Source organism: Arachis hypogaea, chromosome 12 (genome assembly GCF_003086295.3).
Source record: "Arachis hypogaea cultivar Tifrunner chromosome 12, arahy.Tifrunner.gnm2.J5K5, whole genome shotgun sequence".
Lineage (NCBI taxonomy): Eukaryota > Viridiplantae > Streptophyta > Magnoliopsida > Fabales > Fabaceae > Arachis > Arachis hypogaea.
Window position 1 is genome coordinate 42,758,319 of NC_092047.1, and position 72,089 is coordinate 42,830,407.

Sequence of the window (72,089 nt, forward strand, 5' to 3'; positions counted from 1 at the left end):
TTAGTGACTCTAAACCAAAAAGACAAATTTTCCTAATCTAAGCAACAAAATAAACCATTAGTTGTCCAAACTTGAACAATCCCCGGCAACGGCGCCAAAAACTTGGTGCACAAAATTGTGATTACACTTTTCACAACTCCGCACAACTAACCAGCAAGTGCACTGGGTCGTCCAAGTAATACCTTACGTTAGTAAGGGTCGATCCCACGGAGATTGTCAGCTTGAAGCAAGCTATGGTTATTTTGTAAATTTTAGTCAGGAGATTAATGATAAAAGTGATTATATTTATGAAAAATAATTAACATGAAATAAATAGTACTTGTGATTCGGTAATGGGAAACAGGATGAGGTTCCAGAGATGCTCTGTCATTTGAATCTCTGCTTTCCTACTGTCTCCTTGATGCCAGGGCATCTTGGCCAGTTTCACTGACCTTTTCTTTACTGTTTTTAGGGTAGTTTCATGCATTTCTTTAGGAAATAAGCCAGTTTTGGGTAGATATTCACCTACACCTTGATTCAAGCATACATTGTGCATTTTACATTATTTCATGAGGATTTTGCATGAATTTAGTGACAAATTGTATGCTACATTACCCATGACTTGGACTAGAACTTTGATGAACTCTGTTGCTTGATTTCAAGACCAAAGGAAGCAAGGAAAGGGAGGTAACTTGCAAGGTTAATGAGAAAAGTGATTGTCAATAACACTCTCAAAGCCATCATTGCCCACGTTAAGAGTCACGTTAACTAAGTTAACGTGCACTCTAACGTGAAGAAGGGAAGTTGAGCCAACGTTATTGACACTTAACATTGTCACTAACATTGGCAAACACTCATGAGTGGCCACGTTAGATCCCACGTTAACGTAGTTAACGTGGCCTCTAACGTTAAAGGGGGAAGAGAAGCCAACGTTAGTGACATTCAACATTGTCACTAACGTTGGCCTAAGGATGCAACACACCACGTTAACTCCCACATTAACTTGGTTAACGTGGGAGCTAACGTAAGAAGTGAGAGTTGTCGACAACGTTAGTGACACTCAACATAGTCACTAACATTGGAAGCAACCACACAACCCCCAAGGAGCCACGTTAACTTAGTTAACGTGGAAGCTAACGATGAGGAATGAATGATGAGCCAACGTTAGTGACACTCAACATTGTCACTAACGTTGGGATGGCTAAGAATGGCCACGTTAGAAGCCACGTTAACCTAGTTAACGTGGACTCTAATGTGATATCTAGGGGCACATTGGAACGTTAGTGACAATGTTGAGTGTCACTAACATTCTCGAAGTTTGGCAAGGCAACGTTAGAAGCCACGTTAACCTAGTTAACGTGGGCTTTAACGTGAAGCAAAAAGGGGCACACTGGAACGTTAGTGACAATGTTGAGTGTCACTAACGTTCTCGAAGGTTGGCAAGGCCACGTTAGAAGCCACGTTAACCTAGTTAACGTGGGCTCTAACGTGAGGCAAAGGGGTACATTGGAACGTTAGTGAAAATGTTAAGTGTCACTAACGTTCTCGAACTTATACTTTCACTAAATATTAACACCCCTAACGCCCTGAGCTAAAGTCTCTGCCCACTTAGCACTTTCTCTCTGCAAGTAAAACCAAGCCCAAATGAAGAAAAGAACTGCTTCAAACTCAAGATCCAAAGGTCCAAGACTTGAAGAGCCAACTAGAAGCTGAGAGAAATAGTATATATAGGAGTAGCTTTGAATTGTTAAGGAGTTCTGGAGGCTGGAAAAAGAGAACTACTCTCTGTATTTTACTTTCTCTGCATTTTCTAGTTTTATGATGTATTCTCCATCTTTGTTTTCATTTTCAAGAGCTATGAACAACTAAACCCCTTTCATTGGGTTAGGGAGCTCTGTTGTAATTTGATGGATCAATACTAATTTTCATTATTCTTCTTCTATCTTTTCTCTTGATTTTACTTGAAAGCTTTCGATCTTCATCCAATTGAGTAGTTATCTTGGAAAAGAAGCTATTCAAACTTGGATCTCTTTTGAACCTTGAAAGAGGAATGAAGAGATCAAGCTAGAAATACTTTCTCATGCTGGACCAAATTGGGTTTGGATGGGTATGTGACTATAACCCTCTCAATACTTGATTTGGGAAATGCATGTGGTATAATCAGTGACCATACTTCATCTCTTCTCATGAGCAATTGACCAAGGAATTGGCTATTGATCAAGACTTGAGATATTGAATTGCAAGAAATTGTAATTCAATCAATTAAGATTGCCAAGGAGATCAATGAGTGCATTGATTGAGGAAGAGATGAAAATGAACTTGATCCGGAGAATTGCAACATCTCCTAAGCCCAATAAACTCCCCATCTCTGATCTTACCCATTCTCTTTAATTTCTGCCATTTACTTTTATGAGCAAATCCCCCATTCCCATTTACAATTCTGCAATTTATTTTCAGTCATTTACTTCCAGTCCTTTAATTCTAGCATTTACTTTTCTGTTATTTACATTCCCGCCATTTTATTTTCTGTAACTCTCAACCCAAATTCTAGATTCGCTCAACTAGAACATTCTTCTAATTAAAGTTGCTTGATCAATCAATCCCTGTGGGAGTCGACCTCACTCTATTGTGAGTTTTTACTTGACGACAAATTTGGTACACTTGCCGAAGGGAGATTTGTTGCGAGACAAGTTTTCCGTGCATCAAGTTTATGGCGCCATTGCCGGGGATTGATTGTGCATCAACAATGATTAAATTGGAAAATCACTAGATTGAGCATTTTTATTTTGTGAATTTCATTTTCTGTTTGAGTGATTTACTTTTTGTTTTAGTTAAACTTCTTCCTTTCCCCCTCTACTCTTTTGTTTTTCTTTGTTATTTTCAATTCTGTTTGCTAACCCACTAACTGTTTGATATATTGCATCACCCACAACTAACAGTAATTCTGACACAAATACTTTCTGCACCTAGCTTTTCTTGCTTGCACTTGATGGTTGTATGACAGGGAGAAGAAGCGGGGCTTCAACTTCCTTTGATTCTGAACCAGAGAGGACCTTCTTTAGATTAAGGAGGGAGGCAAGAGGAAAGAAAGTGGTTGGTGCTGAGGAAGAAGAGGAATTCTTTGAACCAGACATGGAAGACAACATGGAAAACCATCATGAAGAAGAAGATCACAACCATGGGGGAGGAGGTTGAGCAAATCATGCTGGGGAGGATAGAAGAGTTTTGGGTTCCTACATCAATCCAAACCCAGGCAATTGTGGAAGTAGCATCCAAAAGCCAACAATCCATGCCAACAACTTTGAACTTAAACCACAGCTCATCACCCTTGTTCAGAACAACTGCTCGTTTGGAGGAGGTGTTCAAGAAGACCCCAATCAACATCTAACCACCTTCCTGAGGATATGTGATACAGTGAAGTCTAATGGTGTTCATCCTGACACCTATAGACTGCTCTTGTTTCCATTCTCACTTAGGGACAAAGCAGCCAAGTGGCTGGAATCTTTCCCAAGGGAAAGCTTGACAACTTGGGAAGACGTGGTGAACAAATTCTTAGCAAGATTTTACCATCCTCAACGAATCAATAGGCTGAGAGCTGAGGTCCAAACTTTCAGGCAACAAGATGGTGAGACTCTATATGAAGCATGGGAGAGGTTCAAGGACTTAACAAGGAGGTGTCCACCTGACATGTTCAACGAATGGGTGCAGCTGCACATTTTCTATGAAGGGCTCTCTTATGAGTCAAAGAAGGCCGTAGACCATTCATCCGAAGGATATTTGAACAAGAAGAAAACTATTGAGGAAGCCATAGATGTTATTGAAACAGTAGCAAAGAATGACTACTTCTATGCTTCCAAAAGAGGGAACACAAGAGGAGTAATGGAGCTAAATAATGTAGATGCTCTGTTGGCCCAAAACAAGCTCATCACCCAGCAGCTGGCTGACCTCACCAAGAAGATGGAGAGGAACCAAGTAGCAGCAATCTCCACCTCATCAACAACCCAAGAAGGAGTGAATGAAGAAGCAGAGGGTAATCAGGAGCAAGCCAACTACATTGGGAATTCACCAAGGAAAAACTATGATCCATACTCCAAGACCTACAATCCTGGATGGAGAAACCACCCAAACTCTGGGTGGGGGAGTGAGCAAGATCAAAACCAAGACCAGAGACGTTACAACTCCAACAACAGCACTTCTCCACACGCCTATCAAAACCAAAACATCACATCTGCTCCGAATCACCCATCAATTGATGACAAGCTCTCTAAGATCGAAACCTTAATTGAAGGAGTATGCAAAGACATTCGAAACAGTAAAGCATTCAGAGAGGAAGTGCAGTCAAACATGCAAAATCAAAATGCTGCCATCAAGAAACTAGAGACACAAATCAGCTATCTGTTTAAGCAGCTTCCTAACCACAACTTTTGCTATGATGCCCATTCAAGCAAAAGGGAGGAGTGTCAAGCTATCACACTTAGGAGTGGGAAGGAACTGAAGGAACATCCCCAAAAACCACAAGAAGAAGGCTCAAATGAAAAGGGAGAAGAGCAAGATGGAGTTCAACCTCCCACGCCAAGTCTGCAGAAAGAAAAAGGGATACCATAACTGAACATCTCAAGAGCCCCATATCCCCAGCTATTGAAGAAAAGGGAAGATGACAACCAGTTCTTGAGATTTTTGGAAATCTTCAAGAAGCTACAAATCAACATACCCTTTGCTGAAGCCATAGAACAAATGCCACTCTATGCCAAGTTTTTGAAGGAGCTAATGACTAAGAAGAGAAGCTGGAAGAACAATGAGACTGTGATACTAACTGAAGAGTGCAGTGCTATCATTCAGCATAAACTACCTCAGAAACTGAAGGATCTTGGGAGTTTTCAGATCCCTTGTATTATAGGAGAAATCACAGTAGAGAAGGCTCTTTGTGACTTAGGGGCCAGCATCAATTTGATGTCAGTAGCTATGATGAGAAAGATAAAAATTGAGGAGGCTAAACCAACAAAAATGGCCCTACAACTAGCAGACCGATCGTTCAAATTCCCTCACGAGATAGTAGAGGATTTGCTAGTAAAAGTGAGAAATTTCATATTTCCAGCAGATTTTATGGTGTTGGACATGCAGGAGGACGCCAAGACCTCCATCATCTTGGGAAGGCCATTCTTGCTGTCATTGATGTTAAGAAGGGTGACCTCACCTTGAGATTACACAATGAAAAGATGACATTCAATGTGTTCAAGGCCATGAGTTACCCACCAGAATAATTGGGGGAATGCATGAGGTAGATGCACTTGAGGATGAAGTGCAGGAGAATTTTGAAGAAGAAGAACCTGAAGAGGACGAGAGATTGGTGGAGGAAGAATCTGAATCAAGTGAAGAGGTGACCACAGCAGAAATACATATACCAGATGTACCAAAGGAAGGGAACCAAACGTTAGAAGCACCCAAACTTGAACTCAAAGCCCTGCCACCCACTCTCAAATATGCATATCTAGGAGAAAATGAAAACTACCCAGTGATCATAAATTCATCCCTCAGTCAAGATCAAGAGGACGAGCTACTCAAGGTGCTGCGGGAGCATAAGGATGCCATTGGATGGACCCTTGCTGACTTGAAGGGAATCAGTTCAGCCATATGCATGCATAAAATACTGTTTTGGAAGATGATGCTAAGCCATCCATTCAATCCCAGAGAAGGCTGAACCCAATCATGAAGGAAGTGGTACAGAAAGAGGTTATGAAGCTTTGGTAAGGAGGGGTCATATACTCAATTTCGGACAGCCCTTGGGTTAGCCCCATACATGTTGTGCCCAAGAAGGGAGGAATCACTGTGGTTACCAATGAGAAGAACGAGCTCATACCTACAAGGACCGTCACAGGATGGCGGATGTGCATAGACTACAGAAAACTCAATGAGGCTACACGAAAAGACCATTTTCCCCTTCCATTCATGGATCAGATGTTGGAAAGACTTGCAGGGCACGCATATTATTGTTTTCTCGACGGTTATTCAGGATATAACCAAATAGTGGTTGATCCCAGAGACCAAGAGAAAACCTCATTTACTTGTCCGTATGGAGTGTTTGCCTATAGGCGCATGCCATTTGGGCTATGTAATGCACCTGCAACTTTCCAACGCTGCATGCTTTCTATCTTTTCAGATATGATAGAAAAATTCATTGAAGTTTTTATGGATGATTTCTCGGTATCCGGAGATTCCTTTCCTAGTTGCCTACATCACCTCGCCTTGGTATTGAAAAGATGCCAAGAGACCAATTTGGTCTTGAACTGGGAAAAATGCCACTTCATGGTGACAGGAGGAATAGTCCTTGGTCACAAGGTCTCTCACCAAGGCATTGAGGTTGATAGAGCTAAAGTAGAACTTATTGAAAAACTACCCCCACCCAGTGATGTCAAGGCAATTAAGAGTTTTTTAGGGCATGCTGGTTTCTATAGAAGGTTCATTAAAGATTTTTCAAAGATAGCCAAGCCCTTAAGCAATCTCCTTATATCTGATACACCATTTATCTTTGATGAAACATGCATGCTAGCATTTGCACATTTGAAAATGAGGTTATCCTCTGCTCCTATCATTTCCCCACCTGATTGGAACCTACCATTTGAATTGATGTGTGATGCATCTGATTTTGCAGTTGGGGCAGTGTTAGGACAAAGGAAAGATAACCTAGTTCGTGTGATATACTATGCTAGCAAAGTCCTTAATGAAACTCAAAGAAATTATACCACCACTGAAAAGGAGTTGCTAGCAATAGTTTTTGCATTTGACAAATTTAGATCATACCTCATTGGTGCTAAAGTGATTGTTTTTACAGATCACACAGCACTTAAATATTTATTTTCCAAGCAAGAATCAAAGCCAAGACTAATAAGGTGGATCTTACTGTTGCAGGAATTTGATATTGAAATCAGAGACAAGAAAGGAGTGGAGAACAAGGTGGCAGATCACCTATCCAGAATCCCTCATGATCAAGGTGGAGAAAATGATACAAATGTGAATGAGCTCTTCCCTGATGAGCAGTTGATGACAGTTCACAAAGCACCATGGTTCGCAGATATTGCAAATTTCAAGGCAACTGGGGCATTACCCCCAGGGATCAATAAACATCAAAAAAGGAAGCTTATGAATGATGCAAAATACTTTGTCTGGGACGAGCCATATCTCTTCAAGAAATGTTCAGATGGAATCCTTAGAAGATGTGTTTCGGAAGAGGAAGGAAGAGAAGTCCTGTGGAATTGCCACGGTTCATGTTATGGCGGGCACTTTGGAGGGGACAGAACTGCAGCAAAGGTGTTACAAAGCGGATTCTTTTGGCCCACCCTTTTCAAGGATGCCAAGGAACTAGTAAAAAGCTGCAATGAATGCCAAAGATCTGGAAACCTGCCCAAAAGAAATGCCATGCCACAAAATTTCATCTTGGAACTGGAACTGTTTGATGTGTGGGGAATAGATTTCATGGGACCATTCCCAACCTCATATGCAAACAAGTACATCCTGGTAGCAGTGGATTATGTTTCCAAGTGGATAGAGGCTATTGCAATCCCAACTAATGATAACAAGGTAGTCATGAACTTCCTCAGGAAGAATATCTTTAGCCGATTTGGAGTCCCAAGAGCCCTCATCAGTGATGGAGGGAGCCACTTTTGTAACAAACCACTAGAAGCTCTCCTCCTACGATATGGGGTAAAACACAAAGTAGCCACACCTTACCGCCCTCAAACAAGTGGGCAAACTGAGATATCCAACAGAGAGCTAAAGAGGATCCTGGAAAAGACTGTGGGTGCATCTAGAAAGGATTGGTCGAAGAAGCTGGATGATGCTCTTTGGGCGTACAGAACAGCATTCAAAACTCCACTTGGAATGTCTCCATATCAACTGGTCTTTGGGAAGGTTTGTCATTTACCACTGGAGCTGGAACACAAAGCTCTCTGGGCTATCAAGATACTAAATTTTGACAGCATTGCTGCTGATGCAAAAAGGATCTTGCAGATGCAAGAGATGGAGGAATTCAGGTCACAAGCCTATGAAAACACTAAGATGTACAAAGAAAAGGCAAAGAGAAAACATGACATGCATCTTGCACCCAGAAGTTTCGAAAAGGGGCAGCGAGTACTCCTTTACAATTCTAAATTAAGGCTGTTCCCAGGAAAACTCAAGTCAAGGTGGTCCAGACCTTTCATGGTTACGAAAGTATCACCATATGGCCACATCGAAATCATGGATGAAAGTTCAGAGAGGACTTTTACAGTGAATGGACAAAGACTCAAGCATTATCTGGGCAACATGGGGGAAAACCCCAGAGTAAAGTACCATCTCAAGTAATTAAGGACTCGTCGAGCTAGCGACGATAAAAGAGCGCTCTGTTGGGAGGCAACCCAACCTCAGGTAGTTTCACTTTCATCTTTATTTCAATAAATCACAAGTCGTTTCCCCTGTATTGTAAGGAGCTAAGTTTGGTGTTCCACACCAGAACAATCCAAGAGTGATGGTGTAATTCTAAGTTTGGTGTTCCACCAAAGAACATTGGTTAGAATTACACTCCACTCCAAAAGAACATTGCTAGCTCCATCCAATCAAGAGAAACCACTTAGATGTAGTTAGACTATAGTGATCATTGCTTTGTTGACAAGAAGATATGGGGCTCTCTGCATATGTGCAATGTTTGCACTGGGCAAGGAACTAAGTTTAGTGTTCACACACCGAATTGAGTTCAAAAAGCACCAGCATACATGCAAGCTAACTATGTCTCAAGTGCTTTAGGAACAAGCAACTTCCAGTAACCTTGCAGGAATATTATGAGGAAATGGTGTACCTCCACCCAAAGAAGCGAGGCAGCAAAGACTAGGATGATGACAAAGAGAGAGGGCAACCAGAAATCATCACCCGAAGGTCGTATTGTTACTTAATTCCATTGTACTCAGAATTGTTGAAAGTTGGAAGTCCGAATGCACTTTTGATTTGTAGTTACGCGTAGTTGAACCCTTTTTAAATTCTGTCTTTTAAGTTCTGAATAGGTCTATGTGCACTAGTCTTTATGTCACTGCATCCTTACTTTACTTTCTTGTAAGCTTGTCCCTTTAAATCAAATGAAGAAGAGAATATTTATGTTTTTAAAAGACCAGAGTAGGGTTCATAATGTGGAAGTGCATTCATGAATCTTTGGGGTAGTCATAAGTTAGCTAAGTTGGTTCAACCACAAGGCTAGGAGGACAACTATCTATCCTGAATACTTGACTTTGGATATACCCATGAGACTAAGTTAATAACAAGATCCTAATAAGAGAAAAGGGAAAGAACAATGGAAGTGAAAAACAAAAGAAAAAGAGTAAGCAATAAGGCTAGGCACCAATGGTTTGGACCTTGAGACAAGTGTCTGTGGTGCTCCTATGTGAGGGATCTACTTGGATGAATAAGCTCTCAGGGGAGCTTTATCACTTGGTAACTTGGGTTAACTAACTCGGGATTATCAGCTGAAAATCCACTATCAAGAGTAACCCTCACTACAGAGCATTTAGTAACCCAAAGAGGTGCTGGACACCAAGGTCTCAAGAAAAGAAAATAAATAAACTATATGCCTGTGGTGTGTATGTATGGGGGAGAGACTTGAGGGAGTAAGTCCTTAGGGGTGCTTCAACACCTAGCACCTTGAACCAACTGGTTCGGGAGTGTTGGCTGAAAGCTTATCTTAAAGAGTTGCCCCCTTACAGAGCACTTAGCCTAAATAACACAAATAACCCTTGAAATAACAATAAAATGATCAATGAATAAAAGTCTCATGGGATATAAACAAAGTAAGTGTTTAGGGACATGATAAAAGTCTGAAAGCCAGTAATGGAATGAACCTAAGTTGCTATGCATGAAACCACCATAAAATCAGTAACATGACTTCCACAAGAATGACTCATTCCTCTGGATATTCCATTCATCATTCTCTTGTTCCAGTACTTGCTTAGGGACAAGCAAGCTTTAAGTTTGGTGTTGTGATGCCAGGGCATCTTGGCCAGTTTCACTGACCTTTTCTTTACTATTTTTAGGGTAGTTTCATGCATTTCTTTAGGAAATAAGCCAGTTTTGGGTAGATATTCACCTACACCTTGATTCAAGCATACATTGTGCATTTTACATTATTTCATGAGGATTTTGCATGAATTTAGTGACAAATTGTATGCTACATTACCCATGACTTGGACTAGAACTTTAATGCACTCTGTTGCTTGATTTCAGGACCAAAGGAAGCAAGGAAAGGGAGGTAACTTGCAAGGTTAATGAGAAAAGTGATTGCCAATAACACTCTCAAAGCCATCATTGCCCACGTTAAGAGTCACGTTAACTAAGTTAACGTGCACTCTAACGTGGAGAAGGGAAGTTGAGCCAACGTTAGTGACACTTAACATTGTTACTAACGTTGGCAAACACTCATGAGTGGCCACGTTAGAGCCCACGTTAACCTAGTTAACGTGGCCTCTAACGTTAAAGGGGGAAGAGAAGCCAACGTTAGTGACATTCAACATTGTCACTAACATTGGCCTAAGGATGCAACACACCATGTTAACTCCCACGTTAACTTGGTTAACGTGGGAGCTAACGTAAGAAGTGAGAGTTGTCGACAACGTTAGTGACACTCAACATAGTCACTAACGTTGGAAGCAACCACACAACCCCCCAAGGAGCCACGTTAACTTCCACGTTAACTTAGTTAACGTGGAAGCTAACGATGAGGAATGAATGATGAGCCAATGTTAGTGACACTCAACATTGTCACTAACGTTGGGATGGCTAAGAATGGCCACGTTAGAAGCCACGTTAACCTAGTTAACATGGACTCTAACGTGAGATCTAGGGGCACATTGGAACGTTAGTGACAATGTTGAGTGTCACTAACGTTCTCAAAGTTTGGCAAGGCCACGTTAGAAGCCACGTTAACCTAGTTAACGTGGGCTTTAACGTGAAGCAAAAAGGGGCACACTGGAACGTTAGTGACAATATTGAGTGTCACTAACGTTCTCGAAGGTTGGCAAGGCCACGTTAGAAGCCACGTTAACCTAGTTAACGTGGGCTCTAACGTGAGGCAAAGGGGTACATTGGAACATTAGTGAAAATGTTAAGTGTCACTAACGTTCTTGAACTTATACTTTCACTAAATATTAACACCCCTAACGCCCTGAGCTAAAGTCTCTGCCCACTTAGCACTTTCTCTCTGCAAGTAAAACCAAGCCCAAATGAAGAAAATAACTGCTTCAAACTCAAGATCCAAAGGCCCAAGACTTGAAGAGCCAACTAGAAGCTGAGAGAAATAGTATATATAGGAGTAGCTTTGAATTGTTAAGGAGTTCTGGAGGCTGGAAAAAGAGAACTACTCTCTGTATTTTACTTTCTCTGCATTTTCTAGTTTTATGATGTATTCTCCATCTTTGTTTTCATTTTCAAGTGCTATGAACAACTAAACCCCTTTCATTGGGTTAGGGAGCTCTGTTGTAATTTGATGGATCAATACTAATTTTCATTATTCTTCTTCTATCTTTTCTCTTGATTTTACTTGAAAGCTTTCGATCTTCATCCAATTGAGTAGTTATCTTGGAAAAGAAGCTATTCAAACTTGGATCTCTTTTGAACCTTGAAAGAGGAATGAAGAGATCAAGCTAGAAATGCTTTCTCATGCTGGACCAAATTGGGTTTGGATGGGTATGTGACTATAACCCTCTCAATACTTGATTTGGGAAATGCATGTGGTATAATCAGTGACCATACTTCATCTCTTCTCATGAGCAACTGACCAAGGAATTGGCTATTGATCAAGACTTGAGAGATTGAATTTCAAGAAATTGTAATTCAATCAATTAAGATTGCCAAGGAGATCAATGAGTGCATTGATTGAGGAAGAGATGAAAATGAACTTGATCCGGAGAATTGCAACATCTCCTAAGCCCAATAAACTCCCCATCTCTGATCTTACCCATTCTCTTTAATTTCTGCCATTTACTTTTATGAGCAAATCCCCCATTCCCATTTACAATTCTGCAATTTATTTTCAGTCATTTACTTCCAGTCCTTTAATTCTAGCATTTACTTTTCTGTTATTTACATTCCCGCCATTTTATTTTCTGCAACTCTCAACCCAAATTCTGGATTCGCTCAACTAGAACATTCTTCTAATTAAAGTTGCTTGATCAATCAATCCCTGTGGGATTCGACCTCACTCTATTGTGAGTTTTTACTTGACGACAAATTCGGTACACTTGCCGAAGGGAGATTTGTTGCAAGACAAGTTTTTCGTGCATCACTTCTTCTCCAAACACGCCTGGCTTCCTTCAATGGCAAGCTGTATGATCCTCTCAGATGAAAACAAATCCATATGCATTGTCACCGCATGGCTAATCATCTGTCGGTTCCCACTAGCGTCAAAATAGGACCCTTGTCCTTTTGCACACTGTCACTATGCCCAACATTCGTAGGTTTGAAGCTCGTCACAGTCATCCCTTCCCGGATCCTACTCAGAATACCACAGACAAGGTTTAGACTTTCCGGATCCCAGGAATGCTGCCAATTGGTTTTAGCCTATACCACGAAGGTTCTAACCTCCGGACTCGGTCCGTAGATCAGAAACCAAAGAGATACGCATTCAAGCTATCGCCCAATGACTATGTTGAGCTCAAATAGAACGGAATGGTTGTCAGGCATACGTTCATAGATTTGAGAATAATGATGAGTGTCACGGATCATCATCTTCTCTGGATTGAAGTACGAATGAGTATCTTAGAATAGAATCAAGCGTGATTGAATGGAAAACAGTAGTAATTGCATTAATTCATTGAAACACAGCAGAGCTCCTCACCCCTAACCATTGGGTTTAGAGACTCATGCCGTCAGAAATACAATATGAAGTGTAAAAATGTCATGAGGTCCTGAATGAATCTCTAAAAGTAGTTTTTATACTAAACTAGTAACTTAGGTTTACAGAAAATGAGTAGCTAAGTACAGATAGTGCAGAAATCCACTTCTGGGGCCCACTTGGTATGTGCTTGGGCTGAGCATTGAAGCTTTTTCGTGCTTAGGCTGTTCCTGGAGTTAAACGGCAGCTTTGGTGCCAGTTTGGGCGTTTAACTCCAATTCTGGTGCCAGTTTGGGCGTTTTACGCCAGAATTTTTAGGCTGACTTTAAATGCCGGTTTGGGCCATCAAATCTCGGCCAAAGTATGAACTATTATATATTGCTGGTAAGCCTAGTATGTCTACTTTCCAACTCATTTAAGAGCGCACCAATTGGGCTTCTGTAGCTCTAGAAAATTCACTTCGAGTGCAGGGAGGTCAGAATCCAACAGCATCTGCAGTCCTTTTTCAGCCTCTGAATCAGATTTTTGTTCAGGTCCCTCAATTTCATCCAGAAAATACCTGAAATCACAGAAAAACACACAAACTCTTAGTAAAGCCTAGAAACGTGATTTTTGAATAAAAACTAATAAAAATAGAATAAAAAGTAACTAAAATATACTAAAAACTACCTAAAAACAATGCCAAAAAAGGGTATAAATTATCCGCTCATCAGGTTGATTCACTCAATTCTCCCCTAATCATGCTTTTCAAGATTTGTCTTTCTTCTAACAATCAACAATTACTTCATGCATGCATACAAATATCATAAGGACTTTCCCATAGGTTGTGATGGGGTTAGGGTCAAGGTAAGGATGCATATGGTCAAGTGGACTAGAATTTGAATCTTTGATTAACTTAAACTTTCCATCTAACCTATGACAATCTATACAATTTTAAACAAACCTAACTACCCATTCTTCACTTTTTTTTCACATGCTCGTGCATTCTCTTTGATCACCACACATATGCATTGACTCTTATTGAACTTTGGACTTTGGGGCATTTTGTCCCCATGTTGTTGCTTTTCTTTTTCTTTCTTTTTCTTTTTCTCTTTTTTTTTTGTTTTTCTCATCATATTTTTTTTTCTTTTTAAACTAAAATATATACAAGAACATCAATGTATTTGTTTTACACATGATTAATACATGAGTATATATCCAATTCCCATGATTTTTCAACAAAACCACAAAATACACTTTTATCTTTACCCAATGTACCCAACTTTTCCAAAATCAAATGAAAAACACTCTCACTAGCCTAAGCTAATCAAAGATCTAACCAAGGGACATTTATTATTTTTCACTTGGGCTTGTAATGTGCTAAAATTAAGAACAAAAAGGTTAAGCATAGGCTCAAAGTTGGTTAACAATGGAAGATAAAAGGTAAGGCTATTTGGGTAAGTGAGCTATTTGAAACAATGACCTCAATCATATAAGTGCATATATATACAAAATAATGGACATAAAGAATCAAACAAATCAAAGATTACAATCATAGAAAGAGAATAATGCACACAAGAATGAAAATAAGTGGTTATATGATGTAACCACACAATTAAGGCTCAAAACTTACACGCTTGTGTTCTTAGCTTAAAACATGATCCACAAAGTGTATAATTCAAGCAAGTTCTAAAAACAAAATTTCAATCAATTGGGGTGCCCTATAGATAAAATCCTTGAAAAATTTCATTATTTTGACAAAGTTTATTATATATATATATGCAAAACAAGAAAATGCAACTAAAAATCCTAAAGGACCTAAGAATGAAATGCAAAAGTGTTGGGATTAGAAATTTGTCACCCAAGAAACGCCGACTGGTCGGACGACCTCTCCACACTTAAAAGTTTGCACCATCCTCGGTGCACTTAAAGATGAGCAAGGGGTACGGCGACTCTCCGAGTTGCTACCTTTAGCTGGTAGGTTAACTGATGCTGCGTGTTCTTTTCCCACTTCCGTTTTTGCTTATGGTGCATCAGTCATGAAAAATAGAAAATAACACCATAAGATAAGAAAGTAAAAACCAAGGAAGCGTAAATTGTTGGGATGAGGCAGATCACTAGAATGGAGTGAGTGAATCAGTGTGACATTGATGAAAGATAGGTGTGTGAGTTCTAAATTAGGCACCCTTTAGAATACACACACATTAGCATAAAAAGTTATGTCATAATTACACAAAAAAAAGTATACGCTTCACCCATTCTAGTGTGCTTGATATACTTTAAAAGACTTGTAGGTTAAGGCAACCAAACAAGTAGTGAAAAGGCATGAAAGCATTCAAGCAATTAATCAAGCAATTGTGAAATTGGATAATGCATGGACATTGATTGATGTCTAAGTAAACTTAGTGAACAAGACGGTATATGAAACTTACACAACAATCAATGACACATATTGGAGTTGTTGCAACACCTAAGTGACATAGAGGTGAAACACATGGATGCTATGGAACTTAGGAAAAAGAAGATAGAAGTGGAAATCAATCACATAGCAAGCATGGTCCACAAAGCTTTATAAAGCTAAAAAATATGTCACTAGGTAAGCTTTCGATCCAACTTCACAATTCAAAAATTTCAATGCATGAAATAGGTGATGTCAATAAAGGTAAATCACAAACAAGCATCACCTAAAAAAATGCAATGATAATATACAATTGCCTAGCGATGGATGATGAATGCATGGTGGCCAAAACATGCAATTCAAAAGAGTTAAGAAGCTTAAAGGCAATGTAACATGTACTTGGCATTCAAAAGCATTAAGCATGAAAAGTTCCAAACCAAGTAACCAAATATAATCTCAACAAAGAAATCCAACAATGACGATTAACAACAATGATGTTAGACTAACATCCTATTAGTAATAAGCAGTAGTAAAACAGTAAACAAGATTTGTAATCCAACACTTATAAAGGAAAACAAAAGTTAAACAAAAATTAAACTACCTAAATAATAAAAAGAAATGGTGTTACATGATGTTTGGCAGCGTTGGATGATGTTTGAAGGGTGGAAAGAAAAGAAGAGAAGAGAGAAGGAAAGAAATGGAAAGAAGATGAGAAAAGAAGTGTGTAAAAGAAGGGCATCCACGCGTATGCGTATGTCACGCGTGCACGTGGATGGGGTGAAATGGATGCGATGTATACGCGTGAGGCATGCGTGTGCGTTGATGGGTTATTTTGAGAGCGACGCGTACGCGTGAAGTGCGCGTACGCGTGACCAGCTTTGCGCGAAAGGCCCAGTGCGTGCGCGCTGTTCGCGCAACTCTCGGGAAAATGGCTTGGAGGTGGAAATATGCAATCCACGCGTGCGCGTGGATGGTTGGAAATGCTTGAACCATGTGTACGCGTGGAGCACGCGTACGCATGGTTTGGTGCTCTGTTTTTCAAAATTTTTCTATGTTTTTCCACCAAACCAAGCATTCCAAACCTCCAAACAGCTACCAAAATATCATAAAACCTTATTTAATCTACTAGACTCCCAAATAAACTCAACTAACTAAACAAAACATAAAATTAAACTAATTTTACCAATATTTACAAAAGAGAAAAAGGAAAAAGTTTACCATGTCGGGTTGTCTCCCACCTAGCACTTTTGTTTACTGTCCTTAAGTTGGACTTATGGGGAGCTCCTCATCAAGGAGGCTTGTACTTGTATTCATCCTTGAACATCCACCAATGCTTGGACTTCCATTGTGCTTCATCATTCAAAGTTAATAACCCTAAGCTTTGATGGAGTTCTTCACCAACCATGGGCTCCCAAAGTTGATCTTCCTTGTGCGATCCGGGATCCCACACTTTGTTTTCATACCCGTCCTTGAGTTGATTATGGTGATTTCCTCCGGGTGGCAAGAGAAATGAATTCTCATGAAGGCACCAAACGATCCTCCTAGACCCATTCAATTGAGCATTACACCAATCCATGCTCTTCAATTTCGAGCTTCTAACCATAATGAGCCTAGACTTACAATGCCAACCACTAAACATCCTCCTCTTACGCTTAATTCCATAAAGCTTCCTAAGTTGGCCATCCGTTTCAAGCAAACCAAATTCAAGCAGGATAATAAAGCTAATAGTTAGAAGTTTTACCCACTCAAATGAAGGATCGGATGACAACCTAGATGGAGGGGTTCCCAACGGTCTTGACAACGCACGCTCCACTCCTGTCCATCCTCTTCTAGAGGCTTCCACCACTTGGCAAGGTCCTTCAAGCTCTACCTCTTGCCAAGCTTCCTCAAGCTTACGTTCATCTTCACCAAATTCTTCTATCTCTTCCCCATCACTCAAATCATAGATAGGAGGTTTAGTGAAGTCTACCTCATCATCAATTCCAAGCATATTGGGGAAGGACTCATCATGCTCAAAAGGATAATATGTTGATGCGGAATCATCATAGATAGGAGGGCTTGTTGCTTGTACCACTTCTTCCACTTCTCCAATCACATTGTGCCTTAGAGGTTGTACACTCTCCTCCTTAACACCAATTTCGCACTTCATGGGAGAAGGTTCCTCCACTTGAGATTCCTCTATGTACTCAAGATATCTTGAATACCCAACCACTACTTTCTCTTATCCAATAATCCCTACCTCCTCCTCTTGTTGCATTTCTTGCTTTAACTCCTCTTCTTCACCTTGGAGCCCCAAAATCACCTCTTCGCTAAGCTCTTTGGTTGCTTCTCCACATTCAACAATGGGAGTGCCTTGATCGTATAGGCTTAGGCGGGATGAGACCATGTTGCTAACGGCTTCCGCTATGATAGCCATCTTGGCTTCTAGCTCCTTGAACTCCTTTTCCATCCCGTCTTGTTGCCTTAGGATATGAGATTTAAGATTCCTTAGTTCTAGCATAGAGGCTTCATCGAAGGGTGGTAGTGGAAGAGAGGGTTCATTGTTTGAGGGGAAGGTGTTATAATTGGAAGGAGGTTCATATTAGTGAAATTTTTGAGGTGGTGTGTATGGACTTTGTGGTTCATGGGAGTATTGGTGTTGGAATGGTGGTGGCTCTAGATATGGTTCATATGGTGGTTGGTATGGTGTGTATGGGTTAGGATCATGTGGAGGTGAATGGTGGTATGAGGCTTGTGAGTATGGTGGAGGGCTATATTGAGGAGGGGGTTCATATGCATATGATGATTGTGGTTGACAATCACAATAAGGGTCATCACATACATTAGATTGGTATGCATTAAGATTTGGATTGTGCCCATAAGAATCCGAAGAGTAATCATGTTGGGGTGGCGCTTGAACGGCTTGGATGGCATAAAATTCCTTTTGGTCCTTGCCCATCTCCATGAAGAGAGTAGTCATGTCCCCAATCACTCTTGCCAAACTCGATTCGGAAGGAGGTTATTCCCAAGAAGGTTGTCCATAAGCTTGGGGCTCCTCCCACCTTTGATTTCCAAATCCTTGATGCACATCCTCATTGTAGCTTCCATCTCCTACAACATAGTTATAACCACACTCATAGCCAAAAGGATGAGAATTCATAGTGTCAAGAGAAAATAAAAACAAATATTAATAAGAAACAAAGAGAGCAAAATCCTACAACTAGCAAAAACTAACAAACAAACCAAAAATCAAACTATTCACAATATATACAATAGCCAACAACATAGCACCATTGCAACTCCCCGGCAATGGCGCCATAAATTTGACACAAAAATTATCGTCGGTCTAGAATTTCTCTTATAGAAATAAGAACTTCATTGTAACCATAGCTCCAAACCAACAATTAATTCTCACATCAAATTTGATTTGGTTTTGTCACAAGTTCAAACTCCAATGAAAATTTATCGAAGTATTTAGACTCCGGGTCGTCTCACAAGGAATTGCAATGAAGTGGTCAATTATTGGCTATGAAGGAACAAGGGGTTTGATTTATAAAAGGGGCAATAAAATAAATGACAAGAAAAGTAAATCAAGCAAGCATTTAAAGATGACAACTAACAAAGAGAAGAAAATAGTAAAAACAGACATTCATGGCAAGGGTTGAGAATATAGGCTTTCCATCCTAGTCACTAATAACAATAATTAACAAGAATTTATCTCATTTCGTCATCTCTAACAACGAAAGAAGGTATAATGTTATCTTCACATGAGAAAAAGTCAAACAAGACTAGCTAACATCAATCCAAAAGTCCTAATCAACTTACTAATTAAATTAGCAAGAGATTAGAGTCAATGGAAGTCGAACTAGATCACAACTCTAGATCAACATGAGTTGGATCTTAGTAACTCAAGATCACCTAATTACTCTTTCCAAGCCAAGAATGCTCAAAGTCTACTCTAATATCCAACGAAGCATTTTGTCAAACACTTGGAAGGCATAAAAGGAAAGCATGGTAAATTGCAAGAAAAGTAAAATTCACAAATCAAATTAACAATAAAAGAACATCAAACATCAAAATTCAATAAAAGAGATCCAAATCTATCAAGAGTTTATCATCATAAAAGAGAGCAAAAAGGGAAATTAACACTACAACTAAGAAAATCAAGATGTAGAAACAAGAAATTGTAAGGGAAACAAGATGAAAACATGAAATTAGACCTAAATCTAAGATGCACAATAACCTAAGAACCCTAATTCTAGAGAGAAGATGGAGCTTCTCTCTCTAGAAACTAAACTACATGATAGAATCCTACAACTAAGTGCTCCCCCCTTTGCTCAATCTTCAATTATGCATGAAATACCCTCAGAAACAAGTTGGATTTGGGCCTAGGCAGCTCAGGGATTTCACTTTAAGTGGGTCACGTGCCGAGCTTCACGCGTACGCGTGGGTGATGTGTGCTTGACGCGTGCGCGTGGCTTCAAAAATCTCCAATGGATGTGTACGCGTGCATGACACGTGCGCGTGGCCCTCAATTCTCCAAAATCTCATTTCTTCATGAGTTCTCCCTTTTGCATGCTTTTCTCTTCAATTCTTCCATCCAATACTTGCCTTATGAACCTGAAATCACTCAACAACACATCAAGGCATCGAATGGAATTAAAGTGAATTAAAATCACCAATTTAAGGGCCTAAAAAGCATGTTTTTACACTTAAGCACAAATTAAGGGAGAATTACAAAACCATGCTATTTCATTGAATAAATGTGGGAAAAGGTAATAAAATCTCCTAAAATAAGCACAAGATAAACCACAAAATTGGGGTTTATCACTTCTCTAGTTTAGTATTTCATTCCTTGTATTTGTTTACTTTGTGGTTGATGCACTCTTGTTTCTTCTATTTTCCTTTAATACAATTTATGTTTCATGTTCTTCTATTGTTGATTTGAATTGTTGTTGTTAATTTCCTTGCAATTAGTAGTTGTAGATTTACATTTCTTGCAATTTTATCTTGCTTTCCTTTTATGCCTTCCAAGTATTTGATTAAATGCTTGGAAGGATGTTAGAGTAGATTTTTGTGTTCTTGGCTTGGAATGGTAACTTAGGTGAAATTGAGTTGCTAATGTCCAAGTCTTGATAATTGGTGTCTGTTGGCTCTAGCTTCCACTAAGTTAATTAGTGAGGTGGCTAGGACTTATGGATTAGGATTAGTGTAGCTCATTTGACTTTTCTTCACTTGTTAGAGGATGACTTAATGAGATTGATCCTTACAATTATCATGTTATGGTTAGTAACAAGGATAAAGATCCTTAACCATCAACCCCCTGCCAAGACCTTTTTACTATTAGAGTTTCATTTACTTTCTTGCAATTTACCTTTCATGTCTCTTACTCAAAACCCCAAAATACTTGTCCCATAACCAATAACAAGAACACTTCCCTGCAATTCCTTTGAGAGACGACCCGAGGTTTAAATACTTCGGTTATTTTTATTGGGGTTTGTACTTGTGACAAACAAATTTTTTATTGAGGAATTATTTGTAGGTTTAGAACTATACTTGCAACGAGATTTCATTTGTGAAATTCTTTACCGACACAACAATTTCAGTTCATCAAGGCTATCATGAGAGTTCTTGGGCTTAGACCAACACCCTTCGAAGAGGCAAGCTGTCATGAAAGAGTAAGTAGCGACTCTAATTGTGAGCAGATTGTCAATGATATTTATGTAATTGGGGCTGACTGGCTGAAGGATTCTCAAGGAATGCCAAGGTTTATTAGGAGAGGAGACCTCATCCCGGAAGCAAAAGGATGGTATGAGATTGTAACGAGATCCATCCTCCCCAGTGTAAATACTTTAGAGGTCAATATCAAGAGAGCCACCATGGTGTATTGCATTATGACAGGAGGGGAGATAAGAGTCTATGAACTCATAGTAAAGAACATCCAAGAGATATCAGAGAAAAGTGATCCTGACTCTTGGCTCTACTATCCAAGCACCATCCTTTGCCTATGTAAAAAAGCTAAGGTGGTGTTTGAGGAGGTAGACCCTGTTTAGTTAAACCGAGGCAAGCCAATCACCCCCCAAAGAATGTCATATGTCACTGATAAACCACTATTTTATGGTTTATCTTGTGCTTAATAGAGTGGTTTTTATCAACTCTTTACCCACTTATTCATACTATTTGCATGAGTTTACATTCTCCTTCCTTATTTTGTGCTATGATTGAAAACATGTTTCCTATGCCTTATATTTGCTAATATTAATCCCCTCTTATTACCATTAGATACTGTGATATGTGTGTTAAGTGATTTCAGAGTTTACAGGGCAGGAATGACTTAGAGGATGGAAAGGAAGCATACAAAAATGGAAGGAATACAAGAAGTTGAAGAAACTGCAAAGCTGTCCAGCCTGACCTCTTCGCACTCAAACGGTCATAACTTGAGCTACAGAAGTCCAAATGAGGCGGTTCTAGTTGCGTTGGAAACCTAACGTCTGGGGCTTCAAAATGATATATAATTTGCCATAGTGGCTATAGACCTAGGCGACGCGAACACGTGCTTCATGCGGACTCGTCGCCGTGACGAAAATCAGCGTGTTTTAATTCAAAACCAGCGAATTCTGGGCTGTTTCTGGCCCAGTTTTCGGCCCAGAAAACACAGATTAGAGGCTATAAAGTGGGGGAATCCATTCATTCATGAAATACAGCTTTAATAATACACAATTTTAGGATTAGATGTAGTTTTAGAGAGAGAGGTTCTCTCCTCTTTCTTAGGATTTCTCTTATTTTAGGATTGCTTCTACAATCACAGGTTCAATGTTCCTTTTATTTATTTTCCTTATTTAATTTATGAATTTTCATGTTAGATTTGATTTCTTTTATTAATGCAATTTAAGGTATTTAAGATTTATGATTTTTATTTAGCTTTTTATATTCTTGGTTTTAATTGATGAATTGATAAATTGGAGACACTTGAGTTATCAAACTCCTTGTTGATTGAAAATTGGAATTCTTTGCTAATTGATTTGAATTCCAATAACTCTAGTCTTATCTTAGGAATTGACTAGGACCTGAGGAATCAAATTGATTCATCCACTTAACTTACCTTCATAGTTAGAGGTTAACAAAGTGGGAGCAGAATCCAATTCTCATCACACCAGATAAGGATAACTAGGATAGGACTTCAATTTCTCATACCTTGCCAAGAGATTTTATTAATTATTAATTTATTTTTCTTGTTATTTAAATTACTTGTTCCCTATTTCAAAAACCCAAAAATATACTATTTTACATAACCAATAATAAATCATACCTTCCTTCAATTTCTTGAGAAGACGACCCGAGGTTTGAATACTTCGGTTATAAATTTTATTGGGTTTACTTAAGTGACAACCAAAACCTTTGTACAAAAGGATTCTCTGTTGGTTTAGAAACTATACTTACAACGCGATTAATTTTATAAAAACTTCTTTACCGGCAGAAATCCGATTGTCAAAATGGCGCCGTTGCCGGGGAATTGCAAACGTGTGCCTTATTATTGGTTATTGTAAATATTTTATTTTACTTGTTTATTTGCTTTTATTTTTGTTTTTAATTTTTAGCTACTATGAGTTCTCACCTCCATCGCTTTGATTTTGGTTCCAATGTTATTGCAAGGAATGGAAATTATAACAGGAACATGCATCAAGGTCAAAACAATCAGAGATGGAAGGAGCCACGAGGATCTGATCAACCCTTTCGGCAACAACACCTTCCACAGTACCACAGGCAAAGACCATCCTACAATGCATGCCAAGACAATAGTTATGGTGGACCCTTTTGTGACAACCAACCTCCACCAAATTACTATAGTCAAGAGTCATTCCAGGGAGCGTGCCAAGATGATGGATATAGTGGACCCCCTTGTAGTTACCAACAAGGCCCACAATATGATTATGAACCGCCTCTACAACACAACTCTGGACCACCATACTCACAAGCCCCTTACTACCAAACACCCTCACATGATTCTAATCCTTATCCACCATATCAACAACCCTATGAGCCATATGAGCCATACATAGATCCACCCCAATTCCAACCCAATTACTCCCAAGGACCACCACCTCCATATACACCACATCTATATCCATCAATCCAAGAGCCTTATGATCCTACTTATGATATCCAAGCAGAACAGGAGTCAGTGGATCGTCTCAAGGAAACAATGGATCAATTTCAAGCAACCCTGCATCAATTGGACCGAGCGATAAACCAAATAGCACCCGAAGCTTTCATGGCTAAAGAATCTCAACTTGAGAACACGGAATTAAAGTGTGCTGTGCAATAATTGGAAAATATGGAGAGTGATGAACCACCACATTCTTATAACGAACCACCCTCTTATCATGAACCTTTCCTCCCAAATAATGAGCCCTCATATCCACCTCAACCTTCAATGCATGACACTATTGGTGTTCTTCTTCAAGGGCAAAGAGAGATAAAATGAGGAGTACTAGAATTCGTGACTGCCTTGACCGAGGTAGTAAATCGATTAGCTTCCCAACATTTGAATACTCAAAGTACTCCCATGGCTACATGTGGAGAATCAAAAGAAGAACGTAGCATGAAGGAGACACTAAAAACTCCGGTGGACAATGAGGAACATGGCTTTGTATTGGAACAAGTGGAGGAAGCCATAACAGTTACAGAGGAAGAAGTGGTTGAAGATTTAGGAGATGTTGAACCTCCATGGGAATCTAGAATTGTAGATTACCCCTCCAATAAGATTGAAATTGATGTCAAGAAGGCCAGTGCACAACCTCCATGGCATATTCCTTATAAAGACTTGGATGGGATAGATCAAGAAGTAAGTTCCCTTGGTGATGAGAATCATGCATCAAGTCCTCCTAGTGATAAATCTACATCCGCAAATGAACTCCTTAGGTATAAAGACTCTTCTCTGATTGAGTCTGCGAATGATGTGGAAGTAAAAGCCCTTCGAAAAGGATGGACGGGAGTTGAGTACGCTTTGTCAAGAACGTTGGAGACTTCTCCACCTAGGTTGTCGTCTACCCCTTCACTTGAGTGGGTAAAACTTATCTCTGTTCGTCTTCCTATCCCACTTGAGTACAGTATTCTTGAAATAGACGGCCAACTTAGGAACCTTTGTGGCATTAAGAGTAAGAGAAGAATGTTTAGCGGTTGGAGTTGCAAATCAAGGCTTATCAAGGTTGATACTTCAAGAGAAAGATGTAAGGGGCTCAACTGGTGATAATTTGGTTAGATCTAAAAGAAGAGTTTGGTACTCCATAGAGAATTCAGAGTGCTTGCCACCCGGATGGAACCATGATGATCAACTTGAAGACGGGTGCAGAAACAAGATTTGGGATCCAGGCATATATGAGGATCAAATTTAGGAGCTCAAAACTTGTGACAAACACTATCAAAGCTTGAGAAATTTACTTGGTATTGATAGACCTTATTGGAAGTCCAAGCATTGGTGGAAGTTTCAAGATGAGTTCAAGCACAAGCCGCCATGACAAGGAGCTCACCGAATGTCCAACTTAAGGACTTTAACTAAAAGTGCTAGGTGGGAGACAACCCACCATGGTATGATCGTTCCTTTTCAATTTTAATTTTATTTCGTTTTGTTTGTTTTTAAGTTTTATTTTATTCCATTTTATTGAACCTGGAATTATTCATAACATCCATATCAGCACTGCATTTGCATCTGCATATTGCATAAAAAAACGCACGCAACGCGTAAGCGTCGCTGACGCGTCCGCGTCACCAGTGTGTTTTGAAGAAAAGAGAATTGGACAGAGAGTCACGCGAAAGCGTGGCTGGAGGCGTGCCTTAGGCACAAATATGATCACGCGACCACGTCGCTGACGCGTTCGCGTCGTTTGCGAAATAGCCTCCCCACGCGTCTGCGCCACCCACGCGAACGCGTGGCCCTGTGAAATCGACGTAAATGGGTGTATGCAGTAAGTTATGATAGAGTGGGGCTGGAACCATGCTAGAAGCATAAGCCCTACCACGCGTCATTTTTAAAAGAAAGGCCATTCACGCGTGCGCGTCACCCAGGCGCACGCGTCACCCTGAATTTTGGCAATATGCGCTTAAGACAGAGAGTTGCGCGAACGCGAGGCTGCTCTCACGCCACTAGCACAAATCAAGTCATGCGTCCACGTGACCGACACGTCCGCGTCACTTGAAAATATCGCAACTCACGCGATCGCGTGACCGACGCGTCCGCGTCGCATGCGACGCATAGTTTATCTAGATTAGCGCCAAAATCTTATCTTTTCCTCCCCAATCCTAATTTTTCCTTCCCTCTTTCTTACTTACCTCCTCTTCCTTTCTTTCACCTTCATTTTATTTTACTTAATTTATTTGCATACTTTCATTCATTGCATTTTAATTTTGTGCATATTTTTACTTTCTTTTCTAAATTTATTACTTTTCTGTTGGTGTTGAATTTTCTTATTTAACTGTTGCATCTTCTCTTGAATTATTTTGGGTGCTTAGTGACTTATTTTATTCTGATTGGGTAATATTATTTAAATCAATACCAATCTTTTATATCTGTATTACTTTTACATTGACATGAATTTATATTATCTCTCCTTACCCACTCTCTTCCCCATTGTTGCAAATTGTGCACCACTGGCATGCCATGTGCTTCTATTACTTTCTTACTTACATGTTGTAGCTACCATGTAATTGAGACCCCATTATTTGGCATTAACCCACCCATAATTTATTTATTTTCTTCTCTTTATTCCTGGGTTACTTTTCTTCTTTTTCCTCTTCTTTCAGGATGGCCACCGAGGAAGGGAAACGGAAAAGCTATACATGGGCAATAAACAAGTTGCATCTGCAAAATCTTTGGAGAAAAACATTAGTTGGAGCCACCCATCCACCTGCACATCTCAGCATGCACCGAGGACGGTGCAATCTTTAAGTGTGGGGAGATCGATACCGATCTCCATGGGTTAGTTATTTTCTTCTCAACACCAATATTCTATTTTCTTTGTTTATTCATTGTTGCATTTGCATATTTGATTGCATGTTTGTTTGATTTTGTGCATTTAGTTACTACTTGGTTGAAGTAATATTTTCTTTTTCAAGAAATTTTTATAGTACTTCACAAATTTAAATTGAAAAAATTTTGTGATAAATTTGCTTGAAGTTGTATTTGGAACATAGTTTAAAAAGCTAAGAACACACAACCTGTAAGATTTTGAGCTTATTTATATGGTTACATTATTTAACCATAAATTTTTATTCTTGTGTGTTCTCTTCTCCATAATTGCAATCTTTACTTTGTTCCATTCTATATGTCCACTATTTAGTGTATTTACATGCTTGTATATGATTGAGGCCATTACTTGTTTTAGCTCAACTATCCCAAATAAGCTCACCTTTTACATCACCCTTGTTAGCCCCCTTGAGCCTTTTAATCCCCTCTTGTTCTATAACCACATCACTAGCCTTAAGCAAAAAAATAAATTAAAAATCCCAAGTTGAATCCTTGGTTAGCTTAAGATAGGAGATTGTGTATCCACTAAGTATGGGAAAACATGGAAACATAGGTTGATAGGAAAAGATTAATTAAATAATCAGAAGTTTGAGAGCATGCTCATGTGAAACCAAATTAAACTAAAACACCATGTGCATTGATATATGTTTATGTTACAAAAACCAAAAACAAAAATTTTTTTATTTAAATAAATAAATAAGAGGACAAAATTATCCCAATAATTAGTTTAGTAGAGAAATCAATGCACATGGAAGTAAAAAAAAATCAGAATAAAATTGGTACATGAGTATGTGACACAAAGTGAGAAAGATTGGGAAGACCAGGATAATTTTAAATTTTTATAGAGTATGTATATGTTAGGTGAGATCTTAGACTAAGTAAGGATTCAATTTATAGCTCACTTAGCCCTATATATACATTTACCTTTACCTTGGCTCCATTACAACCTTGAAAAAGACCTCATGATGTTTGTATGTATACATTATATATTTGTTGATTGGTTAGACAAAGAAAAAAGTTTAGAAAGCATGATTAGAGAAGAGTAGAGTGATTAACCCCAGACACTTAAGAGATTAGAGTGCATATACACTACCAGTGAGGGTTCAAAGCTTGATTCTACGTTCCCTGCTTTCATGAGCTGTCTTCTTACAAGTTTACTTGTCTTTTATTGTATAATTTGAATTAGTGGAATCTGATTTATGTTTGTCTTGAAGAGCTTATTTACTTTTAACCAAGTAGGTAGAAACATCTTAGCATGTAGTTGCATTCATATAGATAGGTTGCATTTCATACATTCTACCATTCCTCTTCACTCTCTTATAGCTTCTCTTGAGCTTAGCATGAGGACATGCTAATGTTTAAGTGTGGAGAGGTTGATAAACCACTATTTTATGGTTTATCTTGTACTCAATAGAGTGGTTTTTATTAACTCTTTACCCACTTATTCATACTATTTGCATGAGTTTACATTCTCCTTCCTGATTTTGTGCTATGATTGAAAACATGTTTTCTATGCCTTATATTTTCTAATATTAATCCTCTCTTATTACCATTAGATGCAGTGATATGTGTGTTAAGTGATTTTAGAGTTTACAGGGCAGGAATGGCTTAGAGGATGGAAAGAAAGCATGCAAAAATGGAAGGAATACAAGAAGTTGAAGAAACTGCAAAGCTGTCCAGCCTGACCTCTTCGCACTCAAACGGTCATAACTTGAGCTACAGAAGTCCAAATGAAGCGGTTCCAGTTGAGTTGAAAAGCTAACGTCCGGGACTTTGAAATAATATATAATATGCCATAGTGGCCGTACAGATAGGCGATGCGAATGCGTGCTTCACGCAGACGCATTGCAGTGAAGAAAATCAGCGTGCTTGAATTCAAAACCAGCGAATTTTGGGCTATTTCTGGCCCAGTTTTCGGCCCAAAAAACACATATTAGAGGCTATAAAGTGGGGGAATCCATTCATTCATGAAATACAGCTTTAATAATACACAATTTTAGGGTTAGATGTAGTTTTAGAGAGAGAGGTTCTCTCCTCTCTCTTAGGATTTAGGATTAGGATTTCTCTTATTTTAGGATTGCTTCTACAATCACAGGTTCAATGTTCCTTTTATTTATTTTCCTAATTTAATTTATGAATTTCCATGTTAGATTTGATTTCTTTTATTAATGCAATTTGAGGTATTTAAGATTTATGATTTTTATTTAGCTTTTTATATTCTTGGTTTTAATTGATGAATTGATAAATTGGAGACACTTGAGTTATCAAACTCCTTGTTGATTGAAAATTGGAATTCTTTGCTGATTGATTTGAATTCCAATAACTCTAGTCTTTTCTTAGGAATTCACTAGGACCTGAGGAATCAAATTGATTCATCCACTTAACTTACCTTCATAGTTAGAGGTTAACAAAGTGGGAGAAGAATCCAATTCTCATCACACCTGATAAGGATAACTAGGATAGGACTTCAATTTCTCATACCTTGCCAAGAGATTTTATTAATTATTAATTTATTTTTCTTGTTATTTAAATTACTTGTTTCCTATTTTAAAAACCCAAAAATATACTATTTTACATAACCAATAATAAATCATACCTCCCTTCAATTCCTTGAGAAGACGACCCGAGGTTTGAATACTTCGGTTATAAATTTTATTGGGTTTGCTTAAGTGACAACCAAAACTTTTGTACGAAAGAATTCTCTGTTGGTTTAGAAACTATACTTACAACGCGATTAATTTTATAAAAACTTCTTTACCGGCAGAAATTCGATCGTCAGTCACGGTTGCCCAACAGCAAAGGAGGCCATAAAGGAGGAGAAGAAGGATGGAACAATAAGAAGAAGAACACCAAGAAAGGGAGCAGCAAGAAGAACAACAAGCTCCAGCACCAGCCACTTTGGACATGAGCCAAATCCAAGAGGCCATTGATGGCCTATCTAGACAATACTTGGAGAATCAAGAACAACAAAGAAATTTTCAACTCCAACTCATGGACCAACAAAGGGGATTCCAATCCCAAATGATGGATCAACAAAGGGAGTTACATATGCAATTCATGGAGCAACAGAAAGAACATTACTCCCAACTATGTGAATCCATCCATCAAGTGGCTGAGAAGTAAGTCCAACAAGAAAGGCGCATTCAAGAACTCAATCAACGCCAGAATGTCCACATGAAGACTTTTCATGAGTATAGGGTTCTCAATGAAGGGAGGCATCTAGACAAGGTTGAGTACGACATGAGTACTCAAGCTAGGCTTAATTATTTAGTCGATTTTCTACCTCAGCTCAACCTAGGAATACCAAATTATGAGGACATTAGCAAAAGGATTGAGTCAAGAGAAGTTGAAAGATCCAGATGCAATGAAGCCAAGCTAAGAAAAAAGATGGAGGATGATGGCTTTTGGAAGAAGCTAAAGGAGAAAGGAAGAGCAAGCAGCCAGCAAGAAGGAGACCAAGAAGGAGAGAAGAAGAAGAAGGGAAAGCAAGCTAAAGAATAAAAGGTGGTGCTGCTCCTTATTCATCAAATTACATAAGGAAGAACATGCTTCCACTTTTACTTTATGAGTTTATCTTTGTTTAAGTCATTTACACTCTATTTGATTTCTTTAATTCTTATTTTAGCTTGTTAGCCTAAGTGTCTACATTATGTCATCTTGCTTAAGTTGTATGTTTTATTTTCCATGCTTGAATAAAAGAAACTGTTGTGCAACAAAGAAAGAGTAAAAGTCCATCTTAGTGGAAGAAAGAATCAGGTTAAGTGGTGATGCATACTTGAATACTTAACAAGTTCACTCATAAAGTGGAAAGGTAGAATGTCCTTTAAGCATGAACTTAGTTGCTTCATATGAAAACTTAGTGAATAAAGATCCTTGGAAGAAAGAAAGAAAAAGAAAGAACAAAAGAAAAGCCAACGTTGGTGGCAAATTTAGGCCACTAACGGTCAGCACCAACATTGGTAACATAGAAAAAAAGAAACAAGGAATAAGCTAGCCACCAATAGCTTAAACCCCAAGAAAAATTTCTGTGGTGTTTTTGTATTAGGATCTGCTTGGATGATTACTTTCTAAGGAGTGTTTTAACACTTGGTAACTTTGGTTAACAAACCCGGGATTATCAACCAAAAGTCCATTATCAAGAGCAACCTAACTACAAAACATTTAGTGACCCAAAGAGGTGCTGGACATCAATGTCTTTAGGTTAAATTGGAAGCCAAGTGCCTGTGGTGCATATGTGTTGAAGAGAGGCTTGAGTTAGTAAGTCTGAGGGGTGTTTCATCATCCAACACCTTGAGCCAACTGGGTCGGGAGTGTTGACTGAAAGCTTACCATAAAAAGTTGCTTCAACACAGAACACTAAGCTTCAAATAAAGAATAAGTTTCTAGCAAGAAAAAGCAAAAAGTAATCACCAAGGACCAAAGAATAAAAAGGGTTCATAGAAGCAACAGAGTTAGTGCTTAAGAGGATGTTGTAACCTGGAAATCAATAAGTGTTGAGCTTCAAAGATATCATGCATGAAACCCCATGAACTAGGATCAACTATCTTCCAATAAGGACCTAAACTCCTCTCTGTTTTCATACATTCTTTTTTATGTTTTACTGCTTGCATGGGACAAGCAAGATTTAAGTTTGGTGTTGTGATGTCTAGGCATCTTAGGCAATAAGTAAGCATATGGATGACAAATGTATGCATGTCTTGATTCAATCAAACATTGTTAATTATGTGCATTTTTTATGAGATTTATGCAAGATTTACTTGATGCAATGAATGATGCATTATATTATGATTATGGCAATACTTTGATGTATTTTGTTTGGTTAACGATAGGTAAAAAGAAGCAAGAGAAGGGCAAAGAAGAAGCAGAGGAAGCAACGTTGGTGGCCAAAGTTGACTCACCAACGTTGCCATAAACGTTGCCTATGGAGGAGGAAGCAATATTGGTGGCCAAAGTTGGCTCACCAACGTTGTTGACAAACGTTGCATACAAACATTGGCTCAAGGAGGAAGCAACGTTGGTGGCCAAAGTTGGCTCACTAACGTTGCCACAAACATTGACAAGGAAGATGGGAGCAACATTGGCAGCCAAAGTTGGCTCACCAATGTTGCTAACAACGTTGTTGCAAGAGAGGTGCAACGTTGCACACTAATGTCTTCGATAAAATCTCAAGTTGGAGTTGGAAAATTTTGATGTGACAAGTACGCGTAGATGATGCATACGCGTGAAAGTGGGAAATTCGCCAGTTTCGCGCACGTATGGGCGACAGACACGCGTGATATGACAAAAAAATAGCTTTGACGTGTATGCGTGGGCGATGCAAATGCGTGACCAGACGAACGTTGCTGCACCAACGTCGGGTACCAACGTCAGTGGCAACACCAAAAATGGCTTATGCACCCAACACCAGCACCAACTTTCATTCCAAATGGCACCCATGCAAGTGTGAACGTTAGTGAACTAACGCCAATGTCAACGTCATAAAGATCCACTCCTAACTTGCTTCAACTAAGGCCAAAGCTGACATCCAAAGACTTGAAGATTGATCTAGGAAGCGTATAAATAGGATAGAGTTTGAAGTTAGAAAAAAGGGTGGGAAGCAGGGACCCTAATTGGGAAACCCTGAATCATTTTCTTTGTACTTTTCTTTTACTTTCATGTACTTTTCTTTTCCTTTTTATTTTACTGAGCAATGATGAACTAAACCCCAATCATTAGGGGGAGGAGCTCTATTGTAATTCACATGATTGAATGAAATTCTTCTTCTTCTTAATCCGCTTGTTATAGCTAAAGGATAACTTATATGTTTATTGAGATCCATTCACTCCGGAAGGGAGTTTGCATCTATTGAATTTCTTTGTGAGCCTCAGAAAGAGAATCATTGAAATTAGAATTGAAGCTCTATCCTTCACAATTCTCTTGATCAACACCATTCGGGAGGATTGTGTGGCTCATGGATAAGATATAAGCACTTAACCTCTTCTCAAGACAATTGGATCAAGGAATTGGCAAATTGATTGTGATTAGAGAGATTGAGTTACCGAGGAATTGGGACTCAATCAAATACAATCTGCCATAGATCTACTTCATATGATTGAGAATGAAGTTGAGACCCATTGATTCATGATGGATTATAATATCTCCAATCCCTAATGAATCTTTCTCTTTATTATTCTTCACTTTAATTTTATTGAATTTCCTTTAGTTTCGTTGGTTTACTGCTTCCTTAGATTTCCCAGCACCCAAAGCCCTTTACATTTCATGCAATTTAATTTCCATTGTGATTTACATTCTTGCCTTTACTTTCTTGCAATTTAAGATTGAGCTCATTTAAGTTTCTTGCACTTTAAGCTTCTGCCCTTTTACTTTTTAGCTTGACTAGACTCATCACCCAAGTAAAATTACTCAATCCATCAATTCCTGTGGGATTGACTTTACTCTTGTGAGTTTTACTACTTGATGCGACCCGGTATACTTGCCGGTAGTTATGCGGATGTGATTTTCTGTCCATCAAGTATGCACACCCAAACAAAGCAAACAAATGCAACATGATGCATGCCTGTCCTACTGGCCGTGAGCTCACATGTCGGTTATATCGCCAGAACCCAACACATCTGGTAGCTAACCCAGACATTTGTCTCTAGGTTGCGCATCTCCAAGAGGATCATAAACGAAGGAGAGTGCCTTTCCACATCGAAGGAATGTGCCTTTTCACCTTCTCCTGGAGGATATACGAAAGAGAGTACCTTTCCACATCGAAGGAGTGTGTCTTTCCACCTTGCAACCAGAGAAGAATGTCGGGGAAACAATATGAAGGAGAGTGCCTTTCCACTTTCCCCACACCCTCATCACGACAAGAGAGGGAACTTCTGTCCTCAACTTGCCATCCGAATACATTTTCAAGTTAACAAGCAAGTGGGATCGCACCCAAATATTGCCCTCTCAACCATTCCGGCCACACACACACCTCGACCATTCCGGCCACACACAGTTACTCAAACCTAACATACTATGCACCAAAATCATCAACACAACATATCCTTGCCATCACTACAATAACCTTCACAACCTACTATTTCTTACTCTTAAGACTCCCAAAGACATCATCAAGTTTAACATTCACCAACCCAAATACATATATATACATACATTCAAATCATTATATAAATCCCTATCAACTCATCACTTAACACACAGTCATGAAAAATAGTAATCAACATCAAAGGTGCTAGTCATCAAACATACTCATACGTTCCAACCTATCCTAAAGTCATCTACCTAAGTTTTCATAAGACATTATATATTAAATACGAAAAACCTAAACCATACCTTGGCCGATTTTCCGATAACCTGGAACACCTCAAAAGCTAATCCTCTAGCTTTCAATTTCTCAAATTAACTCCAACCGATAACCAATTTCAATCTAACATCACAATTATCACTATAATCAATATAGAGTTCACTAAGTCAACATCTCACAAAAGGTTAGAGGGTTCTTAGCTGACCCACAGCTCAAACAAGCTAAACCCGACAATACCCGCAGGTCAACTCGAACCTAAATACCGAAATCATGCAAAATTCAACATAATTTCACATTAGGTTTCGAAATTAGGGAAGAGAAAATTGAAAAGGAAAATGTGGATTCCTTACCAAATTGACCACTGGGCTTTGTAGAGCTCGACGCAGTGGTCACGTGGCCGCAAATGGTGCGGCGATCGGAGCTCCGGATCGAAAGTTATCCTGACTTAAATCAAGAGCAAGGGTTTGTAAATTCTTCTTCCCCCCTCCCCTTCCTTGTCTTCAACGTTCTTCCCATGAAGGAAGAAGAAGATGGGATAGATCTTATTTATATTAAAGGTTTGGGTTGGGCCTTAGGCTCAATACGGGCCCGGTTTGGCCCGTTCGGCCCAATCTTGGGCCAAATCCTTTAAAATTAGTGTCAATATTCTTATTTTAATTAGTTCTATCTCACTAAATCATAAAATTTCATTTTATGATTTATTTGATTAATAATTAATTTATTAACTAATTATTCACTAACTACTCGGGGTTTATGATAAACTCCAATTTTGTGGTTTATCTTGTGCTTAATTTAGGAGATTTAATCACCTTTTCTCACATTTATTCAATGAAATAGCATGGTTTTGTAATCCTCCCTTAATTTGTGCTTAAGTATAAAAACATACTTTTTAGGCCCTTAAATAGGTGATTTTAATTCACTTTAATTCCATTCATTGCCTTGATGTGTTGTTGAGTGGTTTCAGGTTCATAAGGCAAGTATTGGGTGGAAGAAGTGAAGAGAAAAGCATACAAAGTGGAGAATTCATAAAAAAATGAGCATTTGGAGAATTGAGGGCCACGCGCACACGTTATCTACGCGTACGCATGAGTTGAAGATTTGCAAGCCACGCGCACGGGTCACCCACGCGTACACGTGAGGAGGAATTTTGGCCAGCGACGCGCACGCGTCACAGCTCGCACGTGACCTCATTAAAGTGAAAATGCTGGGGCAATTTCTAAGCTGCCCAGGCCTAAATCCAACTCATTCTTAAGGCTATTTCATGCAGAATTCAAGCTGGGACAAAGGGAGAGCAATTAGTTGTAGCTTAGCAACATGTAGTTTAGTTTTTAGAGAGAGAAGCTCCCTCTTCTCTCTAGAATTAGGGTTCTTAGGGTATTTGCATCTTAGATATAGGGTTTAATTCTTGTTTTCATCTTGTTTTCCCTTCAATCTCTTATTTTTACATCTCAATTCTCTTAGCTTATTGTGTTAATTTTCCTTTTTATGCCTCTTTTATGTTTATGAATGCTCATGTTGGATTTGGCTTTTCTTTTAATGAAATTGATGTTTAGTATTCTTTTATTGTTGATTTGAGTTGTTATTGTTAATTCCTTACAATTGGTAGTGGTAGAATTATCTTTCCTTGCAATTTATTGTGCTCTCTTTTTATGCCTTCTAAGTGTTTGACAAAATGCTTGGTTGGATGTTAGAGTAGCTTTTTGAGCATTCTTGGCTTGGGAAGAGGAATTAGGCAATCTTGAGTCATTCATACCCAACATAGATTGGTGATCTAGAGTTCTTAGTTAATGTTATTTCCATTTACTCTAATCTCTTACTAATTCAACTAGTGAGTTGATTAGGATTTTTGGGTTGAGATTAACTAGTCTTATTTGACTTTCTCTCATGGAAGATAACTTTACACCTTCTTCCATGTTGGAGATGACGAAATAAGATAAATTCTTATTAATCACTGTTATGATTAGTGACTAGGGTAGAAAGTCTATATCCCCAATCCTTGCCATGAATGTCTCTCTTTATTATTTGCTTTCTTTAGTTACTTGATTTACCTTTCTTGTCATTTACTTTCTTGCCCTTTATAAATCAAACCCCCTTGCATCTTCATAGCTAATAATTGATCACTTCCTTGCAATTTCTTGTGAGACGACCCGAGATTTAAATACTTTGGTTAATTTTCATTGGGGTTTGTACTTGTGACAACCAACAATTAAAATTTGATTGAGAGTTATTATTGGTTTGGAACTATGCTTACAACGAAGTTCTTATTTCTATTGAGAAAATTCTAGACCGACAATAATTTTCGTATCAATTTACAACTTGTATATATTTTACACTAATCCTAGCCCTAAGTTCCATATTTTATACGTGCCATTATTATCTAACACATATCTATGACCAATAACTGACGTACATATATCCTGTAGCACCCTTTCCTCATTAAACCACGCTTCATCATTTTCATCCCCTCATTCACAAAACAGCATTCACCACACTAAATAGCTATACAACGAATCATTGAGAAGAAAAAGGATCAGAGATACAGAGAAGAAGGGACGCGAGAGAGTGAGGAGTGAAAGAGGGAAGAAGAAGAAGAAGGAGGCAACGACGGCCAAGGAGGAGGCCGCCATTCTCGTCACTGTTGTAGAGGAAAGGAAAGAACGAGCGACGTGAGAGAAGGGAGAAGAAAGAGATGTTGTCCCACACCGCCACGCCCTATCACCACCGCCGTTCAAGCCACCACAAAAGGAAACCACTGCTTCATGAGGAGATATGATGAATAAAGTAGAACACGTACAGCGAAGAAGGAGAATGCCGCTGTTGTTGCTGCTAGTGCTTGTTGTCGGAACCCTAATCATCACCGACGATGGAGCTGCCGTCGCAGTTCAGTCGCTGTTCCGGTTCCAATTCCTCCAATTTGAAATTGTAACACTCTCATCCTTGCTATGATTTTATTTTGTCCCTCTGCTATGTACTAGTTCTAATCATGGTAGCCTATATCTTTATTTTAGCTCAGCCCTTTTGCTCCCATTTTTTGCTACGATTATGTCGAGTGTTGACACGGGTGCTACCCTGAGACTGTAAAGATCACTGCTAGTTCTGTTTGAGGCCACTACTGCTGTTGTCAAGGCTAGTCGATGATGGATGATACAGCTGCTGCGTTGTTGGTGTAGTTTAGCCAGCAGCCACTGATGCAGTTTCGTCTCCGATTCCTTTCAAATTCGATTAACCGAGGTAGGAGATACTTTTAAAGTTAAATATTTTAAATTTAGAATACCAATAAAGTTAATTGGATAGTTACAAATATGTAAGAGTAATTTAGAATGGTTAGTTCATGTGACACTAAGTTCAGAATTTTACTTATCTTTTCATTAAATTACGTTTTTAACCCTCTTTTTACCTAAAAATAACCATAACATCCTTCTTACTTTACACCTTTGTTCCTTGGATTAAAATCAATTTTCTATCCTCTTTTTAACTCTTATACACATGAATTTCATGATCATTTACTGGCTGAATTTTCAGGGATGCAGTTTTTTATTTTAATCCACTTTTAGTGACTCTTAAGGCTTGAAACTTAAACCCCAAGTGCTCCAAATAATTTCAGTGATTGGATAAAATTTCCAGAGGCAAATAAGCTTCATATATCACTCAAATAATAGTAAAAAAATAGAGAAGCATCACTGAATTTCCAAAATTAAGAATCAGGCACAAAATCACTACAAAGTAGCTCATATAAACACCGAAAACAAGCACAAACATACTCTAATTAATCCTTACCCTTACCTCTTATGTAATTCAGTTAGTAAACCTTTCACACACTAGAAAATGTGCACTCAAGGGCAGCAATACAGCTGGTGGTGGTGAGATTCGTTTTTGGCCTAAAGTGTCGCAAAAACGTCGAAATTCAACTGCTTTGAGCTCAAATCTCTCTAACTCCTTAGGCGTGATCCATGAGTGCTTCAAGATAAGTTCTCTATATATGGAGGAGAGTAAGAATTCATCATGGCTACTATTTTTAAAAAAGAAAAGAAAAGAAGAAAGAACAAGAGTTTACCTAGCCAAAATTTTGATATAAACGCAAGGATTAGTGAAAACAGGCAAGAGTTTGTGCTTGTATGGTTTGAGTCCTTGAAGAACACATTAAGAACAATGGAAGAATAGTTGAAATATGGTCTGGGACACAGAGAATAGGTACAAGAATTTTCTCTCTTTCTTTCTCAAGAATTCAGTCAAAAGAGTGTAAAAATGTGTAAAGTATTTTGTGAATTTTGTGGCCAATGCTTTCTTAAATAAAAAATCAAAGTCTTGCTGAATTTATGATGGTAAAAGTGACTGAAATTTTTTGTGGTCAAGGTCTAGACTTCAATGAATAAGGGGCACGAAAATGAGAAAGTTTGGTCAACGCCTGCGTGTCGAGCTTATCCACAGTTAACTGCAGTTAGTTACTCGAGGTTAAAAACACAGTAGAGAGGGGTGAAAGGATGAGATAATCTCAGCCCAGAGGTGGAGAAAGAGAGACAAGTTACTTGGGTGGTAAGTAAGAATATTTGGGGTCTCTAGGAGTCGTTTGCGGAATACTAGTCAGAAATTCGGTTTGGAGTAAATTTTACTGTGGTAAAATTTATTTACTAATCAAACTTGACTTAGGGAGAATTAATTACCCTCATAAACTCAATTTTGACCGTATTAATCGCCTTTTTTCTTTTTAAGTTTTCATTTTTTTTCTCTTTTCTTTCTTTTTTTTAATTTTTTTTTTTTACCATTAGGTCAGCCTCACTATTTTTTATTAAGCCGTGATTCAAGATTTTGTGAAATAAATTTTAAAATAGCCAGAAAAGTGTGTTTACCAAAAACCAGGTTCTTACAACCTCTTAGGAGGGACAAAAACATAAAATATACATAGTGGAGATATAATAGTATCTATATGTACAACTTAACCAAAACATAAACCCAAATGACTAGGATCCTTCGCTGACAAAAGCTCCCAGAATGCTTCAACGAGGTGCATCTCAACATGCATCTGAAAACTACAGCATATGTATGGGGTGAAAACCAGAGGTTCTCAGCATGGTAATGGTGCCCACATAACTAATATATAACGTCTCAGGAAAGCCAAAGGCGATCCTAGAACTTTCGACAATAGATTATAAAACTTAAAGATTTAAAACGGAAACCATAAATAGGGTGGTTCTATAAAGTTCTTCAATTTAACTAAACTCTACCTAAGACTCTCGACTATTCCCCCTTCCTCCATAATCCTCTCAAACACCAGTAGAACTACACAGACAAATAAAATAGACAAAGTAAAGACAAGCAGAATACAGATACGGCAGGTATCAATTATAGCAGGTAAGCATAAATTATCAATTAGGCGATCCCAAGAAATGCAAACTCAAATAAAACAGACAAATACATATGATGAATGCCTGCCCTATGACTGATGATATCATCTGTCTGTTGTATAGCCAACCTGACATGTCCTAGTAGCTAACCATGGACTGAAACACCCATTGCGAAGTAAGTAAATTTGGGCTACAACCCCCTTGCTACTACCCGCATAACCCAGAGCCAGTGGAATAAGCACTACTGCGGCTACTACCCTGGCGGGTGTTTAAAAGCTCAACCTGGAGCAAGCAGGACGAACCACAATCCTTGCTACTGCCCAGGCGTCACAAACATTGGCCTGGAACAAGCAGGACAAACAATAATCCTTACTACTGCCCAGGTATCTCAATCACTGACATGGAGCAAGCGGGACGAACCACAATCCTTGCTACCACCCAGGTATGTCATTCAAGAATTCATTCAATCTCAAGTCAAACATTAAGTACAATTCATAATCATTCCATCATGAATCATTCTAATTTATCATGTTCATTCAAAATTATATAATTAACTCAGTAGTTTTTCATAATTTTCCTTTCTCATCTCATACCGGAAACAAGTGGACAACGCTACTGCCTACTACCCGGTCACATATATCTCTTTAAATTACAAATTCTCATTACTCTCATCTTTCTCATTAAATCAAGCATCCCCTTCCTCAACTCCTTTGACACCAATTCTATCTTCTCCCACTCAAAAACCCTTACTCCGTAACCAAAAACCTAACTAATAGACCTTAAACAGAGTTTCTAATTTCTCCTACAACTTCAAAAATTCTGTTTTTACGCACAACTTCCGACGTCCATAACTTCCTCTACGAAATTCTGTTTTTCACAAAGTTTATACCATCTTAAAGATTTTAAAACTATCTTTAATTTGAATCAAAATTTACTCAAATTTAATATCCGAGGCACAGGTTATGGATCACCGAAGTTCATTAAAAATATGCTTTTACCAAAAGAGTTCAAAACCTTTATTTTTCAAATTCTCATTTTCAAACCAAGTCTCACAACCCAAAACAACATTAAATACACTCAAAATAATTCCGTAACCATTTCCTTCATTCCACAACACTTCAACACTCAATTTCATCAACTCTAACCCACATAATCATAACCAATGCAATAATACTCATAAATCATCAATAAAACATCATCATCATTTACAATCAAACTCAAACCTCATCATTACTCAATAATTCAGCAACACATTCACATATTCAACTCCATAGTTTTACTAGTTCACTAAACTTTAACAAGTCATCCTGGTTCAAGCTAACCTACGGTCAACTAGGCTAAGTTTTCACAAGATATTATATTTTAGTTACGAGAAACCGAAATCATACCTTAGCCGATTCCTCCCTAATGCTCAAAACATCTCAATTATCCACTGTTCCTCAAGCTCCAAAGCTCCAACTCCTCCCCAATTGAATTTCCAGCTCCCAAGATTCAATTTTAAGCTTCCAATATCTACCAATTTATATGATTTAATTTTGGTAATTGATATTTTGGGTTTAAATTGTATTTTATAAAATGTCATTAATATGTTTATTTTATAATTTAAATTAGAAATAATTATTCGAACTCAATGATATATTGATAAATAGAATTTTATGTGTTTCGAAAGTAATTTTTATAGTATTATATTTGAATCCTAAATTATTATTTTATCTCAAATATTTTGTAAGCTTCTTAAGTTACTCATATATATTTTACTCTAACTCTAACCCTAAGTTTCTTATTTTATACGTATCGTTATTATCTAACACGTATACTCTATGACCAATCACTGACTTACATATATCCTGCCACCCATCCTTCCCTCAGTAAACCACGCTTCATCATTCTCAGCCCCTCATTCACAAAACAGCATTCACCACACAAAATAGCTATACACTGAGCCACTGAAAAGAAAAATGATTTAAGATACAGAGAGGAAGGGACACGAAAGAATGAGGATCAAAGGAGGGGAGAAGAAGAAGAAGAAGAAGAAGAAGAAGAAGAAGGCAATGACAGCCAACGGAGACATTGCTATTGTCATTGCTGTTGCAGAGGAAAGGAAAGAATGAGCGACGCGAGAGAAGGGAGATAAAGGAGACGATGTCCCGTGCCGCCACGCCATGTCACGGTCACCGTTCAACCCACCACGAGAGGAAATCACTGCTGCATGAGGGGAAATGATGAAGGAAGTAGAACGCTGATGAACGAGTTTTGCTTGATGGTCTAGAATTTCTTCTTATAGAAGGAATAACTTCGTTGTAAGCATAGTTCCAAACCAAAAAACAATTCCCACATCAAAAATTTGGTTTTGTCACAATTAACAAACCCCAAATAAGAAATAACCGGAGTATTTAGACTCCGGGTCGTCTCACGAGGAATTGCAATGAAGTGAATGATTATTGGCTATGAGGGGACAAGGGGGTTTTGATTTATATAGGGACAATAAATTATAAAGGGGCAAGAATTTAAATGACAAGAAGAGTAAATCATGCAAGTATTTAAAGAAGACAAGTAAGGAAGAGAGACATTCATGGCAATGAATTGAGATCATAGGCTTTCCATTCTACTCATGCAATGATTAATTCGCCTTATTTAGTTAACTCACACATCGGGAGAATGTCAAACAAGACTAATTAATCATGTCACAAATATAAACAAGAATTTATCTCATTACGTCATCTCCAATAAATAGGGAGAAAGTATAACAAGACTAGCTAATCTCAATCCAAAAGTCCTAATCAACTTACTAATTAAATTAGCAAAAGATTAGCGTCAATGGAAACAATACTAGCTAACAACTCTAGATCACCAACATAAGTTGGGTTTTCATGACTCAAGATTGCCCAATAACTCTTTCCAAGCCAAGAATGCTCAAGATCTACTCTAACATCCTTCCAAGCATTGTATCAAACACTTGGAAGGCATAAAAGGAAAGCATGGTAAAATTGCAAAGAATGTAAATTTACACTACTCAATTGCAAGGAATTAAACAACAACAAATCCAAATCAACAATAAAGGAACATGAATCATAAATTGCATTGAATTGAAAATAAAAGAACCAAAAAGTGCATCAACAACAAAGTAAGCAATTGCAAGAATGAGATACAAAATTAAAGAGAGAAAGAGTAGAGGAACAAGAAATTGTAAAGAAAAAGTAAATCAAAGCATGAATTAAACCTAGATCTAAGAAATCCTAATCCTAATTCTAGAGAGAAGAGAGAGCTTCTCTCTCTAGAAAACTAACTAAAGGCTCATGATGGCTAAACTAATTGCTCCCCCCTTTACTTGGACTTCAATTCTGCATGAAATAGCTTCAGAAATGAGTTGGGTTGGGCCCAAAGTGCTGGGGGCGAATTCACTTTAGTGGGCCATGGCAGAATCGGCGCGTGCGCGCCATGTGTGCGTGTGCGTCGCTGGCAAATTCCCAATCTGCGCGGAAGTGGTATGTACGCGTGCGCGTCCTTGTGAAAAACCACTTCTGCGTGTGCGTGCCTCATACGCGTGCGCGTCCAATGGTGCATTCCAAATCTTTGTTTCTTTATGCACTCTCCTCTTTGCATGCTTTTCTCCTCATTTCTTCCATCCAATACTTGCCTAATGAACCTGAAATTACTTAACAAGCATATCAATGCATCGAATGGAATTAAAGTGAATCTAAAATTACCAAATTAGGGCCTAAAAAGCATGTTTTTTACATTTAAGCATAATTCAAGGGAGAATTACAAAACCATGCTATTTCATTGAATAAATGTGGGAAAATGTGATAAAATCCCCTAAATTAAGCACAAGATAAACCATAAAATTGGGGTTTATCAAATCTCCCCACACTTAAACTAAGCATGTCCTCATGCTAAAATCAAGAAAGAAGCAAAGGGTATCACATTTATTCAATGCAAACTTAACTAAATGCAATCTATCTATATGAATGCATCCACTTGGTCAAGATAAATCAATTTCCAAGAATACATATACAAACACAAGGGCTAAGGCAATAGAAATCACTCAACCAACAATTGAATTGAATTATTAAAAATCCTTGGAAAATTTTACAAACTTGAAAGAAAAGAGATGATCATGGGTGGAAACATGTAATTGAGCAATCGAACCCTCACCGGATGTGTATCCGCTCTAGTCGCTCAAGTGTATGGGGTTGATTCACTCAATTCTCCCCAAATCATGCTTTCCAAGATTTGTTTTTCATCTAACAATCAACAATTACTTTATGCATGCATACAAATATCATGAGGGCTTTCTCATAGGTTGTAATGGGGCTAGGGTCAATGTAGGATGCATATGGTCAAGTGAGCTTGAAATTTGAATCTTTGATTAATTTAAACTTCCCACCTAACCTATGACACCCTATACAATTCTAAACAAACCTAACTACCCATTCTTCACTTTTTTACACACTCATGCATTCTCTTTTTGATCACCACACACATGCATTGACTTTTATTGAACCTTGACTTTGGGGAATTCTTGTCCCCTTTTTATTGTAATTCTTTTTCTTTCTTTTCTATATATTTTTTTCTTCTTATATATATATTTTTTTCTTTTTGTTTTTCTCATTTTTTTTATATTTTTTTTCAACTAAAATAAGAACATCAATGCATATGGTTTACACATGATTAATATATGAGTATGTACCTAATTCCCAAGATTTTTCAACAAACACACTTTTATCTCTACTCCATGTTCCCAACTTCCCAAAATCAATTTATGAATACTCTCACTAGTCTAAGCTAATCAAAGATCCAAAGTAAGGGCATTTATTGTTTTTCACTTAGGCTTGTAATGTGCTACAATTAAGAACAAATGGGTTAATCATAGGCTCAAATTGGTTATCAATGGAAGATAAAAGGTAGGCTTATTTGGGTAAGTGAGCTATTTGAACAATGGCCTCAATCATATAAATGCATGTATACACAAAGTAATGGACACATAGAATTAAACGAATCAAAGATTACAATCATAGGAAGAGAATAATGCACACAAGAATGAAAATGAGTGGTTATGTATGATGTAACCACACAAATAGGCTCAAATCTCACATGCTTGTATTCTTAGCTCAAAAATCATGTTCCACAAAATATATAATTCAAGCAAGTTCTAAAAAAAATTGTTTTTTTCAATTGGGGTGCCCGATAGATAAAATCCTTGGAAAATATCATGATTTCGACTAAGCTTGACATATACATATGCAATGCAACCAAAAAAAAATCCTAAAAGACCTAAAAATGAAATGCAAAAGTGTTAGGATTAGAAAATTGTCACCCAAAAATGCCGAGCGGTCGGACGACCTCCCCACACTTAAAAGTTTGCACCATCCTCGGTGCACTAAAAAAAATGAGCAAGGGGGTACGGCGACTTTCCGAGTTGCCACCTTCAGCTTGTAGGTCAACCGGTTGCTGCGTGTTCTTCCTTCCGCTTCCATTTTTGCTTATGATGACTCATCCTGAACATAGAAAATAGGAGATAATAAGACAAGTAAATGCACAAGCAAGGAAGCATGGATTGTTGGAATGAGGTAAATCACTAGAATTGAGTGAGTGAATTGGTGTGACAATAATGAAAAATAAGTGTGTGAGTTCTAACTTGCATGCAGTTTAGAACTCACACCCTAGTATTTAAAAATCATGTCACAATTATACAAAAGAAAACATGCACTTCACTCATTCTAGTGTGCTTGAGATACTTTAAAAGGCTTGTAGGTTAAAACAACCCAACAAGTAGTGAAAAAGCATAAAAGCATTCAAGCAAAAATCAAGCAATTGTGAAATTGGATAATGCATGGACATTGATTGATGTGTAAGTAAATTTGGTGAACAAAATGGTTTAAAGAAATTACACATCAAATAATGACATTTATTGAAGTTGTTGCAACACCTAAGTGACATAGAGGTGAAACACATGGATGCTATGGGACTTAGGAAAAAGAAGATAGAATTAGAAATCAATCACATAGCAAGCGTGGCCCACAAAGCTTTACAAAGCTCAAAAATATGTCACTACATAAGCTTTCGATCCAATTTCACAATCCCACAATCTCAATGCATGAAATAGGTGAGGATCAATTAGAACAAGCATCCTAAAAAAAATACATTGATAATGTACAATTGCCTAATAATAGATGATGAATGCATGGTGGCCAAAACATGCAATTCAAAGAGTTAAGATGCATGAAGGCAATATAACAAGTACTTGGTATTCAAAAGTGTTAAACATGAAAAATTCCAAACCAAGTAACCAAATACAACCTCAACAAAGAAATCCAACAAGTACAATTAGCAACAATGATGTTAAACTAACATCCTATCAATAAGAAGCAGCAGTAAACAGTAAACAAGATTAGTAATCCAACACTTATAATGGAAAATAAAAATTAAACTAACTAATTAACTAAAAGGAATGGTGTTATATGATGCTTGGTAGTGTTGGATGATACTTGAAGGGTGGAAAGAAAGGAAGAGAAGAGAGAAGAAGGAAAGAAATGGAAAGAAGAGAAGAAAAGAAGATGAGTGGAACAGGACAATCCACGCGTGCGCGTCATATGCGCGTAAGCGTGGATGGATGAAATGGAAGCGACGCGGACGCGTATGGCACGCCTGCGCATCGGTGGGTTATTTCGAGAGTGGCGTGTCCGCGCAAGGTACGCGTGCGCGTGCCTTTGGGCACAAAGTTGGCACACTCCAGGCACAACTCTCGGGAAAATGTATGGAAGGTGAAAAAAATCAATCCACGCGTACGCGTACATGGCGCGGACGCGTGGATGGTCGAAATTGCTTAGGCACGCGTACGCGTGGAGTGCGCGTGCGCGTGGATGGTGCTCTGTTTTTCAAAAAAAATTTCTATGTTTTTGCACCAATCCAAGCATTCCAAACCTCCAAACAGCTACCAAAACATCAATAAACCTTATTTAACCTACTAAACTCCCAATTAAACACAACTAAGCAATTCAAAACAAAGAATTAAACATATTTTACCAATATTTACAAAGAGGAAAAAGGAAAAGATGTTACCATGGTGGGTTGTCTCCCACCTAGCACTTTTGTTTATTGTCCTTAAGTTGGACTTATGGGGAGCTCCTCATCAAGGTGGCTTGTGCTTGAATCCATCCTTGAACATCCACCAATGCTTGGACTTCCATTGTGCTTCCTCATTCAAAGATAATAACTCCAAGCTTTGATGGAGTTCTTCACAAACCGTAAGCTCCCAAAGTTGGTCTCCCTTGTGTGATCCGGGATCCCACACTTTGTTTTCACACCCGTCCTTGAGTTGATCATGGTGATTTCCTCCAGGTGGCAAGAGACATGAATTCTCATGGAAGCACCAAACTATCCTCCTAGACCCATTCAATTGAGCATTACACCAATCCATGCTCCTCAATTTTGAGCTTCCAACCATAATAAGCCTAGACTTACAATGCCAACCACTAAACATCCTCCTCTTACGCTTAATTCCACAAAGTGCCCTAAGTTGGCCATCCGTCTCAAGCAAACCATATTCAAGTGGGATAATAAAGCTAAGAGTTAGAGGTTTTATCCACTCAAATGAAGGGCTAGATGACAACCTAGGTGGAGGAGTTCCCAACGGTCTTGACAAAGCATGCTCCACTCCCGTCCATAAACTTCTAGAGGCTTCCAACACTTGGCAAGGTTCTTCAAACTTTACCTCTTGTCAAGCTTCCTCAAGTTCAAGCTCTTCTTCACCAATGTCTTCTAACTCTTCCCCATCACTCAAATCATAAATAGGAGGTTGAGTAAAATCTACCTCATCATCAATTCCAAGTAGAGTGGGGAAGGGTTCTTCAATCTCAAAAGGATCACATATTGACTCGGAATCGTCATAAATAGGAGGACCTATTTCTTGGGACACTTCTTCCAATTCTTCAATCACATTGTGCCTTGGAGGTTGTGCACTCTCCTCCTCAACACCAACTTTAAACTCCATGGAAGAAGGCTCTTCAATTTGTGACTCCTCTATGTGCTCAACATATCTTAAGGTTCCAACCACTACTTCCTTTGGTTCAATCATCTCTACCTTCTCCTCTTGTTGCATTTCTTGCTTTAACTCCTCTTCCTTACCTCGGAGCTTCAAGTTCACTCCCTCACTAAGCTCCTTGGTTACTTCTCCACATTCAACAATGGGAATGCCTTGATCGCATAGGCTTAGACGGGATGAGACTATGTTGATAACGGCTTCTACCATGATAGCCATCTTAGCTCTTAGCTCCGCAAACTTCTTTTCATCCTCCTCTTGTCGCCTTAAGAGATGAGATTTAAGATCTCCGAATTCCAACATGGAGGCTTCATTGGGAGGTGAGGGTGGAAGAGAGGGTTCATTGTTTGAGGGGAGGGTATTGTAGTTGGAAGGTGGTTCATATTGGTAAAATTCTTGAGGTGGTGTGGGTGAACTTTGTGGTTCATAGGAGTATTGGTATTGGAAAGGTGGTGGTTCTAGATGTGGTTCATATGGTGGTTGGTATGGTGGGTATGGGTTGGGATCATGCGGAGGTGAATGGTGATATGAGGCATGTGAGTATGGTGGAGGGCTATATTGAGGATATGGCTCATAGGTGTATGGTGGTGGTTCTTGGAAGTCACAAGGGTATTCACCATAACCATTGGATTGGTATGCATCATAGAATGGCTCTTCTTCATAGTGCATTGGTGGGGGTTGTTGCCAAGAGGATTGATCATATGCATATGGCTCCTCCCACCTTTGGTTATCCCATCCTTGATGCACATCTTCATTGAAGTTCCCATTTCCTACAACATAGTTGTAATCACACTCATAGCCAAAGTGAGAATTCATGATGAAAAGTGAAAATAAGAAACAAAAAGCTAACAAGAAATAATGAAACAAAGTCCTAAAACTAGCAAAAACTAATAAGCAATCCAAAAATCAAGCTATTCACAATATTCACATATATACAATAATTTACACAACACCATTGCAACTCCCCGGCAACGGCGCCATTTTGATGTACGAGTTTTGCTTGATAGTCTAGAATTTCTTCTTATAGAAGGAATAACTTCGTTGTAAGCATAGTTCCAAACCAACAAACAATTCCCACATCAAAAATTTGGTTTTGTCATAATTAACAAACCCCAAATAAGAAATAACCGGAGTATTTAGACTCCGGATCGTCTCACGAGGAATTGCAATGAAGTGAATGATTATTGGCTATGAGGGGACAAGGGGGTTGTGATTTATATAGGGACAATAAAATATAAAGGGGCAAGAATTTAAATGACAAGAAGAGTAAATCATGCAAGTATTTAAAGAAGACAAGTAAGGAAGAGAGACATTCATGGCAATGAATTGAAATCATAGGCTTTCCATCCTACTCATGCAATGATTAATTCGCCTTATTTAGTTAACTCACACATCGGGAGAATGTCAAACAAGACTAATTAATCATGTCACAAATATAAACAAGAATTTATCTCATTACGTCATCTCCAATAAATAGGGAAAAAGTCTAACGAGACTAGCTAATCTCAATCCAAAAGTCCTAATCAACTTACTAATTAAATTAGCAAAAGATTAGCGTCAATGGAAAAATATACTAGCTAACAACTCTAGATCACCAACATAAGTTGGGTTTTCATGACTCAAGATTGCCCAATGACTCTTTCCAAGCCAAGAATGCTCAAGATCTACTTTAACATCCTTCCAAGCATTGTATCAAACACTTGGAAGGCATAAAAGGAAAGCATGGTAAAATTGCAAAGAATGTAAATCTACACTACTCAATTGCAAGGAATTAACCAACAACAAATCCAAATCAACAATAAAGGAACATGAATCATAAATTGCATTGAATTGAAAATAAAAGAACCAAAAAGTGCATCAACAACAAAGTAAGCAATTGCAAGAATGAGATACAAAATTAAAGAGAGAAAGAGTAGAAGAACAAGAAATTGTAAAGGAAAAGTAAATCAAAGCATGAATTAAACCTAGATCTAAGAAATCCTAATCCTAATTCTAGAGAGAAGAGGGAGCTTCTCTCTCTAGAAAACTAACTAAAGGCTCATGATGGCTAAACTAATTGCTCCCTCCTTTGCTTGGACTTCAATTCTGCATGAAATAGCTTCAGAAATGAGTTGGGTTGGGCCCAAAGTGCTTCAGAAATCGCTGGGGGCGAATTCACTTTAGTGGGCCATGGCAGAATCGGCGCGTGCGCGCCATGTGCGCGTGCGCGTCGCTGGAAAATTCCCAATCTGCGCGGAAGCGGTATGTACGCGTGCGTGTCCTTGTGAAAAACCACTTCTGCGCGTGCGCGCCTTATACGCGTGCGCGTCCATTGGTGCATTTCAAATCTTTGTTTCTTTATGCACTCTCCTCTTTGCATGCTTTTCTCCTCATTTCTTCCATCCAATACTTGCCTAATGAACCTGAAATTACTTAACAAGCACATCAATGCATCGAATGGAATTAAAGTGAATCTAAAATCACCAAATTAGGGCCTAAAAAGCATGTTTTTTACATTTAAGCATAATTCAAGGGAGAATTACAAAACCATGCAATTCCATTGAATAAATGTGGGAAAATGTGATAAAATCCCCCAAATTAAGCACAAGATAAACCATAAAATTGGGGTTATCAAATCTCCCCACACTTAAACTAAACATGTCCTCATGCTAAAATCAAGAAAGAAGCAAAGGGTATCACATTTATTCAATGCAAACTTAACTAAATGCAATCTATCTATATGAATGCATCCACTTGGTCAAGATAAATCAATTTCCAAGAATACATATACAAACACAAGGGCTAAGGCAATAGAAATCACTCAACCAACAATTGAATTGAATTATTAAAAATCCTTGGAAAATTTTACAAACTTGCAAGAAAAGAGATTATCATGGGTGGAAACATGTAATTGAGAAATCGAACCCTCACCGGATGTGTATCCGCTCTAGTCGCTCAAGTGTATGGGGTTGATTCGCTCAATTCTCCCCTAATCATGTTTTTCAAGATTTGTTTTTCATCTAACAATCAACAATTACTTTATGCATGCATACAAATATCATGAGGGCTTTCTCATAGGTTGTAATGGGGCTAGGGTCAATGTAGGATGCATATGGTCAAGTGAGCTTGAAATTTGAATCTTTGATTAACTTAAACTTTCCACCTAACCTATGACACCCTACACAATTCTAAACAAACCTAACTACCCATTCTTCACTTTTTCACACACTCATGCATTCTCTTTTTGATCACCACACACATGCATTGACTTTTATTGAACCTTGACTTTGGGAAATTTTTGTCCCATTTTTATTGTAATTCTTTTTCTTTCTTTTCTATATATTTTTTTTCTCCTTATATATATATATATATATATATATATATATATATATATATATATATATATATATATATATATATATATATATATATATAATTCTTTTTATTTTTCTCATTTTTTTTATATTTTTTTTCAACTAAAATAAGAACATCAATGCATATGGTTTACACATGATTAATACATGAGTATGTACCCAATTCCCAAGATTTTTCAACAAACACACTTTTATCTCTACTCCATTCCCAACTTCCCAAAATCAATTTATGAACACTCTCACTAGTCTAAGCTAATTAAAGATCCAAAGTAAGGGCATTTATTATTTTTCACTTAGGCTTGTAATGTGCTACAATTAAGAACAAATGGGTTAATCATAGGCTCAAATTGGTTATCAATGGAAGATAAAAGGTAGGCTTATTTGGGTAAGTGAGCTATTTGAACAATGGCCTCAATCATATAAATGCATGTATACACAAAGTAATGGACATATAGAATTAAACGAATCAAAGATTACAATCATAGGAAGAGAATAATGCACACAAGAATGAAAATAAGTGATTATGTATGATGTAACCACACAAATAGGCTCAAATCTTACATGCTTGTGTTCTTAGCTCAAAAATCATGTTCCACAAAATATATAATTCAAGTAAGTTCTAAAAAAAATTTTTTTTTTCAATTGAGGTGCCCTATAGATAAAATCCTTGAAAAATATCATGATTTCGACTAAGCTTGACATATACATATGCAATGCAACCAAAAAAAATCCTAAAAGACCTAAGAATAAAATGCAAAAGTGTTGGGGTTAGAAACTTGTCACCCAAAAATGCCGAGCGGTCGGACGACCTCCCCATACCTAAAAGTTTGCACCGTCTTTGGTGCACTAAAAAAATGAGCAAGGGGGTACGGCGACTTTCCGAGTTGCCACCTTCAGCTGGTAGGTCAACCGGTTGCTGCGTGTTCTTCCTTCTGCTTCCATTTTTGCTTATGATGACTCATCCTGAACATAGAAAACAGGAGATAATAAGACAAGTAAATGCACAAGCAAGGAAGCATGGATTGTTGGAATGAGGTAAATCACTAGAATTGAGTGAGTGAATTGGTGTGACAATAATGAAAAATAAGTGTGTGAGTTCTAACTTGCATGCGGTTTAGAACTCACACCCTAGTATTTAAAAATCATGTCACAATTATACAAAAGAAAACATGCACTTCACTCATTCTAGTGTGCTTGAGATACTTTAAAAGGCTTGTAGGTTAAAACAACCCAACAAGTAGTGAAAAAGCATAAAAGCATTCAAGCAAAAATCAAGCAATTGTGAAATTGGATAATGAATGGACATTGATTGATGTGTAAGTAAATTTGGTGAACAAAATGGTTTAAAGAACTTACACATCAAATAATGACATTTATTGAAGTTGTTGCAACACCTAAGTGACATAGAGGTGAAACACATGGATGCTATGGGACTTAGGAAAAAGAAGATAGAATTGGAAATCAATCACATAGCAAGCATGGCCCATAAAGCTTTACAAAGCTCAAAAATATGTCACTAGATAAGCTTTTGATCCAATTTCACAATTCCACAATCTCAATGCATGAAATAGGTGATGATCAATCAGAACAAGCATCCTAAAAAAATGCATTCATAATGTACAATTGCCTAACAATAGATGATGAATGCATGGTAGCCAAAACATGCAATTCAAAGAGTTAAGATGCATGAAGGCAATATAACAAGTACTTAGTATTCAAAAGTGTTAAACATGAAAAATTCCAAACCAATTAACCAAATACAACCTCAACAAAGAAATCCAACAAGTACAATTAACAACAATGATGTTAAACTAACATCCTATCAATAAGCAGCAGCAGTAAACAGTAAACAAGATTAGTAATCCAACACTTATAATGGAAAATAAAAATTAAACTAACTAATTAACTAAAAGGAATGGTGTTATATGATGCTTGGTAGTATTGGATGATGCATGAAGGGTGGAAAGAAAGGAAGAGAAGAGAGAAGAAGGAAAGAAATGGAAAGAAGAGAAGAAAAGAAGATGAGTGGAACAGGACAATCCACACGTGCGCGTCATGTGCGCGTAAGCGTGGATGGATGAAATGGAAATGATGCGGACGCGTATGGCACGCCTGTGCGTCGGTGGGTTATTTCGAGAGTGGCGCGTCCACGCAAGGTACGCGTGTGTGTGCCTTTGGGCACAAAGTTGGCACACTCCAGGCACAACTCTCGGGAAAATGTATGGAAGGTGAAAAAAATCAATCCACGCGTACGCGTACATGGCGCGGGTGCGTGGATGGTCGAAATTGCTTGGGCACGCGTACGGGTGGAGTGCGCGTGCGCGTGGATGGTGCTCTGTTTTTCAAAAATTTTTTCTATATTTTTGCACCAATCCAAGCATTCCAAACCTCCAAACAGCTACCAAAACATCAATAAACCTTATTTAACCTACTAAACTCCCAATTAAACACAACTAAGCAATTCAAAACAAAGAATTAAACCTATTTTACCAATATTTACAAAGAGGAAAAAGGAAAAGATGTTACCATGGTGGGTTGTCTCCCACCTAGCATTTTTGTTTATTGTCCTTAAGTTGGACTTATGGGGAGCTCCTCATCAAGGTGGCTTGTGCTTGAATCCATCCTTGAACATCTACCAATGCTTGGACTTCCATTGTGCTTCCTCATTCAAATATAATAACTCCAAGCTTTGATGGAGTTCTTCACAAACCGTAAGCTCCCAAAGTTGGTCTCCCTTGTGTGATCCGGAATCCCACACTTTATTTTCACACCCGTCCTTGAGTTGATCATGGTGATTTCCTCCGGGTGGCAAGAGAGATGAATTCTCATGGAAGCACCAAACTATCCTCCTAGACTCATTCAATTGAGGACTACACCAATCCATGCTCCTCAATTTTGAGCTTCCAACCATAATAAGCCTAGACTTACAATGCCAACCACTAAACATCCTCCTCTCGCTTAATTCCATAAAGCACCCTAAGTTGGCCATCCGTCTCAAGCAAACCATATTCAAGTGGGATAATAAAGCTAAGAGTTAGAGGTTTTATCCACTCAAATGAAGGGCTAGATGACAACCTAGGTGGAGGAGTTCCCAACGGTCTTGACAAAGCATGATCCACTCCCGTCCATAAACTTCTAGAGGCTTCCAACACTTGGCAAGGTTCTTCAAACATTACCTCTTGCCAAGCTTCCTCAAGTTCAAGCTCTTCTTCACCAATGTCTTCTAGCTCTTACCCATCACTCAAATCATAAATAGGAGGTTGAGTGAAATCTTCCTCATCATCAATTCCAAGTAGAGTGGGGAAGGGTTCTTCAAGCTTAAAAGGATCACATGTTGACTCGGAATCGTCATAAATAGGAGGACCTATTTCTTTGGACACTTCTTCCAATTCTTCAATCACATTGTGCCTTGGAGGTTTTGCACTCTCCTCCTCAACACCAACTTTAAACTCCATGGAAGAAGGCTCTTCATTTTGTGACTCCTCTATGTGCTCAACATATTCTAAGGTTCCAACCACTACTTCCTTTCGTTCAATCATCTCTACCTTCTCCTCTTGTTGCATTTCTTGCTTTAACTCCTCTTCCTCACCTCGGAGCTTCAAGTTCACTCCCTCACTAAGTTTCTTGGTTGCTTCTCCATATTCAACAATGGGAATGCCTTGATCGCATAGGCTTAGGCGGGATGAGACTATGTTGCTAACGGCTTCTACCATGATAGCCATCTTAGCTCTTAGCCCCGCAAACTTCTTTTCATCCTCCTCTTGTCGCCTTAAGAGATGAGATTTAAGATCTCCGAATTCTAACATGGAGGCTTCATCGGGAGGTGAGGGTGGAAGAGAGGGTTCATTGTTTGAGGGGAGGGTATTGTAGTTGGAAGATGGTTCATATTGGTAAAATTCTTGAGGTGGTGTGTGTGAACTTTATGGTTCATAGGAGTATTGGTATTGGAAAGGTGGTGGTTCTAGATGTGGTTCATATGGTGGTTGGTATGGTGGGTATGGGTTGGGATCATGCGGAGGTGAATGGTGATATGAGGCATGTGAGTATGGTGGAGGGCTATATTGAGGATATGGCTCATAGGTGTATGGTGGTGGTTCTTGGAAGTCACAAGGGGATTCACCATAACCATTGGATTGGTATGCATCATAGAATGGCTCTTCTTCATAGTGCATTGGTGGGGTTGTTGCCAAGAGGATTGATCATATGCATATGGTTCCTCCCACCTTTGGTTATCCCATCCTTGATGCACATCTTCATTGAAGTTCCTATTTCCTACAACATAGTTGTAATCACACTCATAGCCAAAGTGAGAATTCATGATGAAAAGTGAAAATAAGAAACAAAAAGCTAACAAGAAATAATGAAACAAAGTCCTAAAACTAGAAAAAACTAATAAGCAATCCAAAAATCAAGCTATTCACAATATTCACATATATACAATAACCAATAACATAACACCATTGCAACTCCCCGGCAATGGCGCCATTTTGATGAACGAGTTTTGCTTGATGGTCTAGAATTTCTTCTTATAGAAGGAATGACTTCGTTGTAAGCATAGTTCCAAACCAACAAACAATTTCCACATCAAAAATTTGGTTTTCTCACAATCAACAAACCCCAAATAAGAAATAACCGGAGTATTTAGACTCCGGGTCGTCTCACAAGGAATTGCAATGAAGTGAATGATTATTGGCTATGAAGGGACAAGGGGGTTTTGATTTATATAGGGACAATAAAATATAAAGGGGCAAGAATTTAAATGACAAGAAGAGTAAATCATGCAAGTATTTAAAGAAGACAAGTAAGGAAGAGAGACATTCATGGTAATGAATTGAGATCATAGGCTTTCCATCCTAGTCATGCAATGATTAATTCACCTTATTTAGTTAACTCACACATCGGGAGAATGTCAAACAAGACTAATTAATCATGTCACAAATATAAACAAGAATTTATCTTATTACGTCATCTCCAACAAATAGGGAGAAAGTCTAACGAGACTAGCTTATCTCAATCCAAAAGTCCTAATCAACTTACTAATTAAATTAGCAAAAGATTAGCGTTAATGGAAACAATACTAACTAACAACTCTAGATCACCAACATAAGTTGGGTTTTCATGACTCAAGATTGCCCAATGACTCTGTCCAAGCCAAGAATGCTCAAGATCTACTCTAACATCCTTCCAAGCATTGTATCAAACACTTGGAAGGCATAAAAGGAAAGCATGGTAAAATTGCAAAGAATATAAATCTACACTACTCAATTGCAAGGAATTAAACAACAACAAATCCAAATCAACAATAAAGGAACATGAATCATAAATTGCATTGAATTGAAAATAAAAGAACCAAAAAGTGCATCAACAACAAAGTAAGCAATTGCAAGAATGAGATACAAAATTAAAGAGAGAAAGAGTAGAGGAACAAGAAATTGTAAAGGAAAAGTAAATCAAAGCATGAATTAAACCTAGATCTAAGAAATCCTAATCCTAATTCTAGAGAGAAGAGGGAGCTTCTCTCTCTAGAAAACTAACTAAAGGCTCATGATGGCTAAACTAATTGCTCCCCCCTTTGCTTGGACTTCAATTCTGCATGAAATAGCTTCAGAAATGAGTTGGTTTGGGCCCAAAGTGCTTTAGAAATCGCTGGGGGCGAATTCACTTTAGTGGGCCACGGCAGAATCGGCGCGTGCACGCCATGTGCGCGTGCGCGTCGCTGGCAAATTCCCAATCTGCGCGGAAGCGGTATGTACGCGTGCGCGTCCTTGTGAAAAACCACTTCTGCGCGTGCGCGCCTTATAGCGTGCGCGTCCATTGGTGCATTCCAAATCTTTGTTTCTTTATGCACTCTCCTCTTTGCATGCTTTTCTCCTCATTTCTTCCATCCAATACTTGCCTAATGAACCTGAAATTACTTAACAAGCACATCAATGCATCGAATGGAATTAAAGTGAATCTAAAATCACCAAATTAGGGCCTAAAAAGCATGTTTTTTACATTTAAGCATAATTCAAGGGAGAATTATAAAACCATGCTATTCCATTGAATAAATGTGGGAAAATGTGATAAAATCCCCCAAATTAAGCACAAGATAAACCATAAAATTGGGGTTTATCAAACGCGTACAGGAAAAAGGAGAACACCACTGCCGTTGCTGCTAGGGCTTGGTACCGGAACCCTAATCATCACCGATAATGGCGCCGTTGTCGCAGTTCAGTCGTCGTTCCGGTTCCAATTTCTCTATTCTTGCAATCGTAAACTGGAAAATTAGTTGTGAATTCACAACTAATTTTCAAAGTTACTATGGTTTAATTTTAAAAGCTTCGTATAAACTGGAAAATTAGTTGTGAATTTTCAAAGTTGGGTGGCGAAATCTGATTTTCTGCGTAACTTTTAAAAAAAAGTCAGCAATTTTGAAAGGCTATAACTAATTTTGTGATAATCGGAATTATATGAAACAAAGTTTGGGTTATAATTGAGAATATATAGAGCTTGATTGAAGAATTTGAGATATTTTTATTAAATATATAATTTATGGTGAATTTTCGAAGTGTGGTTGTCGAATCTGATTTTTCTGTAGAACTTTTAAAATGGCAGCAACTTGTTTACTCTACTAGGAATTTTCCAATTTGAACTTTAAAATGGAACCAATTTTAAATGGAGCTTTTATATTTTTAGTTTAATGTCATAAAATTTCAGAACTGTTGGAGTTGTGATTTTAAAGATATGAATTTTTGAAATATGATACATGATGCAGTAAAAACCTGGTTCTGTCTTTCAAGTCAGTAATTTTGTAAGCCTATAACTTTTAATCCAGAATGGTTATTGAGGTGCAACAAAATGGTGGAGAAAACTGGTTGTGTCTAGTATATGTGAATTAAATTTTAAGGCTGTCCATATTTTAATGAGTGAATTATGGGACTTGGAAGATGATATATTCACTGGATTTTAAAACAGAACTCTGCAGAAAATTACCCAACTTCCAAACTACATAAATTCTTCATTAAAAGTGGTATTGACCTATAATCAATTGAAAATGAAATCCAGGTAAGTCTATTTAAATCATATTAAGTTTGAGCTCTATTGGATTTAATTTTAATTTTATATGAAATTTTGAGTATTGCACGCTGCTAATGTTTTTTGGTTTTCAACACTGCAGAGTAGTCACAGTTTTTTCTCGATTTTTGAGACTAGAGTAATTAAAAAATTATGATTTCTAGTTTGTTAGAGAGCTTAGTTTAAAATAATCATCTGAACATAAAGTTTGCGCAATTCTGAGTTAATTTGATATTTTAAATAATCTTTCGAGGAAGCGATAATTGATTTATATTTGAGGCTTAGTAAAAAATGAAAAATCAAACTAGTTCAGCATTGACTTAATGAATTTATGCTTGGAACATGTTGGTTATTCATACAATTTAAGTAAATTTTAAGTTGTAAAGAAACTGGAATAAATTACAATGTAAGAGTTAGAAAGAGAATTTTGCCTTAACAAAGACCAAGTAAGGAAATTAAAATGAAATCTGAATGAGAATGATAATTGATGATGAACAATAAAAAAGATTGAGATGATTGTTTACCTGCTAAAAATGAGCAGAGATATTATTTGACTTTGAGAACAAGCTGAGATAATTGTTACCTGTAACATCCTACCACATAAAGAATTATGCTTAAGTCATAAGACAGAGGTGGTGAGGTATTACGACCTCTAAAAGTAAAATTATATATGTAATATAGTGAGAAAGATTTATAACTAGGAGCCTTTAAAAAACAGGGTTAAGCAAAATCGTTAAATTGAAAAGCACAACACTCCCGAATGCGATAACGTAAGCGAAGCAAGGTAAAAAATAAGCTAACACATATATATATATATATATATAGAATAGTGCCAAAATACAGATAACAAAGCTCAATACTCGGTTCGCGAAGGTAACCGGCCCGAGCATATAAGTATACATTCATATATATATGAGAACCCAAAAGAAACCCAAAATACAGAGTTACAAAATCTGTTTCTCCAAAATAACCTCTAAGAGGAGTTAATACAGTATATATATAAATAGTGGAGATAATAAGTATCTATATAAATACATATAGCCAAAATAAAGCCTCGAGAGATAAGGATCTTCACTAAATCGGAAGCTTCCAGCATGCCTCAGCGAGGAGCCTCATGTCCTGCATTTAAAAATCATAAGATCCATATGGGGTGAGAACCGGAGGCTCTCAGCATGGTAACAGTGCCCACATATCTAACATATAATGTCTCGGGAAAGCCGAAGGTGATCCTAGAACTTCCAATATATAATTAAAGCTTATAAACATAACTATACCATGAAAATGAAATAGGCAACTAGATAAGGGTCTTTTGTCTATCTAAAACTCTCCAATCGAACTCCTCCGAACCTCCCAACCACCCCCGGAATCAATTGTTACAAATACATTTATTACATACAAGAAAATCAGAGGTAAAAAGCATATACAGCAGGTAAACAAGTAGCAAGTAGTTATGCAATCAGTTAGGCATTCCAAACCAAACACACCAAACAAACATATAGATGCATATGATGCATGCCTGTTCTAGTGGCTGATGAGTCTAATATGTCAGTTATAAAGCTAACCATTGGACTGTCCCTCTCTCGTGCATCCCCAACTCGAGTAATTCTCAATCATAATCATAATCATATAACACCCATACTGGTGTTTATCCACGGGGCGAGCTCTTCCGGGACTTTCACAGTGTCCGGCCACACTTACGATATTGGGTTAGTATCGAGTCTCAACCTGGAGCACGTAGTAGCTAGCCACTGCTTTCACTCAGAGAAACTCGTATCTCAGATATTTAGAAGTGCATCAAATCACATTATCAATCAATAATCATATACATATACATACTCACCCATGATTCAATATTTCGCACAGCTATCCGGCTCATAACATAATCCATAACCAGCCATAATTCATTATTAAAAATAGCCATTTGGCTTATAACATAAACAGCACTTCCACCATCATCATTTTCAATCCATATAATCATCATTAATCATGATTCATCATTAATTCACCCCCTTGCGTACGCGTGGGTGTGCGTTTTTGCTTCCTCGTGTATGCATTCCCTCGTCTGCGTACGCATGTACGCTGGACAGAACCAACTGTCCGTGTATGAAGCCAAATGCTCGCGTACGCAAGGGTCTCTTTTTTCCCATGATGCGTATGCATTGCCTTGTCCACGTACACATACATGCCAAACAGAAACGCCCATCCGCGTATGGAGGGGTTCACGTACGCATGCAGCGCAAATCAGTCAAAAAGCTGCTAAGTCCAGAATTTTCAACTTTGTACACCAAATTTTGATTGAGCATAACTTCCTCATTTTAAAACATTTTTTTCCATTCTTCGAATGGCATAAACATCTCGGACCAAATTTTTTTTCTAAAGAAGCTTGAAATAGATCGGAGGTCTGGAGACCAAGTTATGCTCCGCCAAAATTGGACCAAAATCACAATTTTTACAAAACTTAACAAACCTCAATTTTCAAAACTTACAATTTCCAAACCCCTTTAAATCCAATCCAACCTTACCAATTCAGCATCAAACATATACCAACTTCCTCATACAGTCCACAACCTACTAAATTTATTCACTTTAATCAATCTCAAACTCAATATTTCAAGTTCAACAACATACCAAATACATCATCAATTTCTTATGATAATTTAATATCAACTACACCATGAACATAGTACCAACAAGTCAATCTTACTAACCGTCATGCATATTCCTAAGGCACACATGTCATACATACAAGTTTCCATCACATTCTCCAATAATCACTAACCACATACATAATAATACAATCCACCATAACCAATCAATAACATCAACAATTCAATTCCTATCCTAAGGTCTCTAGCCTAAGTTTTCACAATACATTACATTTTAAATATGAGAAACCGAAACCATACCTTGGCCGATTCTCCGATCAAACTCAGAACATTCCCAATTTACTTATCCTCAAGCTTCCAAGGCCTCAACATCTCACCAACAGATTTTCCAGCATATAACTCCACTTCCAAGCTTTCCAAAACCTCAATCAAGCTCCAATATACATATATATACTACCTAATCCACAATATCTCATTCAAACATAACAACTTAATACCCATACACAATAAATCAAGAATTCCACAAGGGTTGAGAATTCTTACCATACCCACGGACCAAGAGGTAAGATTAAGCGTTTTCCTTAAGTTAATTGGATCCTATAACATCAAAGAGCTCAAAATATCAATACTTTTACTCAAAATTTTTTAAATCAAGGGCTGGGAAAACTGGAAGGGATTCGTGATTTATCTCTTGAATAATGTTGTGGGCTTTGTAGAACTCAACGCTGCGGTCGCGTGGCCGCAAACGGTGCGGCAATCGGAGCTCCGGTTTGTGTTTTTTTGGAAGTGTTCTTCCCTTTTCTAAAGTGCTTCAGCGTGTTTTGCTGAAGAAGGGAGGAAAGAGAGCTATATTAAGAGTGTTTGGGCTGAGTTGGGTCGGGCCTTGGGCCCAATACGGGCCTGGTTCGCCCGGTTCGATCCGTTCGGCTCAATCTTTGGCCAACTTCTTTAAAATTAGTGTAAAAAATTCTTATTTTAATTTTCTATACCATATTAAACCATAAAAATCACATTTCTAATTTTCTAGAATAAATTTTAATTTATGAGTTAATTATTCATTAATTCACCGGGTTTTACATTCTACCCACCTAAATAGGAATTTTGCCCACAAAATTCGAATTCAGTTACCTTAGAATAAGTGCGGGTAGTCTGTTCGCATCTCTGAATCAAGTTCCCAAGTATGCTCCTCAATTCCGGCCCAACTCCACGCAACTTTAACTGATGAAACCTCCTTTCCGTGTAACCATTTAATACTCGTGTCATCAATTCTGACCGGAGTCACCTGGAGTGTCAAGTCTTCTTTTAACTGAACTGTTTTAGGTTCTAACACATGCCTAGTATCAGGAGTATATTTCTAAAGCTGCGACACATGAAATACATCGTGCAGGTTCAAAAGGTGAGGTGGTAGAGCTATCCGATACACCACCGGTCCACACCTTATACAATTCCTTCTCATTTTGTTGAGCTTCTTCAATCCTGGATTTAAAGTCACTCAAAATTTGCAACTGACTTAAGCACAAAGTTCCGAATACTTCCTAAACACCTAACCACAGGCTCTCGAATGCTATAAGTAACTCCTCTTCTCTAAGCATCATCCAAGCAGCACACAAAGACTTCCGACTTAAGGCATCTGCCACAATATTCACTTTTTTCGGGTGGTAATTCAGTTCAAAATCGTAGTTCTTCAATAACTCCATCCACCTCCTCTGCTGCATATTCATTTCTTTCTGATCAAAGAGATATTTCAAGCTCTTACGATCAGAGAAAACTTAGAACTTAACCCCATAGAGGTAATGCCTCCACACCTTTAGTGCAAACACAACCGCAGCAAGTTCTAGGTCGTGCGTCGGGTAATTAACTTCGTGAGGTCTCAACTGTCGTGAGGCATACGCCACCACATTCCGGTGCTGCATCAACACGCACCCCAATCCTTTTAGTGAGGCATCACAATACACCTCAAATGATTTATTCGATTCAGGCAACACTAATACAGGTACAGTGGTCAACTTTTGTTTCAGCGCTTAAAAACTCTCCTCGCACTCAGAAGTCCAGACAAATGGCACATCTTTATGGGTTAACTTCGTCAATGGCAAAACTATTTGATAAAATCCTTTAATGAATCTCTGATAATAGCCAGCTAAGCCCAGAAAACTCCTTATCTTAGTTACTGAGGTCGGTCGCCCCCACTCCATTACTATTTCCACCTTAGAAGGATCTACCGCTATCCCCTGATTACTCACTACATGGCCAAGAAACTTCACCTCACTCTTCGAGAACTCACTTTAGATAACTTGGCGTACAATTTTCTCTCCTTCAAGATTTGTAACACAGTCTGCAAGTGTTTGGCATGCTCTTCTTCAGTTTTAGAATAAATTAGTATATCATCAATGAAGACAACAACAAACTTATCCAAAAACGGGCAGAAAATTCTGTTCATATAGTCCATAAACACTGCAGGAGCATTCGTCAACCCAAAGGACATTACAGTGTACTCGTAATGACCATAACGAGTCCTGAAAGCGGTCTTAGGGATGTCTTCATCTCTTATCCTTATCTAGTGATAACTGGATCGCAACTCAATCTTAGAGAAAACTCCGGCTCCTTGTAACTGATCCATGAGATCATCCATCCTCAGCAGTGGGTACTTATTCTTTATTGTGACCTTATTCAGTTGCCTATAATCTACACAGAGATGCGTACTCCCATCTTTCTTCTTTACCAGTAACACCGGCGCTCCCCACGGAGAAACACTAGGTCAGATGAACTGTTTACCCATTAAGTCTTTCAGCTGAACCTTGAGCTCGACCATTTCTAAAGGCGACATTCTATAAGGATCAATCGATATCGGACCTATTCCAGGCACTAATTCAATCGCAAATTAGACCTCTCAGGTAGAAGGGAATTCATCAATGTTGCCCGAAAACGTCTTAAGTAAATTCACAAATAATCGGAATTTGCTCTAAGCTTTGTTCCTCCCTCGAAACACCCACAGTTAATAGCATAACACCCTGACATTCATATCCAGAATAGCTTACTATCATAGAGTTCAAATATAGCTATTCACTACTACCGGCTGATGGGATTTTTGTGGAAAAAAAAAACAAATTTCTCCAAAACACCCAAATCTAACCGGCAAGTGCACCGGGTCGCATCAAGTAATAATAACTCATGGGAGTGAGGTCGATCCCACAGGGATTGAAGGATTGAGCAATTTTAGTTTAGTGGTTGATTTAGTCAAGCGAATCAAGATTTGGTTGAGTGATTTGTGATTAACAGAATTTAAATTGCATGGAAAGTAAAGGGAATGGGTAAATTGCATGAAATTAAAGAGAACTGAAATTTAAAGTGCTGAATCTTAAAGAGCAAGAAATTAAATGGCAGAAACTTAGAACGTAAGAAATGTAAATTGCAGAATCTTAAAGTGCAAGAAATGTAAATGGCTTGAATTGTAAAGGGAATGGGGAATTGGATTTGCAGAAATTAAACAAGGAAAAGTAAAATTCAACAAGCAGAGGAGTAGAAGATAACTTGGATTGAACCGGATCTAAAAACAGAATTGTAAATGAGCATGAAAACAGTAAACAGGGAATGGGAAATGGGAAATCCGGATCTCAGGACCCAAGAGACTAGAAAACCAAGTCTAGATCTCAATGCCTTCCTAGATCCAACAAGAACAATTGCAAAGGAAATGTAAATTGCAAAGAAAGTAGATGAAGAAGCAATTAACCGAAACTAAAATTCAATTAAGCAGAGAATTAAACAAGATCCCAAGGTGAGATTGAAACAGATTTCCTTCAATTCTCCAACCCAAGATCCAAGACAAGAAAAGTAAAGAGTGCTGGGCAAGAACAAGGAAGAAGAGAGATCAATTCTCCTCCCAAATTCTCTTGAATTAAAACAACAATGCTAAGAAATGTAAAAGTGAGCTCTAAGCAAACCGAAAAAAAATCTATTCTGAAAAACTAAAAGGGAAGCTCCCTTAAAAACTTAAATCCTATGCTATTTATACACTTTCTTCAAATGGTCTTCAAGCCTTCAATTGGGCCTTTGCTCTTGATGGAATTGGGTTGATAGAGGCCTTGGTTGATTGCTCTTGGAGTTTGGAGAAGAACCGAATTGAACCGGGTTGGAATCATGAAAGCTTGAGTAAAAGTTGGAGTAAAAGTTGGAGGCTAACTTTTACTCCAGCTTTTCACATCAGCCACCCTTCCTTGCTGATACCAACGTTGGGGCAAAAGTTAGGGGTCTAACTTTTGCTCCAACGTTGGCCTCCCCTTGCATACTCATGGCGCCAACGTTAGCCAAAAAGTTAGGGGCTAACGTTGGCGCAAACTTTTGCTCATCCAGGGAGAATTTTTCATGCGCCAACGTTAGCCAAAAAGTTAGGGGCTAACGTTGGCGCAAACTTTTACTCATCCAGGGAGTGTTTTTCATGCCAAAAGTTAGCCAAAAAGTTTGAGGCTAACTTTTGCTCCAGCTTTTGCCCAAAAGTTAGCCAAAAAGTTTGAGGCTAACTTTTGGTCTAGCTTTTTGCTTCCTGGTTCATTTTCAATTGATCCAAAAGTTTGAGCTAAAGTTTGAGGCAAACTTTTGCTCAAACTTTTTGTCCTCTCTTCCTCCTAACCATTCCTTCTTGCTTCAACCTTTCTCCAAGCTTTCTTCACCTATCATTAATCAACCAAACACATCAAAGCTATGCTCAAGATCATGAGATATTCATTCTTTCATAATATGTGACAATTATAGCATAAAACCTCATGAAATAGCATGAATTCATACATGGTTGATTAAATCAAAGGAAACATGAAAATCTACCCAATTGGCTTGCTTATGGCTCAAGAAAGTGCATAATTCAATTGAAAACAAAAGAAAAAGGCTAATGAAACTAGGCTAAGATGACTTGTCATCACAGGCCCTTCCGATCCTTCCAGCATAAAATACAACGTCTTCTCAGAATAGTCAAGCAAGACATGATTCTTAGATAACCAATCCAGACCCAAAATGAGATCCAAACTAGTCATTGGTAAGCAAATCAGATCATGGACAAAATCTCGCAGTTTAACTTGGAATGACACTTGTAGACAGGCTAACCTAGTCACAACGGCTTCTGAAGTAGTATTATGCACATTCAAATAATAATCTAACACAACTATCTTCAGCTCTAATTCACTAGCCTTCTCAAATGCAATGAATGAATGAGTAGCTCCAGAATCAAATAAAGCATTCAAAGTTTTATCGGCTATTTCACATTTACCTCAGATAAGCATATCAGACCCATCGGCACCTACAGCTGAGGTAGTGAACACCTGACCAGGCTGCTGTGCTCTCTCAGTACCTTGCCTCTGCTTCTTCGAACAGTTTGAGGCTTTATTCCCTACCTTTTCACATGAGTAACACAAGCCCCAACCGGCTTTACATGGAGCACCCAGATGATGACTTCCACATCTAGCCCAAGCTTGCTCATTTAGAGGTTGCTTTTTAAATCTTCTCCCTGGAAAATTGTTATTGTTAGGCCTTCTGAAGTTAGTCTGACACCCAGAGTCTGCTGTGGTACAAAGCCTCCATGCTTGAAAGTCTGACCCCTAGGAGCAAAGCTTCTTCCTTGGTTCTGCTGAAAAGGCCCCTTGACTTCCTTTCTCTACAGCCGCCTTTCTCACATAGTCTTTAGCAACTCTGCTCTCATTCACCAACTCTAAGAAAGTCCTGATCTATATTGGTCCAACTGAGCTTAAGATATCGCTCCGTAGTCCTCTTTCATAGTTAATACACTTCCACTCCTTGAAGTCTCCAAGAGCTCCCTAACATATGCAGAAAAATCTGCATAGTTCCTCAAACTTGTTTGTATATTCAGACACGTACATAGCACCTCGCTTCAGCTGCAATAATTCAAGTTTCTTTGCCGTCCTGACAGAATTCAGAAAGTACTTTTTATAAAATTTAACTTGAAAGGCATCCCAGGAAATAGGGTCATCACCCTGCTGTAGGAGGAGTCGTGTACCCTGCCACCAATGCAGTGCTTTTCCAGTGAGCTGATAGATAGAAAACTCGACACACTGCTCTTCAGGCACCAGTTATGCTTGAAGTGCTCATTCTATAGCCTGAAACTAGGTATCGGCTTCAGTCGGATTGGTGGTTCCTCTGAAAATTGGCGGGTTGACCTTCAGGAATGCTGAGAGTGTCATCCGCCCATTTCCACTATTTCCTCTATTAACATTATTGTTCATTTGCTGCCCAAGCACCTTAGCAGTGGCCTACGTAGTAACAGCCATATTCTCCAACGCCGCCATAAAGTTCATGGGGTTATTCGTGTCGGTTTCCGGTTCCTGAGTACTAGTACGACCTCTCCCATGGCCTCGACCGCGTCCACGAGGCGCCATCTGGTTCCTATACATACCAAACAATCGATATCAAGTTGAACAGTCTCAATATCAGAAGTCTAGTGCTTCAAAGTCCCAAATGCATGCTCATGAATGTTTATGCCACATATATCAGTTAGATATCCTAAAATCACATAAACACATACAGAGAGAATGCACAGAAGCATAGTCAGTCTGTCCCTCAGGCACTACAGGAACGAACTTCTCTGATACCATAATGTAACATCCTACCACACAGAGACTTATGCTTAAGTCATAAGACAGAGGTGGTGGGGTATTACGACCTCTAAAAGTAAAATTATTTATATGTAATATAGTGAGAAAGATTTATAACTAGGAGCCTTTAAAGAAAAGGGTTAAGCAAAATCGTTAAACTGAAAAGCGCAACACTCTCGAATGCGATAACGTAAGCAAAGCAAGGTAAAAGATAAACTAACACGGATATATATACAGAAGAGTGGCAAAATACAGATAACAAAGCTCAAAAATCGATTCACAAAAGGTAACCGGCCCGAGCATATAAGTATACATACATATGCATATGAGAACCCAAAAGAAACCCAAAATACAGAGTTAAAAAACCTACTACTCCAAAATAACCTCTAAGAGAAGTTAATACAGTATATATATATAAATAGTGAAGATAATAAGTATCTATATAAATACATATAACCAAAATAAAGCCCCGAGAGATAAGGATCTTCGCTAAATCAAATGCTTCCAGCATGCCTCAACGAGGAGCGTCACGTCCTGCATCTGAAAACCACAAAATCCACATGGGGTGAGAACCAGAGGTTCTCAGCATGGTAATAGTGAACACATATCTAACATATAATGTCCTGGAAAAGCCGAAGGCAATCCTAGAACTTCTGATATATAATTAAAGCTTATAAACATAACTAAACCATGAAAATGAAATAGGCAACTAGATAAGGGTCTTCGGTCTATCTAAAACTCCCCAATCCAACTCCTCCGAACCTTCCAACCGCCATCGGAATCAGTTGTTACAAATACATTTATTACATACAAGGAAATCACAGATAAAAAGCATATACAGTAGGTAAACAAGTAGCAAGTAGTTATGAAATCAATTAGGCATTCCAAACGAAACACACCAAATAAACATATAGATGTATATGATGCATGCCTGTCCTGGTGGCTGATGAGTCTCATCTATCGGTTATAAAGCCAACCTGACAAGTCCTGTAGCTAACCATTGGACTGTCCCTCTGTCGTGCATCCCCAACTCGAGTAATTCTCAATCATAATCATAATCATATAACACCCACACTGGTGTTTATCCACGGGGGCAAGCTCATTCGGAACTTTCACAGTGTCCGGCCACACTTAGGATATAGGGTTAACAGAGTATCGAGTCTCAACCTAGAGCACGTGGTGGCTCGCCACTGCTTTCACCCAGGAAAACTCGTATCTCAAATATTTGGAAGTGCATCAAATCACATTATCAATCAATAATCATATACATATACATACTCAACCATGATTTAATATTTAGCACAGCCATCCGGCGCATAACATAATCCATAACCAGCCATAATTCATTATTAAAAATAGCCATTCGGCTTATAACATAAACAACACTTCCACCATCATCATCTGCAATCCATATAATCATCATTAATCATGATTCATCATTAATTCACCCCTTACTTGATCCACAAGTTACCACCTTTCCTAACTTCTTCTCATTACTAGGCATACTATTAGGATTTAGGGCTAACAGAATGAAAATAGAGGCTTAGAGGTTTGAAATTAGGTGTTAAAACACAAAACTCATTTTTGCTGAAAACAGGGGTCACGCGTACGCGTGGGTGTGCATTTTTGTTTCCTCGCGTACGCATTGCCTCGTCCGCATATGCATGTACGCTGGACAGAACCAACTGTCCGCGTATGAAGCCCCATGCTCGCATACACAAAGGTCTCTTTTTTCCCATGATGCGTACGCATTGCATCATTCGCATATGCATACTTGCCAAACAGAAAGCCCATCCGCGTATGGAGGGGTTCCCATACGCATGCAGTGCAGATCAGTCAAAACGCTGCTAAGTCCAGAATTTTCAACTTTGTACACCAGACTTTGATCGAGCATAACTTCCTCATTTTAAAACACTTTTCCTCCGTTTTTCGAACGGCATAAATATCTCAGACCAAATTTTCTTAATAAATAAGATTGAAATAAATCGGAGGTCAGAGACCAAGTTATACTCCACCAAAGTTTGAACAAAATCATAATTTTTACAAAACTTAACAAACCCCAATTTTCAAAACTTACAATTTCCAAACCCCTTTAAATCCAACCCAACCTTACCAATTTAGCATCAACCATATACCAACTTCCTCATACAATCCATAACCTACTAAATTTATTCACTTTAATCAATCTCAAACTCAATATTTCAAGTTTAACAACATATCAAATATATCATCAATTTCTTATGACAATTTAATATCAACTACACCATCAACATGGTACCAACAACATGTCAATCTTACTAACCATTATGCATATACCCAAGGCACACATGTCATACATACAAGATTCTATCACATTCTCCAATAATCAATAACCACATACATAATAATATAATCCACTACAACCAATCAACAATATCAACAATTTAATTCCTATCCTAGGGTCTCTAGCCAAAGTTTTCACAATACATTACATTTTTTATACGAGAAACCGAAATCATACATTGGCCAATTCTCCGATCAAACTCGGAACACTTCCAATTCACTTATCCTCAAGCTTCCAAGTCCTCAACACCTCACCAATAGATTTTCCAGCATATAGCTCCACTTCCAAGCTTCCCAAAACCTCAATCAAGCTCCAATATACATATATATTCTACCTAATCGACAATATCACATTCAAACATAACAACTTAATATCCATACATAATAAATCAAGAATTTCACAAGGGTTGAGAATTCTTACCGTACCCACGGATCAAAAGGCAAGATTAAGCATTTTTCTCAAGTTAATTGGATCCTATAACATCAAAGAGCTCAAAATCTCAACACTTTTACTCAAGATTTTTGAAATCAAGGGCTGGGAAAATTGGAAAATATTTGTGGCTTACCTCTTGAATAATGTTGTGGACTTTGTAGAGATCGACACTGCGGTCGCGTGGCCGCAAACGGTGCGGCGATCGGAACTCTGGATCAAAAGTTACAAGGATTTGAATCAAGGGTAAGGGTTTGTGTTTTTTTGGAAGTGTTCTTCCCTTCTCCAAAGTGCTTCAACGTGTTTTGCTGAAGGTGGGAGGAAACAAAGCTGTCTTAAGAGTGTTGGGTTGGGCCTTGGGCCCAATACAGGTCTGGTTCGTCCGGTTCGGCCCGGTCGTCTCAATCTTTGGCCGAATTCTTTAAAATTAATGTCAAAATTCTTGTTTTAATTTTCTCTATCACATTAAACCATAAAAATCACATTTCTAATTTTCTAGAAGAAATTTTAATTTATGAATTAATTATTCATTAATTAACCAGATTTTACATTACCTGCTAAAAACGAGTTGAGATATGGTGGTAATTCCACTGAGAAAGTTACTTTTCAGTATACATCGGCCATTGAGGATCGCACCTGTAAGGTGGTATCCTTACAAAGGTTATCAGTACATACATCAGCTAAGAAGAGCTGCACCTGTAAGGCAGTAGTTGCCTACAGAGGTTATGTTTGCGTATATCGGCTCAAGAGAATCGCACTTCTAAGATAGAGGTTACTTATAGAGGTTATGCTAACTGGAAAGCCAAGCTCAGACAAAGATTGCTGGGTTATGTCGGGAGCGGGTAAAAATCAAGAGATGAGCTTATCACCTGCACTAGGGTTAGACATTCATCATATGCAATTGAATGACTTACTTGAGTGTGCTTGTACTGTTTTACTTTATTGACGTTGTTTTGCTGTTTGATTGACGTGTGCATTGTTTGTTTATCTGCATTATTTCATTTGCTTGTGTATGCATTTTGCTTTTATAGTGGAGGTTGCTTTTAACTAGAAAGAGATTTTATGGAATTAATGAAAGTAAATATTACTGAACTAAATTCACTATTTGCACTTTATTCTTTACTTTCGTTGCATTCTCGCCCTCTATTGAGAATTTATGGTTTGTTATTACCCTAAAATTTTTAAAAACCTTTTCAGAGGTACGGACAGGACGACTGATCAGAAAACTACCGACGAATAGAAGACTTGTTTGGTTAGTTCCTTTTGAATTTATTTTCCTTCATTCTTGATGTTTTAAAGTGTTATATTTTTATAGAGGAATAAGTTTTGTATTTGAGTTTCGTATGAATAATTATTATATATTAATAGTAATCATGTGAATATATGTTTATTTGATATATTTGAGTTTGAAGTATAAAATAAAATAAAAAAATTTCGTTTTTCTTAAAAGCTGTGAACAAATTAACATATAGAAATTCAATATTAAATAATTAATAAAAATAAATTCATAATACCTTATTTTTGATACAATTATAACGTGCTAAAAAATGAGTCATTACCTTTACAACTATGCTTGTGACTTAGTGGGGTGTCACAACTAGAAAATTGATTAATACAGACAGATTTACAGACGGATTTACTCTTTATTATAGACGGATTTTTGGTTACCGACGAAATTACTGACGGATTTTGTCCCTCTGTAAAAGCCCCGTCGGAAATTATTTACCGACGGATTTTTTTCCGTCGGAAAATTACAGACAGATTTTTATCAGTTACCGATGAATTTTCCCTCTATAAATTTTCTATCCATTTCTCAAAGGCGACGAACTTTCTGACGGATTTTTCGTCTGTAATTACAGACGAATTTTCTGACGGATTTTCCGTCTGTAATTTGAACCTTAGAAAATCATCTCACACTCTGATTACAGACAGAAAATCCGTCTGTAAATCCGTTAGTAAGGTAAAATAGAATTTTTTTTATTTTTTCAATTACAAAATAAACTTGTTTTCATACAAAATAAATATAAATTTAATACAAATTTTTATCTAATTTGTATTCAAATATTTATAATATTTCAAAAAAATAAACAAATTTATTGTATTATCAAACTAAAAGAAAAGTACTATAATAAACAAACAAGTCAATATAATTCAAAATACAAACAAAATGTATTGATACATCAACTATAATCCTCAATGTATTATTCAACCATACTAAAACTATCAACTATACTAAAAGCTGTGTTATTTTCCATACTAAAACAAAAATTGAAAAACTTCAAAATCTCCAGATCAATTTAGACCTCAGATACAACAATCTCTCAAGTGAAATCCCAACTTTTCTTGGGAATCTGTTGAAATTAGAAGCACTTGATCTTTTCCACAATCAACTCACTGAAAAAGTCCCTCCACAAGTTGGTGACATGAGCAGCTTGGGAGTGCTTGATCTCTCCTACAATAACCTTCAAGAAAAATTGGACAGAAAATTCTCTCATTGGCCGGACAGGAAAATCATGATCATGCTCACCATATACTGGCTTTGAATTAAGGTCATTAATCTCAAAATTATAGAAAGTGCAGCAAGCCAAATGTTCCACTTAGTTGACCAATAAAAAGTCTTTTTTCTTTAATATTTTCTTTAATAACTTAATTACAAGAATAATAATCACAAATTGAGAAGTATTATGTGTGATTCAATTTGTTAGCTGTTCCATTCTACCGTATACACTTGACACAAGCAATGAAAAAGGATACACATGAGAGAGACAATAACCATTCATGCTACCTGCTGCCATATGTCCTAGACATGTTACCACACACATGAAAACACCAGTGCAAATTAAAGTA

At 38.0% G+C, this 72,089-nt stretch overlaps 1 protein-coding gene, 1 non-coding gene and 1 pseudogene across 35 annotated transcripts in view; 1 reads left to right on the forward strand and 2 right to left on the reverse strand.

The window, feature by feature from the left end:
- Positions 1 to 3,564: 3,564 nt before the first annotated feature.
- Positions 3,565 to 3,668, reverse strand: LOC112731834 (small nucleolar RNA R71). Its single transcript, XR_003167590.1, has one exon. It is a non-coding gene; the product is annotated as a small nucleolar RNA R71 (small nucleolar RNA).
- An 863-nt stretch (positions 3,669 to 4,531) lies between these two features.
- LOC140176712 (uncharacterized) lies at positions 4,532 to 21,232 on the forward strand (annotated as a pseudogene).
- Positions 21,233 to 71,368: 50,136 nt separating this feature from the next.
- Positions 71,369 to 72,089, reverse strand: part of LOC112727353 (putative dynamin-related protein 4A) — a 4,886-nt gene continuing 4,165 nt past the window's right edge. For 12 of the 34 annotated variants that reach the window (XM_072209225.1, XM_072209220.1, XM_072209229.1 and 9 more), the window contains 2 exons: positions 71,997 to 72,089; positions 71,369 to 71,775 (listed from right to left, as the gene is read on the reverse strand). The exon at positions 71,997 to 72,089 is cut by the window's right edge and continues 9 nt beyond it. The gene's annotated coding sequence lies outside the window, so the exon portion shown is untranslated. The remainder of the gene's footprint in view (positions 71,776 to 71,996) is intronic. The other 22 variants (XM_072209236.1, XM_072209237.1, XM_072209232.1 and 19 more) reach the window with 2 other exon arrangements.